This window comes from Agelaius phoeniceus, chromosome 4 (assembly GCF_051311805.1).
Source record: "Agelaius phoeniceus isolate bAgePho1 chromosome 4, bAgePho1.hap1, whole genome shotgun sequence".
NCBI classification, from domain to species: Eukaryota; Metazoa; Chordata; class Aves; order Passeriformes; family Icteridae; genus Agelaius; species Agelaius phoeniceus.
The window spans coordinates 67,599,401-67,671,489 of NC_135268.1; the positions used below are offsets into that span (position 1 = coordinate 67,599,401).

Genomic DNA, 72,089 nt, shown 5'->3' on the forward strand with positions numbered 1-72,089 from the left:
CATATTTTACCAGTGAGGAAACAAATTCTCTGTGTCATGATGATGTTTTTCTGACAGATGTGCTTGAACCAAACAGCCCTGGATTGTAAATAGTTTTGAGACTCGACATCCAAAATCAGGACACTGGAGATCTGTTGCCACTGGCTCTTTTGGAAGGCATTACATTACAGAGAAGACATTTTAGACAAAACAGAGCTGGCAGGACATGAAACTCCTGGTGACTCACACAGTGACTGTTAAAGCAGGACCTGGCTACTCCTGGAGTTATCAGTGGATCCTGGAGAGGGGGCAGCACAGAGGGAGAGTATTTTGCAAATAGTGTCTAAGAAAAAGGATATTGTGTCTCTTTGAAGCATCCTTGATTTAAAAGTGACTACTGAAAGTTTTCAAGAATGTTCCAAATTTCAGGACTCAATTTCCTAAGGACAAAGAAGAACCCTTTGGGAGTTCTCCCAAGGCTCCTCTAATGGTGGGAGCAGCCCCTCTAAGTGCTTGGAGCAGATGAAGATGTGAATTGGCATTTTTAATCTTTAGTATTTTAACAGAACTGATCCATACTGGTGTATTTAATGGGATTTGCACAAAGTTTTAGAACATTCCATAAACTTGTTCTGTGAGACTTCATGTTTTAGCCTAGATGTTTTACTATCTCTTCACCTGAGCATGATCTTCACCTATACCTTGAGGTGTTATTTTGAAATAATATTTTTTAAACAGCCACCCAAAGTTTCAGTGTTAGCTTCAATAGCCCAAAGATTCTTGGCTTCTTTGGCCAAGACAAAACTGACACCAGCACTCTGAGTTCTTTTCATGGTGTTCCTGGAAATAAGGGAGGGAAAGAATTAAGCCAAACACTTTATTCAGATAAAAATTTACTCCAGCATCTCACACCCTCAAATGCAGAGATCACAGGTGATGTTATTTATGGCTTCCCAGTGCAAAGAAAGCAATCATTATCCTTTGCTAATTGGTTTAGAATAAGGGAGGTATTTCTGGATGTGGCAGCTGCTCATCTTACTTCAGTGAGGAACTCTTCATTTTACCTCCTCAGAAGAAAGTTCCAGAGACACAGGGAGTATGCTTTGGCCAAGGGTAGGATAATTTCTCTCTTAACAGGGCAGGTGACATTCTTTCCAATTATTATAAAAAATGAGGTGTGTCAAAGAAGGTCTGTTACTCACTGAAAGAGCAAACCAGCAATTCAGCTGTAGCCTCTGGGCTTTTCTCTACACCTGGTGGTTAAACTGAATCATTAGCTGTCCTGTAACACCAGCACCCTGTTTATTCACTGTTTTTTGAAGTAGGATAAGGCAGCACTGAAGCCAGATAGCTGGCAATGGATGTGACAGTGACATTCAAAGAAAACAGATGCCACAAAGCCTGGATCATCAGAGGGTATGTACATCTGAGATCAACATTTGCAAAGTGCTGCTAGAAAAGAGAAGCCAGCAGATTTACATCAGCAGCATCAATTCTCATCTATTCTTCCCTGTCTGACAAGAAAGGATCACTCATTCCATGGTGTTTGTCCCATTCCAGAGCTGCTCCTCCTGGAGCTGGCTGTGGCTCAGCTCCCACACACCAAGGTTGGCAGCACAGCTGCTCCAGGCACCTTCTGTACCCAGAGGTTGGGCAAGTTCAAACACCCTGAGGGCAAGATCCATTTACAGCCTCCGAGCCTGTTTGGCTCAAGCCTCATGCTGACTCCAGGAAAGAGGCAGGAGGCAGGCTGGAACACTCCTGAGACAGGAATGTGACACTGCACTCAGCTGATCAGAGCTGGGGTTACCCTCCCTTCCATCACAGACCTCCCCATTCTGCTCCGGTGTCTGCAGCTGGCACAGACAGCACAAGGTGCTGCTGCTGCTTCCCTGCTCCAGCAGCCACCCACAGGGATGCTCCCCTGGTGCATCCCCCAGCACCCAGCCTGAATTCTTCTCCATTTCCTGGTGGAAGTCAGCCCTGTAAAGGGATGTTCCTTATGTCCACAAATAGGAGCAAATAATTTCATGAGCTCCTGTGCAGGACAATGCAGGACAATGGGGCACAATGAGCGACTTGAGGGTGCAGGGTTTAAAATGGAAAACCGTGTCACAATCCTCATGGAGAAAGAGCCTCTTCCCCCAGATCACTGAGCAAAACAGCTGCCACCAAGGAGCCACCTCAAAAGGAGGGGGCCCAGCCACAAGCAGCCAGGTTCAAACCCTGCCTGTTGGGTTTCTGCTGTCCCTGAGCAGTTCTGCCAGTGGGGCACAGAGCTGGTTCTGGTGAAGGTGTCAGCTGGGCATTGCAGCACGATGCCAGGATGATGCCCTGCTTGGCAGGAATGAATATAAGGTTTTCCTTAATGACTGCACCCAGGGCAACTTGAGCTTCTCTAAGATCAATTTCCCCCTGACCCCTCCAGTATTTAATAAAATATTTCTCTGCTTTGCATCCCTAAAGCTGTTACTTGAAAGAGGAGACATCTCCATAAGGGGCACACATGGCACCCTGAGGAACTCCCACAGCTCTGCTCCTGGCTCTTCTGAGCAGTTTGTCTTGCTGTGGTTTGCAAAGAAAGAAAAGGAAATTGTCTGCTGGTTTATTATCTGTTTATTTCCTTTTGAGGAATTTGTCTATATGATCCTGCTTGATCTCCATGGGTGGGGAACAAAATATTTAAGTTAGTTAAAGATCTTTTTGTCCTGAAATGAATAGACCTTATAATCTTTTTCTCCTCATTCTTCTTTCTGGCTCTGTCAGGAAAAACTCCTGGCTGGGAATGCAGATGATCTCCCTGGGAAAATTTGCCCCTCTGCTCTGTGGGGTAGGTATAACTATTTCCTTAAATGCACAACATAAAATTTAATGTTATGGGATAGGAAATAGTGTCAAAGGAGTAGGTACAGATGTTATCCCCTATTTGACCAGCTTTAGTTTTCCATTTTAGTTTGGGAAACTGAACAGCTCAGTGATTTCTCTGCCCCAGCTGCAGTGCAAGAGATATGACCTGGACAGCCATGAGTGTTCCAGCTTGCAGCACAGCAGCACCAGAGCCCTCTGCAGCCCCACCACCAGAAGGATCTGATCCTGCTGGAGCGAGGCCAGAGGAGGCCACAGAGGTGATCAGAGGGGCTGGAGCCCCTGTGCTGTGGGGACAGGCTGAGACAGCTGGGGGTGTTCAGCTTGCAGAAGGCTTTGGGGAGACCTTCCTGCACCTTCTGGAACCTGAAGGGGTTACAAGAGAGCTGGAGAGGGACTTTTGACAAGGCAATGGAGTGACAGGACAAGGAGGAATGGCTTCAAACCGGCAGAAGCAGGTTTAGATTGGATAGAGGGAGGAAATTCTTTACTGTGAGGGTGGGCAGGCCCTGGCACAGGATGCCCAGAGAAGCTGTGGCTGCCCCTGGATCCATGGCAGTGTCCAAGGCCAGGTTGGGCAGGGCTTTTAGCCACCTGGTCTAGTGGAAGGTGTCCCTGCCCATAGCAGGGGGTTAGAATGAGGTGATCTACAAGGTCACTTCCAACCCAAACCATTCTGATTCTACATGAGCCGATTCCCAGATTGGACACTGGAGCACCTTCTTTCCATTAGAGCTGAACAATTAACAATCCCAGGATCATTTGGTTTCTATAACAGGCACAGTTGTTTTCACTTCCATGTTGCTGAGTTATTTCTGGTTTCCTCAGTGCATCTCCCTCTCCACGCCACCCACCGATGTCACACATTCCCATCTTTATTAGGAGCAGGCAGCAAGGTGCTGGGTGAGTTTTGTAACAAAGTCTGGATCTCTGTCACACAGTACTTCCATGTTAATTTTTTCTCCTTTCACTTTTAAAAGCTTCAGTTGTTTTAATCTCTTTGAAAGGTGACTGATAACATTTCTTAGCTCTACCCTGATGCTTGATCTCATTTTTGAGGAGTCAAAGCAAACAGCTTTTCTTGTTCAGCAGTCCTTTCTGTTCCTTGTTGTTCTGCTATTTCCTATTGTTCTTCTTGTGGTGCTGCTTATCCTACAGCTGATTTCCTCTGGCTTAGCATACAGATCTCTGATAATTGTAACATGATCAAATAGCAGGATTTTATGGTGTAGCTGAAAATACCTGATATACCTGATTCACAACTGTGAGCTCCTCAGTGAAATCAACTTGTTGCCAGCTAGCAATGAGGACTAATTTTATTTTTGATGTTAAGAATTCCCATGTACAGTTTTAGAACTTCAGTTCAAACTGAGATCAGGACTACATCTCTTAGGTTTCTTTTTTTTCAATGCCTAGTTCTCGCACAGCTTCTCACAAAAGCCAGCTGTAAGGTAGAACTGCTTTGTGCTGGCTCTACACCTGCTGTGCCAAAAACATCTTCAGCCCTCACATCCGACAGTAACTGAACTGGAACTTCTTGCTCCCTCTTGCTGGCCTTGATTGCAATTTTTTCCCCCTGACTGTGCCAGAGATACTTCTACATACAGAACTTACCTGGCTCTAAGAGGATGTGTTAGTAAAGAGTTAAGAAATTCTGCTGTCCTGCTCTGCCCATCCTGTATCTCCTTCTAAAACACAGAGGAAGTTGAGCTCCTGACAACTTCTCAGAGCTTAGCTAACAGGGCTAAGTCTAAAACAAATGACTGAATGAAGAAAAATGCTGCCTTTCAGTGTGGCTGATGCAGGATGCAGAACCAAGCAGACACTGAATCTCTGGAAAAGCATAATGGCAGAATCTCTGACCCCCCTCATCACCAAACAAGGAATGGATTCAGTGACCAGAGGGAACTACTGGAAACTAGTTTATCTGCTCAAGGATGAGATGAAGATCAGACTAGACCACCTATCATGTGGATCTTAGCTGGGCTTTATTTGGTGTTCAGAATAATGAGTTCAGAATACCTCATTATGGAACATGAAAATCCAGGGTGGAAAAGTTTTAAATACTCATTTTGTGGTATCAAGTGACCTCTATTGTGCATCAGGACACCCAGTGCATGTTGTCAGTGTGGGTCCCAAAGCACCCTCAATAAAATGTTTAGTGTGCTTCCCAACATCCTCTGCTCAGGCTACCTGAGGCTGAAAAAAAGCAAATCAGAGTATTCCTTTTTTTTTTTTTCCCTGTGAATAGTGGTCCATTATGCATGTTCAAAGGCTTCTTTTTGGCAGATTTCCAGCAGTAATTTTCTCATTCTTCCTGTTCCAAATAATATATTCTTTTTTCTTCCCAAGGAGTAATTTTATTACTGAGTAGAAAAGGCCATGCTTATATTAAAAAAAAAAAAAAACCCAAACACTGACCACTTCATCAGTCTTTAAAGGTTGCAGGAAAATGTTTTGCCAGAGTTTGTTATCAGCTTTGCTATTTCCTACCTACAAAATGTTGTGACCTCAGCATCCTGAATCCTTCTCAGCCTGGAAGATAATGGAAGCTGAAACAGGTACCAAAATCCCCCAGGGCACTGTGAAGAGTTACCAGTATCTCTCTTTTGCAACCCTGGAAAACCTTCAGCATTTAGAGCAGGGCTTTGGAGCACAACAAACAGAAGGTTAAAACAATTCTCATCCTTGGTGTAACTGTGGGAATCAGAGTAACCTGTCCTGATCACAACTGGGACAAACTGCTGCCTTCAAACAGGAACAGCAGAACCAAAATCCAGAGCCTCGTTGTCTGGCGAGACTGAAAAAACATCCCAGAGAAGAACAGTGTTCATTTCCAGCTCAGCCAGATCTTGAGAGGAAAGAGTCTTTGCTCTACTAGAGAGCTTCTACCATCTCAAACAACTTTATACCTACCCTGAGTCACTGGCTGTTGTTGGTCTGATGTCTGGGGCCACCTGTGAGATGAGCTGTGAACCAACACCTCTGCTGGAGCCAGGGCTGCACTGAGCAGCCAGGGAATGCAAACCAGAGCTCCAAGCTGCACCAAAGCAGAACCCACTGCTGCCATTTCTGACCTCACACAGCTGGAGGCTCCAGAGCCATGGCAGAGCAGGCCTGAGAACAGCCCAGCAGCTCAGCCAGGAGGCCACAGCTGCCTGTGGCACACAGGCCCTGCTGCAGTCAGAATGGGCTGGGTGACTGCAGGTTTCCAAAGTGAGCAATCAGAGCTAATGCACACCTGAAGCTCCCCTACGCTCCTTCTGGGACCTTCCCTTGTAACAGTGACACACAGCAGGGACTGAGCCCTCCTGTTGGCACCTGTGACAGTGACACAGCAGCAGGGACTGAGCCCTCCTGTTGGCACCTGTGACACTGACACCAGCAGGGACTGAGTCCTCCTGTTGGCACCTGTGACAGTGACACACCTGCAAGGACTGAGTCCTCCTGTTGGCATCTGTGACAGTGACACAGCAGGGACTGAGTCCTCCTGTTGGCACCTGTGACAGTGACACACCTGCAAGGACTGAGTCCTCCTGTTGGCACCTGTGACAGTGACACAGCAGCAGGGACTGAGCCCTCCTGTTGGCACCTGTGACACACCTGCAGGGACCGAGTCCTCCTGTTGGCACCTGTGACAGTGACACACCAGCAGGGACTGAGCCCTCCTGTTGGCACCTGTGACAGTGACACACCTGCAGGGACTGAGTCCTCCTGTTGGCACCTGTGACAGTGACACAGCAGCAGGGACCGAGCCCTCCTGTTGGCACCTGTGACAGTGACACACCTGCAGGGACTGAGCCCTCCTGTTGGCACCTGTGACAGTGACACACCAGCAGGGACTGAGTCCTCCTGTTGGCACCTGTGACACTGACACACCAGCAGGGACCGAGCCCTCCTGTTGGCACCTGTGACAGTGACACAGCAGCAGGGACTGAGCCCTCCTGTTGGCACCTGTGACAGTGACACAGCAGCAGGGACTGAGTCCTCCTGTTGGCACCTGGCCCTCTGGAATCCCACCTCCCAGAAATGGAGGCCCTCCTTGTAGGACAGCTGTTCTCCTCCCATCCCAAACAAGGTTTTTTTTGGAGACTGTGGGTTTCTCCACCGCTCTGCTCAGGTCACAAAAATCAAAAAAGGCTGGTCTCAGGAAACCACAGCTCTAACTGGTATTTAAGAGAAGCAAAAGCAACAATTTCCATGCCCTACAATTGTTGTGCATTTACCACACATTCCCTCAGGTCCAATAGAAATCTACTGCTTCTTTCTTGCTTTGGCCTTTTATGAATTCCTGTAAAGTAGGGAAAAGTGAGGTTGCCACACTCAAAGCTATGCTTGCCCTTGTGCAATGATGCTGTAAACAGTGGCCCAAAGAAATAGAGGTGCTGCTCCACGTGGGTTTGAGTAACACTGCTCCCCAGGGTGACATCCTCCCCCCACTCTGAGTTGAGGGTGCTCCAACTCTTGCCCCAGGAGAAAGGAGGAGAGCATTTACTGCATAACTGAAAGAAAATTACTACAGTTACTAACCTAAGTTCTCTCAGTATCTGTCTCCACCTACTCTTGGTACATTGCACTTGTTCTAAGGAATCATTAAATCTGCCACTTCAGAAAGTGCCCAGAGAACAGACCCTTCCTTTGCAGCAGGGAGTGCAGAGCAGTGGCCCGTGCCAAACTGGCAGCACTGCAGTGGTCCAGACACACCTGTTCTGAAGCATCAGGAATTGATGCCCACTGAAAATAGAACCTTTTCAGACACACCTCCCTGGAAATTTCCTGTATTTACAGTTTCATAGTGGCTAGTACCAGCAGTTTAGCAATATCTGTGACCTTTAAGTGTTGAACATGAAAAGAAGTTGTGGTCCTTTGTCTGTGCTTTGTTAGCATTCTTTAAAGCATGAAAACCCCCACCCAACATCACCCACAACATTTTATTAACAGGAAGGCTCTAGGACAGTGAGAGGCAGTGTTCTAGAAGAGACAGAAAAAACCCTGGAGTATACTGGCCATATATGAAAAGTTTAAACCAAAAATACCTATTTGACTGAAATGCTCTGAAGAATGACATTTATGGTTGCTGTATGGCATTTCTTTTTGGTTTACTGGGGAATGTTTGGGGTTTTTTGGTTTGGCTTTTTGTATGCATGTGTGTTGTTAGTTTTCTTCTTTCTCTTTTAAATCTTGCAGAACACTAAAAACCAATATGTGGAAGTTCCACTCTGTTGAAGAGAGGCCACTGAGAGTTAATTCTTTTTACATTTAAACACAAAACAGCTTTCTAATTTTATATAATCAAGAAATGGAAAACAATTTTTATTAACATGTCTTACATTTACAATCTTTTATTAGCTAATCAACATCAACATGCAAAAATAAGCGCTAAATACAAACCTCTACAATATGGTTTTGTTTAAACTACAATGGTTTAATTCTTTTGAAAAGTCATAAGGATGTGTTCTGCAGTTGTTAAAATTGAACTATTAGTTTCAGTAATGAATACTATTTAGACCCTAAAATTATGTAATCATCCTGCAAGGCATCTTCAGAAACTTTGCCCAACACTTAAGAATACCAGCTCATTGTCATGTGAGTACATTCTCAAAGCAAGAAATAAGGCAGTAGCACTAATGATTTCATATTGAACCCTATGCACATAACTAATAACTTTAGAAGGACTTTAACACTATGGTAGACTGGAAAAAGAACATTTAAACAAGCATTGGATTTTGCCTGAAATGTTCTCAGTTCTTCTTGATACTTATGCAACCTCCTTAAAATATTTGGGTTTGGAAAAAGACTTCATACTCCTTGAAACCAGTCCCTATTTGATCCTCCAGAGAAGCCACCTCATGTCAAAGACATCAAAAATATCTTCCCATGGAAATAAGTTACATCATTCATGTTCAGGATTACTTCACCAGAGGATCATAAAGAAGGCAAAGAGGAGCTTAAAGGAGAACACGTTGGTAGTACTGAGATCATTGATAACAAAAGGGTCTTGGACAATTGTGAAAAAGAGGGAAGAAAAATGGATTTAATTTCAAATCTGTTCTAAGTTTTCCCCCAGTGCAAGTGTCCATCTTTAAAGAAAGCTATCCTTTAGAAGATGAAAGTACTTTTCTTTGAGAAGAGTCCAATTTTTTAACCTTATGTTACAAAACCTTAACAATCAAAATTTGTTTTTGTGTATTTTATTCAAGTACAAACTTAAGTCATAATTCCTCTCTTTTTTTTTTTTTTTCTTTCCTTTCAAGAGTGTTTATTGTTGCTCATTGATCTTTGGTCGCAAGAAACAATAATGCCACCGACAGGTCTGCTCCCCCCAAGGTGGCAGCTTTTGCTTCTTTGCCACACATTAAGGCCCCCCCCTTTACAGGGTATGCCAAGATACACTGTGTCAAAATTCCAGCGGCACTTCATCCTGTGGTTTACAGACCTACATGATGTAGACTTTCTCAGCTTGTGAGAAGTTGAAGACTTCTTTGGTTCTTGGGCAAATTACTTTGTCATCTTGACGAATAGAAAGCAGAGACTGAAAAAGAGGGAAGGCAAAAGATAATATTCACAACAGTAATTCAAAGCACTATTGAACTGGTTAGGAAATGAACTTTTAATTTAAAAAAATGTTGTGGTCTGAGGTCAAAACATCTTTGCCCCCAGAAGTTACTTATTCTACATTATTGCTCTCTGGAGGGAAAGATTTCCAATGACATTTGATCTCGTGTTATAAATTCACACAGTTAGGTATGTGACCATTAATATATCTTCATTAAGACCAATTTAAGCAGCTAAATATACAGTCCTTAAAAAAAACCATTACTGCAAGAAGTATTCTTCCAGCTTCTGAGTTTATAAAGCTCTTATTTTGATCTAGCAAATTATTCTAGCAGCTGCTATTTTAGCCTTCAGCAAATCAATGACTGCAACACTTACATTGTATCCATAGACATATCCATTTGGTAACATCATAGGAGGATTATTTTCGTTCATTACATCCCCTGAAATCTTGCAGACTAGTCGGGAGTTGGCACAATGTGCCATGGGCAGGGGCTGAGCCAGCTTGTTCAGGGATTTGCTACACACAGGGCAGTCGGGGTTTTTTGAGCTCCCATCCTCTTTATAACACTGTCTGTTAGCAGCAAGTTAGGGAACAATCACCACATGAAACTATAATTAGCTTCCCATTGTATGGGAAACCTTAAAATTAGAAGATTGTCAGCTGTGCCAGCAGAGCCCAGGTAACAGAGTGCAAAAGGACATTTAACTCAAGTCTAATGTCCACACAAAAGAATCAAGGGTTTGCCCTGTTTCAAGGAACAAGAGCTGTCTGGAACAGGTACAGCTTCTGAGGTGCAGCACTCCAGCAGCACCAGCCCTTCTCCAGCCCAACAAACCCAATGAAGTTTCAAAAGATGCAGCTATTTTTGAATATTCACATAAAACCTGGTAGGTAAATTTGTGTTAAAGTGCTTAAAAACCAGTAATTTTGACCCAGCTCAGTAACCCTTGCAGGCATATTCATAATTTCAGACATGAAAAGACAGCCAAACCAAACACAATGTTACATTTTACCTTAAAATTTTTGTTTGGGCATGCCCTTTTTAAAAACCATAAAGCTCTTAATTATAATCTCCCCTTAATTTAATAGTGACCAATTTATACCCCATTTAAACAACTGACGAGCAAAAATATTGAAGTGTCACATTTCTTATTTGAGCTCTCTGAAAAGCCTCCAGAAACCAAAAATAAACCCCCACATGGCTTTTTTTTCACTCCCAGTAATATCTGCTTTAAAGGATACGGTGTTTTTATAGCTGAAAGGCCTGCCTGGAGTGTTATAGTAAAAACAGAATTGTTTCCCAGCTGATGTAGTCTGTAGTTATCATATCTAAACTGTTGGATCAGCATTCTCCATCGAGCAGGGTCCAAGAGATCCTGTTAAAAAACAACACAACTATAAGTTGCTTTCAATCCAATTGTCCCAGGGAGCAAAAGCCTGGGAGTGACAAATTGTGCCAAACTCACTTGTGCAAACCCATCACAAACCAGAAGTGGCCATCCCAATACATAGTGTTTAAAAAGTACCTTTTAACACTTCTTTATTAAAACAAGTATTATTTGAAATAGCTGGAGCAATATTCAATCTCAGTCATGTACAAAATGTTCTAATCAAGATATGCAAATCCTGGTGAGGGTACTTCTTCCATTTAGTTTCTCAGAATGCTGGACTACATAGGAAACAACATTAGTACTGTGGAATGTTTCTTCTACAGCCTCTGAACCATTAATATCAAAAAGTCAGAAGTGTTTTCTAACTTAAGGCAGGCTAATTCTGCTGATAGTCAATTACAGTACATAATATTTACAGAATTTTGTAAAAAGACGTCAATTTGAAGAAGCTGCCACAACCCCAGGTTAGAGAGAGCTTGCATAAGATACTCATTTAGAGACAAAATTCTTTAAAATGCTGTGTTACCAAAAAGTCAGGATTTTTCTTTTCATGGAAGTAAGAACTAAACCCACAGTTCAAGGATACATTGGGTTTTAAAAGCAATGCTGTTGAAGAATCATGTAAGAAGAGAAGATCCTTTGAAAATATACTGAGTGTCATCTATACAGGCAGACACCTAATCCTTTCTTTGTTATCCTTTGTATCCATAACCTGCACTTTGGTCAGGAGGAGTGACAATATTTATTTACCTTTATATAAGATTTATCATATAGATACTATACTGATCATATTGCAAACTCTGCATGCTACACTTTGAGGGAACTAGGAGAAACAATCTGGGGACACCTTACAGCACCTAAAGGTGCTACACAAGCTCTGGAGAGGGACTTGTGACAAGGCCATGGAGTGACAGGACAAGGGGAATGAATGGCTTCAAACAGAAAGAAAGCAGGGTTAGACTGGGCATTAGCAAGAAGTTTTTTGTTGTCAGGGTGGTCAGACACTGGACCAGGCTGCCAGAGAGGCTGTGGATGTGCCATCTGTAGAACTTTGCACTGCTGAGGCCACACCTCAAGTCCTGTGTTCAGTTGTGGGCCCCTCACAAGGACATTGAGGGGCTGGAGTGGCTCCAGAGCAGGGCACAGAGCTGGGGAAGAACCTGAAGAGGAGCAGCTGAGGGAGCTGGGGGGGTTTAGCCTGCAGAAAAACCATGTGGGGACAGGGCAGATAAGGACATGGTTTAGTGGTGACTCTGGGTTGATGGGTGGACTGGATGATCTCAGAGACCTTTTCCATCCTTTACAGTTCAATGATTCTACTGTTGGAGACCAGGCTGGATTGGGCTCCAAGAAATCTGGTCTAGTGGAAGGCAAAGGAACATAAGATTGTTCAACAGATATCAAAGAAAACAGCTTGTTCTGCCACAACAGTGAATGTTTTCCTTAAAATCCTGACAGAGGAAAAGCCAGAGAAAGTTCTAGTTCATTGGTTATAGAGGATGCTTCTTTCCTTGGAATAATAAAAATCAGTTGGTTAGAGATATGATCTCACAAACTTTGTCAGAGATTTAAAAATAATTTACCTAAAAGGCATTTTAGGAAGCCATTTATGCACAGAGAATGCACAGTCAAGATACTAAAGGTAACTCCAAACAACCATGTGCTGTAATTGTGGTGAACTAGGTAATTATTAGAGAATTCAAAACTTAACTTCCATAAGCTAGAATGTTTTAAGTCATATCCATAAGTACTAGGGAATTTGCTTTCATTGTATGGTTGTATGTGGAACAATCCCAGCTATTTCTCCTTGTTCTCCCTCATTGAAACACTCCATCCAAACCAGCCCTTAGAATAAAATACAGGATTCTTATTTCCTATTTCTTTCTAACTACTAAAATATTGATAAATTCTATCTTACAGTCAAGTCTTCTAACACATCTATCATTTACATTCATAACTTAGATCAAATCTAGCATGTAAAATACCAGGATCCTTCCAGGACTCTGGGATGAGCAAAGAAACTCATATTGATTCTGTGAGCTGTTCGTTTCAGGGTTTTTTTGGTGTGGTTGTTTTGTTAAACCATGATTTCATCATCATGTTTAGAAAATGTGTTTATACTGGCACTGCCACATATTGGCTTGGCATTTCATGGAAATCTTGTCTTGCTTTGACAACTCAGCTCTTCCCTACCTTCTGCCTCCAAAGGCAAGTTAAAAAGTGAATTGGCACATGACCACAGAACTAAGTCTGTACAAACAGCTATCTGGGAATTTTGCTTGATTTAAATTTAGATCTAGATATTACCACTAATATCTACATTAAATTGCATAATCCAAATAAATGAAAACTTATTTTAAGGAAGAAAAATACTGCTTTCACATCATTCAAATTATCCTTCATTTCTTCATCCCAACCACTGCAACAACAATAATGTGAGAAGTAGAATTAAGAACTGCTGCTGGTATATTAAAGCCATAGTTTTGTATGCTGAACAAGACTCTCTCTTTTTTTTTCCTTTGTACTTCTCCATCTTCTGCTCTTGCTGTACATTTAATTATTGTGCTTCCAGCCCCACAGATCTCTAATGCTGGGTTTATGGTAAGCCTAGCTCAGTGAATCCATGTTACTGTTACAATCCAACTGAAACAATACAAATACTTTCTGGATTAATGTACAAGAACTGGTTACTAAAATTAAGAACTCTTACAAAGGGTGGAATTTAGGAAGTAAAATTTAAAAAAACCCTTTATCTTGATATTGTCAATGTATTTTCCTGTGCTGAAAAAAGAACTGAAACATCTGTTTTAATATTGTGTTGCAGCACAGAATTTCAATGTTACCTTATAGGGAGAGATATGAGTGTCTGAAGGAAAGGCCAACATTCCCATCACCTGTCGAACCTCATCCAGCTGGCTCCCCTCAGCCTGACTGAAGTGCTTTCTTGCATGTCTGAAACAGAGAATTGATACTTTATTAGACAGCCTTGTCCCCAAATCAAGTAAATTCACTTAATTATAGAAGACTTCAGAGAAAACCTACAGATTCTGCTCTCAATATATGAACTCCAAGAGTGCTCTATGTACATTTAAAGGACTTGGAAAAAACACATCCTGCAAATGGGAATGCAAGAATGACTAAGAATTAGTATTTTTACACTGAATTTCTTAGAAACCAGAATCTTTTTATAGTAATGTGAAGTCTTGCCTCACCTAGAACTAAAACAACCATGATTATTAGAAGAAATGTCTCTGCTCATGCAGGCTCAGTGTATGACACTCCTCTGGCATGCACTCAGAAGTGAGACAAAGGCAGGCTGAAAATCAGCTGTTCCAAACCCATTATACATCAAGAGTGTTCAAATAACTGCAATGTTTATTTTGAATAAATGATTTTTTGGGGGCAGGGGTATAGGCCTGAAGACAGTATCACTTTCTGTGCAGACTACAAGAAATTGTAGGGCAATGTAATAGAAAACACCTAGTAAAGAGCACCTTTTTTTAGCCAGGAAAATAAAAAATTTATTAGAACTTCAGTATAAATTTTTGTACTTTAACACATACAGATTGTAAGGGATACACACATGACTGAAAGCTTGGATATTTGAAATAAGTGACAAAATTACCAGAAACATATTTAAATAAAAAATACAAATGTAAATATTTTTCGGGAAATAGTATGAAACCACAAAATTATTACCAGATTATGAGGATATTGCACTACTTTAAAAGCCAAATGAAAGTTTCCCCAGCCTAGTCTTCCCAAGAGCAGTAATTCTCAAGTTGGAGTGGAGGTGTGCAGGAAGACCTTCAGCATATAAACTGGGTGTTTGGTTCAGCATTTCTGCTAAAAGCTCCTGTTCTCAGTGGTGCACAGATGTAGCAGGCTCAGTATGGAGCCAGCATTACACTGAATTCCTGGCATTGCATAAGTGTAAGAAAATTTTCCCTACACTGTGACTTCTGCACAGTTTGTATTGCAGGGAAGATACCAAGTCATCTCTCAAGTCCTCCACTAAGAGTTCACTCTTTTTTAACTTTTGAAGAGTCTTTTATTAATTCCTAAATTACTTTTAGGAATAGACAGTATTTTCAAAATGCCCATTTCATGGCTTGAATAACAAAACCAAGGAACCTAGGCAAGTTTTTTTTTTTTTTTTCAATTCTGAATTTGACAAGTACACTGAGGTCATCAATACCATGAGAACAGTCACTTTAGCAGCGTTTCAGTACTCCCACTTCCTCTCCCACCCAAGCCAGGAAGCAATGGAAGTTATGTAGGACAGAATGTTTCCACCCAATTTCCTATGCTGGGTGAGCAATTCAGGAATGTAAACATTGTTCCTCAGGTGATTACTGTTATGAGGGCAAAAGCACAAACCCCCTGGGCCTGAGAGAAGAGACAGCCTGGACACACTGGAAGAAAGCTAAAACAACTGTGGAGAGCTGCAGATGAAATTGAGAGCTTTTGCAAATACAGATTAGGCAAACAAAAAAATTCAGCTCTACCAGCTGAGATTATCTGTGCATGCATGAGAGAAAAAAAGGGGGAAAAAATCTTCTCACAAAAACTGATCAGAGTGCAGTTGTTTCTGTGATGGTGAAACAGAAGTGACACTTCAGCTTGCACAGCCTGGTTAGGGTTGAGGCTCTCCTCCCTGCCATCAGCCTTTCATCATGTGCAAAGTACTGAACACACTGGGATGTGGTGGCTGATTTGGGTTCAGCCACAATGAGTTAGGTTTTCTATAGTGACCTTGTGTTAGTCTTTATCTCCTGACTTTGTTCTTTACAAAAAAACAAAAAAAACCTCCAAAAATCCCCCAAAAACCAAGGAAGGTTTCCCTCAAGGCTCAAGGTCTGCATGCTATGGCTGAACTCCCTCCACTGAGAAGTTAAAATGGAGCAAGGTATCTTTCAAAGGTGAAGTAAATGCATTAATTCATAGCACTCAAGTCTTTTTTAGATTGGGAAGCAAGACACTGTAAGTTACTTGGGAATGCACAACAGTGGAATTATACCTTATTTGCCCTCATGCCATTATTCACCCCTTTCCTTGTCATTCAGCTAATTCCATCTCTGTGCAAGTGTTGGCTGGCTCCTGAGGTCTATGTGAACATTACAATGCTTAACTGCAATGTTTTTACCACCATTAGCACATATGAGTCTCTATAGCTAAGGCAGGGGGCTGAATTTTCCAGGAAAATATTTTTTAAATCCTGACAATAGACCATCCCTGAAGTCACTAAATTCCTGTGACAGATCTAAGTAATAGGTAGAAAATTTTGTTTTTCGAATCCCAGAATGATCCTGTAAACTCTGCAAGGACAAAGTTCATCATCTTTTGTGTGCCCCTCCAGCCCACACAGGTACAGCTGACATATTGTACTTGACAAATATTTACAAAGACTTGAAGACCTACAGTTCACTAAATTGTTACAAAAGGATCCACATTTGCAATGTCCAGCTTATATGTCTACATGTGCCTCAAGATAAAAACAAACATATTTATTGGGCAGTAGCAATAACTGAACACTAATATAAGGTGTTACCAAGAAGGGACTTGTTTCTACTCAGTTTTTTGGGCAATGCCTGAATACCTTTATGTGGAACCCTTATAACAACCAGCAGAATTTATACTCAAATGGCTTAAAAGTACATTTATACCCCTGTTCAACTGCACCCCACTAAAAAAAATACTGTTCATTCATTCTTGTAGGAGGGAAGTTGACTAAAATGATAGACTGTAGCCATTTTCCCCACCATCAGCTATTATTTACTCCTTTTTGTCCTTTGTATTCCCAGAACAAGGAGTGCACATGATGTTTTGCTAAGCTTTTAGCTGAGAGCTTTGTGTATCTCTGGCATTGCATAAGAGCAAAATATCAAAATGCTGTCAGATTTCCCAGAATGAAATTAGAGAGAGCTCCAAAAGTGTGAAATTGGTGTCATCAGTCATTCATTGTTACTTTAGTAGGTACAAATTTGACAAAAAAGCCCTAGAGACAGAGTTAAAGGCTAATGATACTAGGCAAAAAACTGTGTTATATTTAAGGTTAAGAGATTTACTCTTTGTATTCAAGAACAGTTTTTTACATTCTTGAAACTTGCACTTTCAAGGCTACTCTGATAAGGTACCTTAGAGGAAAGCCTGTTTGTGCTCATTCTAAAAAGCTACACTTATTAAATAAGATGTATAATTTTAAGGTTCACATCAATTTTAATGTAAAAGCAATGTCACTTCAGAGGTTCTCAGCAGGCAGCAAAAGCTTTCAAACTTATTTAAACACCAGCTGCGTTTTAACAAAATGTCAGTTCCCCCAGTTCCACTCATACAGGAAACTCCTTGGTAAACAGCCTCTTTCTCTGCTTTCTAATGGATGCCTGACCTATTTATTGCACCACAGACACAATACTGAAAGAATCCTGCTGCAGGCACTTAACAGAAGCAAGCTAATAAAACCACAAGTTGCAAGGGTTTGCTAGAAGCAATGAGATTTATGCCACGCCTCCCCAAAGGTACTCCCTTATTCATTACTTATTTACTTTGAAACAAAGTAGAATGCAATGGTAAAAACTTACAGTTTTTAAGCCACATTATTGACAGGAAGCATTGATATGCTGAAGTCTGAATGTACAAAATAATCAAAACTCATCCTCCTAGAAAGGAGTCAGTTAAGATACAGAAAGACTTCCACAGCTCCTTTTCCTTTTAGAATTGGTTATGAAGTTAAAGCAGCACTGCCATGAGTGGCAACCTATAATTGCCAAGTGTAAAATGTATGCCAGCCCTGAATTTCAGCAGGTACATGGAATATACACACTTCACCCCAACAGCACTCAGTATGGATGCCTTGTTTGCCATATAGACAGGAGCTTTAGGTTGTAAACCTCACACAGGTTATTCCACACAATGCATGCTGTGTCCTCTTGAGGGCTGACAGCTTGCAAATTTTACCACTTCTGATGTGGAAAAGGGATGAGAGGGAAATAAATATCCATTAACAATAAAATACAGAAGGACCTTATCTGCTTTGTCCCAGTTCTCAGCCTATTTCCTTATTCCAGCTCTGTGCCTGCCCTCTAGTTTCCAAGCTACATAAGGAAGCTGTAGCTCAAAGAAAATAGTTTTTAGAGCATGGACTACTCATTGTTAAGATGCATGACTGCACACTTGGCAAAGAAACAAACTGAGAATAAAGCTAAAGGCACAGTATTCATTTGGTATAAAGAGCACCATGGGCTTCACAAGACAGATAATGGAGCTGAGTCTCTTTCATCCTTTTCTTAAGTACTTGACAATTCCTTAGGATTTGATAACTCTATCAAAGGGTAAGTGCACATATCTAAATGCTAGCTTGTAGGTTTTGTTTTTAATTATGTTTGGTTTTAATTATTAACATGAAAATTAGCTGGAATTTATCAGATTGCACATTTGCATTGGCTGGGACCAGAGCAAAGATGATTTAAGTGCAAGTAGGGCAAAGTAGGAATGATATTAGCTCAAAGCAAGCCATGCATCTGAATGAAATTAGAAATAAACCCTGAAAATAACCCTAAAACTGTGCCCTGCAGGAGAGCTTCTCCATCTAGATTTGGGAATATGCTAGAATGTTTTCAGTCTGTGAATACATTATGGTAGTTTTCTGTACCTCTGTGCTGCTCTGACCAAAAAATCAGCTCTGCCACAAATACAAGTTTCAGTTTCTGAAGTACCTAGTTTGGGTTTAAAGGCAGCAGAACTTGCAACTTCCTTAACACAGAAACATTATGTGGCAACAGTGTTCTTATCAGGATTTATCAGCAAAGCTTCATGTTGGGCCATGAACTTCTCACCTCTCTTTAGGCTTAAATATTCTTACAAAACAGAACCTGCTGAGAGTTCTCCCTCCCTTGTGCACATGTAAGCTCCAGTAGCTCTGCCACCTGCACCGTTCTTTGGTGCTGGCAAGGTCATTGCTTATCAAATTATCAATGCATTTCTTTGTCCCAGTACCAAAATTGTACTTATTTCAGCAAGACTAGTGTTATCCTGGAACATTATTCCACCTTCAATCAGGACCATTAACTTGGATGTATAAATTGCTTCATGTGCTGGTACTGAAAGCATTGTCAAAAAACTCTCTGGTGGTTAAGTCAGGCAGTGCTGAGGTGTGACTGCACTTCTGGCACTGATTCACAACCCCACTGGGCATTGTTGCTTTCTCTCTGTACTCCCCACTGAACTACTTCACAACAGGTAAAAATTGATATTGACTTGGTTTCCTCATTTGGAGCCAGAAGAATGGAGTGAGGAAAACATAACACAGCTCATCCCTCTCCCACCCACAACCATACAGAACTCTAAATTAGGCATCAATACAGGGGTGAACATGGCCTTGCAGGTAACTTGCAGAACAAAAAGTTTAATAAGATAGCAAAGCAGAATCAGTCAAAATTGAAATGTTAAAGCTTTAGATGAAGGCTTCATTAACCTTTTTGTATTTCTGGTAATTAAAACTGTAATGAATTGCCATGAGAAGCAAGCTGTACCTCCTGAAAATTAGTTAAGGATGAATTTATATTTATATGTTACACTATATACTACCAGAAAATCCATTTCATTTTTAAAACAGGTTAATTTTCTAAACCTTGATTTTGAAGAATAAGACACAGAGTTTCAGGGACAACACCAATTCTTTAAGAAGGTGCATCTGTGGAATGACACTTTGCCTTTAAAGGAAGTCCAAGCCCAGCTTAAATCCAAAGACTGATGACAATACCAGGGGAGACCCTTCAAGGCTTTACAGGGCTTCTGGGTGTTGCAACAATAATCACATGCTTCTAATGAAGCATAATACCATCTTGTTAAGAAAACTGTTTGGAAAGCATCCTAATTTCATACCTCACAGCATCCAGTCTCTTGTTCTGTCGAATGAGTTCAATGAATTCCTGAATCCTTAGGCTGAACTCCAGACAGCTCTGAGATGAAAGACAAGACAGGGTCTTAGATGGTGCCAAAGCTGCACCGCATGGTTTGTTAACGACTGTGTGTGCACAACAAAAAACAAAGTGTTAATAACATGCAACCTGGTTTGCTTGCTTTTAGGCATTCATGCAAAAAAAGTTGAAATGCTGACTCTACAGACAAGATCAGCACAGAATTCCATAAAAGCAAACAAAATCCTCCTCCTCTTGCCTCCTGTAAAACTTCAGCAGGGATGAACTTTTTCCTAATGACTGAAAGCCTTGTTACCTGAGACACAAATGAGAGTAATAGGTGGTTTCCTTGCACTTTCTCACAATTTAAAGTAGTAGAGTCAGCAGGAGTCTGGGGCTATGTGCTAATTTAGACAGGTCTACCCAGAAGACTGCAAGGAAGAATCAAGCCTTTGAATGTCTTTTGAAAAACCCCAGTATTAACAAAAACCAGCACAAAGTTTAAGTTGCTGCAATTCCCTCCCTGCCTTTCTTCAAGCTTCTATCCCACTCCTCTTGTCAAACATCTAAAAGCCATGCTGGAAACAAGTCTCAAACAACAAAACCAAGTGGTATTTACCTGTTTATGGAAAAAGGTAAAATCTGAAGCCTAATGAAGTTGAGAGTGTCCCTTTAAATCAAATTCCATCACCAGTTCACAAAATCTATAAAAAAACTTTGAATATGTGGAATTAAAAAGAAAAAGATCTTCCCCCATAAAAGAACAAATCACTATGCTTCTTTATAGGGACACAGTCAACTGTTTTATTACCTTCTGAAAATAATGAAACCCCAAAGTGTTCTGAATCATGTAAAGAACTCTATTCCCTGTGTTCCTCTACTCCACTTGCTGAGTGTTTTTTCTTCAACCATGTTTCTAATGAATAGTTGCCTTTTGTTTATTGTCCATCAACACAGACACATCAAAATTCCTCAGTGTCTTCAGCAGGAATTTGAGCAACTCCAAATTTCTATCAGTTAGCTGCCTCAAGTGACTAATGCACACATTGCAACAACTGCTGATTTAAGATTTAAAACATAAGTCATTTGAACATAAAAATGATGCATTCTTTCATATATTAAAATGAACCTGTTTAAGGAACAGAAAAAAATATTTTCCAAATATGCATTTTTCTATATTCAAGCCCAGATTTAGTAGAAAATCAAAATTTCTCCTCTTGAGATTTTCCATAGGACTATTTCAAAATACCTTGTTAACCAAATCTACAAAACTCCTCATCTAGAATTTTAAATAAGCTTGTTTCTACTAAAAATCTGATCAAGCTTTTTAATTGTTAATGATACTAGATCCCAGAGCTTCCTCTTTTGCTAGGATGTTTCCATAGCAAAACCCCCATGTCAAACAAATGAATTTTCAAGTAAGGTGCAAGCCAATGGCCCCAGGGGTTCTGCAGACAAGTGTAACTAGAAGCAGAGAGTCCTGGACAATCAGATGATGCATATTCCAACTCTGTGTACCTTCAAACAATCCCACAGCAGCTCTTCACAAGATTTCAGATAGCTCACATCTGTAAAGATTACATGACTGCTTTCCCAGGCCACCAAACAGTTTAGATTTTAGATAAGGCTTGTGTTCAGGTAGGTGGTGGCTGGGACTTGAGAACATGAACAGTGATGAGTAGCTAAGCAACTAGAAGCAGCAGAAATGTTTGTGTTTCAAAAAGAAGTATAGGAATTTCTCTTCTTCCAACTCTGATCTCTCACAGCCTTAGCTTTGGTTTTTGTTTGATTAAAAAAGAAACAAAAAAAGAAAACGAAAAAAGCATAGGGCTTGCAGAAACAGATTTTTGTTGTATTTTGTTTTTCAAAAAAGATTCTTCCTTATTTACTGCTTGTTGAAAATTGGTGATGAAAAAGTAAGACATTCAGATTATATGTCTTGTATTATTTAACATTTTAAGATTACACAAGGGGGATTTTTTTAGCAGTATAATTATGCAATGTGGTTTACATACCAATTCTGGTTTTCCTTTAATGGTTTCCATAACAAGACCATCATTTTCTCTAGAGTAACCACTGCCCAATTGACTTTTGCATCCTGTGTCTGGCTCGTTCTCAGTTTGGTGCCCCTGAGTGACAGAGAATGTCACTCCTTGTTTATTGTTAAGTGCACTCAAACATTTTTGGTTAAAGAAAGCACTTAGTTTAAAAAAAGAAGATAAAAACTTCTTTAAGGGAGGCAGGGATTTTGGTAAATATCAGTTAAACCAGATTTTTGCAAGCCCTATAAAGATTACAGCATGTTTTGAAATGCATAATTTAAGACACAAGGAAATTTAAGTGGACTGCAGAGCAACAAGTACACAGCAGGTTCAGCTCATGGTACTCGATGGCTTGAGGAAGACTCTTTGTGTTCATTGCTTGATTAGATTCCAACTTTTGTTTCTGTATTTACTCACAGCAAGTGAATTCTTTACTCTCAAGTTCTGTCCTCTTATATTCAAGAGTTAAAAATTACTAAGACTAAAATCTGCATCAAATTTCTCTCAGAAATTTTAAACGTGAGAGCAGAGATTACCAATTAATTTCACCTAATTTCATTCTTAAGAGTTAAAGTCTCAGCAGGATGCACAGAATTATAAATTTCAGTTTATGTGCATAGAGACACTACATATTTCTGCCTTTGTTTTCAAATTACACTAAACCCAACTGAGTATGGTATTTTATTTGAGTACAATTTGTTGAGACAACACTGAATCCAGAAGATGACCTATCACTCCCTTCCAGGTCTGACATTTGTGAGCCTATTTAGGACCAACTACCTATGCCTTGTAAGAACATTTTATACTTACTGTCCTTACTTTTAGACAAGACCTGTAATTTAAAACATACTGACCACATCCAGCATCCATGTAGTTTAGACAATAGATGAAGCAAAATGTTGTATTTTCATACCTTCATTTTTCTGAGTCTGGATTTGTTGTCATGACACCAAGCCAAACAAGTCATAGTCTCTTGTCTTTCCAATGACTCTTCCACTTCTTTAGCAGTCAAAAACATCTCAATATTTACCAAATCCTTCAAAAAACAAAAAAGGAAGGAAGGTGTTGTTAAGTTGTACTCATACTTTACACAACAATTCTTCAACTGAGCTGGAATACAGAGATACAAAAGAATTTGTTCTCAGGACTTCTGGATTTTAGAATTGTACTTTGCAAAAAAGACATTACAGGATATTTCCATGGACTGGACTGTTCTGATAGTGACAACAGACCTCTGAGTCTAGTTACATAACAGAACTAGAACAAAACAAAAAAAACAAAAGAAAAAAGAAAACAAAGATTAAACCTAGAAGTCTTGCAGACTTTTTCATAATTGACATGCTTAATATCACAAATATTACCATAGCTCTAGTGAACAAAACCACTCTCAGAAATAGATGGCATTTTAATCTGTCAGAACAGCTGAATATACTTCATCTTAGAAATTCTACCTTCCAAAAGGAAAAGCTGAAAACCAGAACTAGCATCAGCTATATATCACATTCACATCTGGCATTTCATTAGCCAGCTTTTCCTTATAAATACAGGAAGTCTAATACTATTGGGAAAGTGAACTAAATCATGTTAGGGTTATCAGAATGGTTATTTACAGAAATTTACACAAGCCACATGTATTTCTAAATTGTAGCAAAGCTTGCAGCTTTTACTAAATCTTTCTCTCATTATTTGAATTTGAAAACCAAAACATTAACATTTATTTTGTAGGTTGTATGACCAACAAAACCATTTACCATCAAAAGAATAAAGGGCCTCCTGCAGCTCTACTGGTATCAAATCCAGGTAAGTCACACTGAGCTCAGAATTCAGACAGCTACAAGTTTACAGAACAACACTGAGATTGGACTTTAATGGGCTCTTCCCATACCCTTAGGGTTGAAAAAAAAAATTATCTATTTTATCAATGTGTTGGCAAATGGACTGAAAGAATGCCAACCCATTCCACAACAGTATTTTTAAAGTATTCCTACAAGAACATGAGAAGAATCTTTTTGCTGGGCTGAAGTTTTCCTGATGATATGCTCAAGTGGAAAGAAAGTGCATTACTCCCCTGTGCATGATAAGGTGACCATTTAAAAACTTCTTGCCCATCAACCCATCTGTGTAAGTAGCTTAACACATAATGCAGTCATATGAATTATCCTGCTTGCCTTCCATACAGCTGCTGAGTGCAAAGACAATTCCACTGAAGTTACAAACAATAACATCTCCATGTATCTCCTCAAGCTTATTTGAGCTATGTGCTCTCTTAGTGAACAGCATTTAGTTTTACACCAAATTAAAACAAAAGCATTGGCTTTTACATCAAAAAAGGACTGGATGTGCTAAGCAGAAACAAATCACTGGTTTAATCTCATTTGTTAGTTTTTTATAGTTTAAGCTTCATTAAAAAAAAACCCATAAAGAAGCATAAGGGCAGCATTTGTTATAAGCCCATGAGCTGGTAAGAGAATCCCAGCTATCTGTATTTATCAATCAGGTGTTGGTATAGCAGCCCCCTACTATGAGCAAAAAGACTGCAATTGCTGCTGAGGGAGAAAAAACTCTTAAATAAAAAGAGAATTTCTACATTGCATTTGAAAATTTAAAATGAAACAGGTTCTATGTAACAGAAATGCTAATTAGATTCGTGGCTGCCAAAAGAAGTCAAAGCTTGGCAGCCTTCTCTATTAAATAGGCAGTATGTATCCAGAAAACAGAGGAGAACATTTTAAATTAAAAGAGTTTCTTTCAGAACCAACAATTACATTTAAATGGCATCAAGAAATAGGATTTTCTTCTCTGTTGACTTGATAGAAAGTTAAGGAACAATATAAAAAAGGCATTAAGAAATCCTTTTGTAGAGACAGGAATAGCTTTTGCATTTGATTAGAAGTAGCTAGAAGCCTTAATCATGCAGACTGATTACTACAAAAATACTAAGATACAATTAGGCAATAAACCTTTAAAAACCCCACATGCCACACAGGTTTGCTTTTTTAATCCAATCATACTTTCCTATCTTTCCTGGTAGTGCCTGCTCTTGGTGCTTCTTCCTTAGCTAGGACTAAGGAAACAGAAGAAAGGAGGATTTATCAAAACTAGCCCAGCTCTGCTACACAGCCCAGTCAGGAGCAAACTTCTCTGCTTCATCTTGGATGGGCAGGAACCAGTTTAGCATTTGTAACAAGTGTCTCATGTTCCAGTCAAAAAAATCCCTGTTTAGACCCCAATCTTGAATAGCTTTCTGAAAGTATTCTGCAATTCCAAGATGTACAGGCTGCAGACCATACAGACACATTGTCTTTCTCAGCTCCTAAAACAGGATTAAGATTTCACAGGCTGCTACAAAGTGCCTCTCTTATATAATTTACATATAAAATTGAGTAAATGTAAATACACAATTTTACAGAAATACTGCCACTTGATTTTGCAGGTGCAGGAAAAGCAGAAGCAAGAAATCTGTTGCCACACGCTCCCCTTTGAAATGACACAGTATTCAGCACCATTGCAAATGTTTTCTGACTTGTATATAAACTAAAAAGGAATTCTAAACTCTTTAATTACCCTCTTTATAACAGTAACATCTCCCTTCATTTCACACTTTCAGCTTTCACACTGAAACTGGGGCTGCAATACTTTCCTGCCAGTGCTGCAGAACTCAGGAGAACCCTACCCCACACACTGGTGATTTCAGTGCTGGATCAAACCATAACTCTTAGCACAGATTTCCAGCCTCCTGTGCCTTGTCACAACTTTGCCTAAATCACTTGATTACAAATGCACAATACCTAAGGTTGGGCAGGAAGAATGATTTACATGAAACTTTCATTTAATTTTACAACTGTACTGTGTTTTTTCAGTACAAAATGTCTCAAGGAGGAGAATACACTCCATTAAGTATTAGCAACAATTATCCAGACACTCAAGGGGAAAGCACAGTACAAACCAGGGAGTGCCACATGGATTTTATAATTTCTGCTTTAAAAAACTGGTATTGGACTAAAGTGAACTAACTTTCCCTTCTGTACAACAGTCACTAACCAGGTTTTACAAGGGTAACTATCTCAACACTGGGTAAACTTTATCATAAAAGAACTATTTAATTCCATTACAACAGTGAAAACTCCAGAGAAAGACATTTATTATTAGAGAAAACTGCACATGAAGGCTGAAGTCACTTTAGTGAAAGCAGAGATACTTATTTAAACAAGAATACAGCTATCCATCACCCTGTGCTCTGCCTGATTTACATATATATAGCTTTTAAAATATCACTGCTTCTTTTTAAGCTGCAAGTGCCTCCAGGGAGAGAGGTTACCAACCCTATGATTCTGTACAGAACTCCAATTATTAGGTATAAAATACTGTGAGGAATAAGGATGCCTTTATGATGATGATTACTAGATACATACTCCTGGCCAACATAAAAGCTGGATCCCATTTGCTCAGATGGGTTCTCAGTAAGAACATCCCAAGCACGTTTATGCACACCCCCTCCTCTGAACAGCTTCTGGACTCTCTGCTGAGTGGGAGCAGGAGCTGATGGGCTGAGCTCTCATGGGCCCAGCTCTCATGGGCCCAGCTCTCATGGGCCCAGCTCTCATGGGCCCAGCTCTCATGGGCCCAGCTCTCATGGGCCCAAGCTCTCACGGGCCCAAGCTCTCACGGGCCCAAGCTCTCACGGGCTCCAGCTCTCACGGGCCCAGCTCTCACGGCCCAAGCTCTCACGGGCCCGGCTCTCACGGGCCCCAGCTCTCACGGGCCCCAGCTCTCATGGGCTCAAGCTCTCACGGGCCTGGCTCTCACGGCCCCGGCTCTCATGGGCCCCAGCTCTCATGGGCCTCAGCTCTCACGGGCTCAAGCTCTCACGGGCCCAAGCTCTCATGGGCCCCAGCTCTCACGGGCCCCAGCTCTCATGGCCCCAGCTCTCACGGGCCCGGCTCTCATGGCCCCAGCTCTCACGGGCCCGGCTCTCATGGCCCCAGCTCTCACGGGCTCAAGCTCTCATGGGCTCAAGCTCTCATGGGCCCAAGCTCTCATGGGCCCAGCTCACTCCTTGCCAGGGTGCCCTCCTCAGCAGGGCCTGTCCTCACTGGAGAGAAAGACTGCAGCAAAAATGAACACTCGTCTGAAGCACCAAAACTAAGAGAACAAGGAAAATGGGTCCAGGATTTAATGAATTTAAGTGGTTGTGTCACAGAAAAGAAAAAGTGATTCACAAAAATATTGTGAAGAATAATAGCTGTGAAATAATGATAAAGTATGTATAAAGGCAGTTAGGTAAGTTGGTTTAACTGGCAGATATATAAGCTTCACATGAATTTAAAATTAAACACAGCTACATCTATTATAAAGTTGTGAACCAAACTGGCAAATATATATGAAAATGTGAATTTAAACTGAATTTAAAGCCCAACAAAGGCTGTAACTTTAGACTGTGCACAATTAAGAGAATTCAGCATGTCCTGGAAAAAAAACAGAGCTCTACATGTGTGGCTCTAAATTCACCAGGAAAGCTGCTCAGAATTTTCAGCACCAGATGCAACAAAAATAGCAACTTTGCATGAGATCATATGGGAAATTACTTAAAAAGAACAAAAACATCTTTTCTGCAGTAGTAAAATAACTACAGAAATCCATGTAGTGTTCACATGAGGAGTTTTATCTAACATTTTAAAATTTGGAGCAATCAAGTCAAGTCATTCCTCTCCAGTGGTCTTCACTATGCACATGAGCTGAAGTACTTTTACTTTATGAGATCTCCAGTCACAAGTCTGGAAAGCTATCAGAAGGAATGTGTGATAAAATCCCTTATAATTCATATGAACATTTATGTATTAACTCCCAGAATATTTCCAATTAGAAATGTGAATCTTTTAACAGGGCTCAAAACCAACCAGAAATGGGTAATAGAACACCCCATACTTGATATTTTCAAATCTCCTATAAGCTATTTTCAAAACAAGATTAATTAATCAAAAACTAAATGTTAGTCTTAAACAAGATAAAATAAAAGATCTGATTCAGTGAGAAAAGGCAGCATTTTGTAGAAAAGTAAGTTTCCGCTGTGGAAAAAAGCATCATAAAAGAGGCTATTTGTTGTATTAAACAAGTAATACATAATATCATAAGATACTGTTTATATATTTTTTCAAAATGCAAATTGTTTATTTTTAATTGCTTACTAGCATCAATATGAAATTGAAAATAGGCCAGTATGCCTCAAGCTATCAATGGCTCATTGCCAAGAGTATGTACCAATAACAGCTTTAATAAGATTGACTATCTATCTATCTGCACACATTACATGCATAAGAGCACTATCCTCATAAAAAAGCCTTTGCTGATGCACTTCAGTGTTCAGCAGCATGGTAAACTACTTGTATATGAAATACAATAAACACTTAGATCACTCAAACAACAGCTTCAGAAAAAGCTGTGTTAAGATTTAAATGACTACTCATACACAGCAACACAACCTTCAGTATAATTTAGTTCTATGGAAGTGAAATAGAAATGCACTAATGAACAGTTGCAAATGAAGAGGTCAATTTAGTCTTGTGTATTAATCTATTCATTTGTTAAAACTTCCCCTGTGATGAACACACAGCAAATGCAGGCATCATGTCAGGCAGTGATTGCTCTTACACAACTCAGGGAGAAGGCAAACACAAGGAGTTACAAGGTAAGACCACAGGAGCAGCTGGGAAAGAAGAGATCAGTGTATTTCCACAGTGGGAAACAGTGAAAGAGGCATCACTTGGCAGGAGCAGGAAGCCTGGAGAACAGCACAGACACACTGCCTACTTGAAAACAAGTGCAGGAAGCAAAAATCAGGTACAGGTGAAGAGGGGGACAGTGCAGGTGGTTGTGATGGCAGTAACAGGAATTGGGACCACAATCCAATTCCTCTGCTCCTATACAAGGGCAGGAATAAAAGGCTGCTGGAGTAACAGTTTCTTCAAAGTCAACTCAGGGTATGTATGAAGTGCACTAACATTGAAGGGAGACACAAATTAAGAAAATAATGGCATAGGTGGTGACAATACAGCAACACCACAATTACTGAAGACCAGTTAAAGTAGGGCACAAATTAACAGTGAAGGGTTTCCTTACTCTCTGCTCGTAAAAGAACATTGTCTGAAGATCATTAAGCTACTATTAAGTGTTATAATGTTACTCACATGAACAGGATTAGAGAGAAACTAAAGAGAGAGTAACTGACAGAAGGTCCTACTCAAAGGCAGCTGCAGAGCTACTTATTGGGGAAAAATGCAAAAACAGACAGCCAAACCACAGACTCATCAACAGAAGAGCCAGAAATGTTTTTGTCTACAGAATAAACACAGTGCCCATGGTGTACAGTCAAGCTTTCACATGAGAGCATCTTCCATAGCCCCAGCATAGCACAGACCTTTTAGTCCTGCCTGGTTGTTTTTGAAGGATCCCAGGATCTTAGTGTCTGTCAGAAGAGCAGGGTCTTTGTAAAACATTAGAGAGGATACTGGTACTTTTGTTAATTAGTTCTAGTGATGAATTCATGTTCTAAACTTATGTCCAACTTCAATTTTTCTGACTAGATTACAAAACTCCTTGGTATTTGACCTCTGCTCTCACACATACCCAAAGTACCTACCCATAAGATTTTTCCAGTCATCCTCTCCCTCCATCCAGTTTTTCCAATAACTCTCTAAAATGTGGTCACCAAAACTATCCATATCCTGGCACTGGCTGCTCCAGAGCCAAGCACAAAGCAGTGTTTCATCCATCTCCTTTCACTCAAGGACACAAGCTGCTTGGAAGAGCCTCAGAGTTGGAGCAAGCACTGAGGCTGGTTATTAGCAGTCTGTTTTCCCAATGCATCCTCTGCTCCTGCCTCAGCAATTTTTGTAGCTCAGCAAATGGCTGCACCTTTACCCATCAGCATGTTATACCATGCTAAGTACAGTAATAAATGACTACACTACAGTAGTGTGACAAAGCCTCTAGAGCTTAAGATGCATCATTGGGCAGAAAAAAAAGTGCTTCATTTTCTGTCTCTGCCTCTTCAAGCAGAGGAGAGGCACCCATTGCTTTGTGGAGCACAAGCCCTGCAGCTTTTGTTCATGCAGGATCAGTCTGTCTTAGCAGCTACACATATTCTCTAACAAAACATCATCCTGTTATCTAATACAGCAGTAAGAGCAAGTGTTAAATGTGAGGTAAGATTTATACTTTGAAGCAATGTCTGGCAGGAAGAAAGGACAGTAAGAAGAGGCATAACTAAACCCAAACCTTTCTACTCTTGGGTAATTTCCAGGTGATAACACCATTCCCCATTTAGATCAAATTTAAATTCAAGAATTTTTCTTGCATCACCAGCCTTCCAGAGTAAGTATTTTGTAATAAATTAGCTCAGTTATGATACACTACAGGTAACCCACTTTGTCTAAACAGACTGAAAAAACCAAGATGTTGAACATCACAGCACAGTTCATGTTGTTGGCTTTTGAAGTGTCAAATGATTCATAATGAGGAAGTTTGTTATCTGCTTCGATCTTGACTATTCCACATTTACATAATTCTAATTCCTCAAGATGCTTCTTGAGACAAACTGCAGATGTAAGGCTGTGCAGGAATTGCAGCACTTTGAAATTCAGATGAACACACCCAGACATTCATTACACCCATCTACTCAAAGTTGCCATGCCTACACTAGGTACAGCCAAAACACATTTAAAGGAGTTTTCAAGCAGCTCTCTATAGCCTGGTGCTGCAGGTAACTCCAAGCAGCACAAGCTAAAATCCTGGCACCTTTAAATCAGCTATGCCAGTTGAGGAGTTCCTTCATACAGAGTTTTCCTGTAACATCTCTAGTGTGGGAAAGCAAGTCACAGGAGAGGGACACAAATAGCTTCTGGCAAAAGACACCTTTTACCATTCAGCCTGCATCTGGAAAGTCAGCTTGGCTATGTTCTGCATGACAGCAAAGTAAATAATACATTCAAGCATTATGATGAATATTATTTACCTATTTGAAATTGAACTGTTATGAATATAAATGTGTTCTGATTAATTACTTTAATACATACGTGTGTGTTTGCCTACAAGCCATTCTCAGACTATGCATCTTAACAAGGAGGATAAAGGTACATCTGTATGATTGTTAAAAATGTGTTTATTCAGCTTTTAACTTTAGAGTTAAGACTTAATACTGCTCCTTTTTGTGATTCTCAAATGTGCAGGTTATTTTCCATCTCCCATTTTCTGAGAGAGTTATCAAATGGAAGCAGCTATTCAGGGAATGGATTACTTCAAAAAGAGCAGCTTCAGGAAGATTTTGCCCCGTAGCAGACAGAAATCCTTAGCAGCATTCCACTGAGGTGTCAGCTGAAGGATCCATATCACAGTGCTGAGGAACACTTTTCTAAAGCAAGGCAAGAACATTCAGCTTTGGGGTTGAAAATAGGAACACTGATATAGAATAGGAAAAAGAAGAGATCAGATACTTGGTCAAAAGCCATGAAGCTTGACTTTAAGAATTCAAGTTTCTTTTATACCACAGGACATCAAATAAGATTTCACAGCTTTCTGTAACAAAATTAAGAGAGTGGAACACGCTTGAATTTGTAGCAGGTACCTTTTCTAGTTAGGCTAATCCCTCCAGAAACAGTTTTACAAAAACTGAAGCTGCAATGATGCAGTAAAAAAGACTAACTGGACCAAATGGGAGGGAGAGAAGAATGGAAGATAATCAGTTTTTCTGATGATTACTATTCCTTATTTAAACAAAATCAATTTTTTAAAATAAATGTATTTACTACTTTGAAAGACAAATACTTTTTTTTAGAATGTCTTTTCAGTATCTGTCCTGTTTTGACATTCTCCAGTGAATAACCATTACCACAGATGTAGAAGTTCAGCTCAGGAAGGAAACCACTGACAATAACTGGAGACCTGAACTCCCACTTCAAGAAAATGATTATCTTTTTGGGACTGCGTCAATTGTCAATACTTGAAGTGTCAAGAAGCCCTTCTAATACCAATCAGTGTTGACAATGGTCATATGTCTAGACCAAACTCCTCAAGTCAATGGAATACTCATTTCCCCCCCACCCCTCAGCTCTCAAAAGCAAAAAGCACACTGTGGTATGAATGCAAAGGGCTAATGAAGTTTCTTGAGGGATGATGCATGTACTTAATTACTGATCTAAGAACACTAATTGGCAGAATTTTAATTGATATACTCAATCCCTGATTTAAGGTGAAATTCACAAGTTTTAAAGCATTTAAGTGCCCACATTACAGTGTCACTGCCCACCCTGCCCAGGGTGCAGTAACTCTTCTGTTCCTCAGTGGATCACAGATTTTTGAAAAATTTGCTCCCTGCCCCAACACACCAAGAATTAGGTTGAATTTATGCTATCCTTCACAGAAAAACCATTGCCACTTGTACAGCTTTTGTACAGCTTGAGCAGTAAGGCAAGGAGATACATTCTTTTACTAAAATAAGCTAAGCAGAGATGGAAAGAGGATTTACAGCATATGATAAGGGAGACTGGAAGCTTCAGAATCTGGGCTTGTTTTCAATCCTACAGGCAAAAATCACTACAGCTATACATAATTAAGCAAAGAATGTAAAGACACTTTACATGTTTATTTTTTCTTCCTAGCCTATTAAGGAAAGGGCTGGAAAAACAAATACAATTTTAAACCCCACCACCTCCAGAAACAGTACACTAAGTACCACATACATTGCTTAATTATAAAATTTATCTACAAACAGAAACCAACTTCCTACTGGAACACCCCTCTTCCTAAACTAAATTTGCATATCAATTAATGGCACTGGAATGAGATAGCAGTATAGCAGAACATGAAATAACAAAATTGAAGTTAACAGACAACCTTGCCAGCTAGCTGAAAATATGAATCTGCAGATGAAAATAGACATTTTTATATTGATGTGGCATTATACTGCAATAATGACCTTATTTTGATTCCATTTATTCTAATAAGCCTATACTGATGAGTTTTATTCATATGCAACAAAAAAACCCATAACATCTAGTTTGTATCTTCAATCCAAACTGTTTTTCACATCATTATGGAGCCAGAAGACATCAAGAAAACAGACCACAATAGAATGCCCCTACCCCATATTTACTTTGGCACAAACATTTCTGTCTTTGACTGTCAGCTTTTATTTTAATCTTAGACACATTCTGGTTTACTTTCCTAAGCAGCACTACTTTTCTTTAAAGGCATATAACAAATATTTAATGTTTGGAATTTATTTCTTATATTGCCATAACTTTATGCTGTATAAATGCCTTATGCCCAAAGTTATTCCTTACTTGAGCAAGTTCTTAACTCTGATATTTAAAATTTCCCTATATTTTTTTACATCCAGCATTGCTTTCCATTCTGTTTGCTTCCTAGTTTATAATAATGGTTTTTAAGCACTTGTCTTCTATTACAAGATTTTATAGCCTATCATTCCTATGGAGGTAATTAATTTAGAAAATAGCCTAAAATTTGTCACAGACCATCAAAAACTACTAGAATTGTACACTATGGCACACAGTTAATCTTTGCCAATAGCACAGAGCAGACAGTTTGCTCAAACATTGGGATGATTTAATGGTTTCCCTGTGGTCACTGAAGCAGAATCCTTTCTGACCCGCTTCACCCATGAAGCACCTTGGCAGCTCTGCAGGTCTCTCCCATTCAGGAGCCACACAAGAAACTTCAATCAGGCAAGCTGAGACTTGCTCCCAAGACTGGTCCAACAGCTACTGGAAAGTGTTGAACTGGGATCCCCAAGCTACAACTGAACTGGAAAAAGCTGCTTCCTTCAGCCTTCCCAAAGAACAGCAAAGGGTGCCTCAGCCATTTGTCCCACAAGCAGAGGAACAGAATCACAGAATGGTTGAGGTTCAGATCTCTGGAACTTGTGTAGTCTCCCTGCTCAAAGCAGGCTCACCCCTAACAGGTTACTTGGGATCTTTCCCATTGCAGTCTGGTTTTGAGCATCTCCAAGTACAGGGAGACTCCACAAGTCCTTGTGTCTGCTGGGGAGCCCAGAACTGGGCACAGCACTCCACTGGGTCTAACCAGTGCTGAGCAGAGAGGCTGGATGACCTCCCTTCTGCTGCTTGCTGCTGCTGCTGATCCCAGGGCAACCCAGAGTGCTGTTCAATTGTCTTTGCTACAAGAGAACATCACTGGGCCATGCTTAACTTGTGCACCAGCCTCACCTCTGCCTGCTGGACAAGCTGAACAATAACAGTACTTTTTTTCAGGCTCTTAATTGGGGTATAATGTCTACCCAGTGGTAACAAAATCACGACAAGAGTGGTGGTGGGGACATTAATCAAAATGCCAGGTGAGACCACAGTAAACAAAGATTACTTGGGATGAGAGAATAAAATGGTATTTTGTAAACATTAGAGAACATTTCAATGCTCACATCCTTTAGCAAGAAAGGAACAAAAAGAAACAAAGCTGCTGTCTTCCTAAACCAACAAAACCACAAATTCTGTGTAACAAACAAGTCCCAGTATCATACTCTGTAAAAGCTGTTCACAAAGAAGATTGCCATACAGTCAGACCAAGTGCAAAGCAGGGAGGGAAGTGCAGAGCAGAAACGGAGGGAAGCCTTATCTTCATTAAGCCAAAACAAACCATAACACCGACTAAAATGCATCATTTGAGCGAACTAGAACAAAAAAGGCCTCAGTGCATTCAACACGCAACTATGTTCTGTGTTATTACTCTGATGTTATGCAAATTAGAAGAGTTAGGCTTGCAGGCAGAAGGTAAATAATCTTATTTAAAACTTGCTTTTTAACACAAAAATTTCTATTGAACAAACAAAATGAAAAGCTTTAAGTATGATGCTTTTACCACAGGGTCTTGCAGTATGTCATGAAGACTTCCATGCTCATGTCCAAACCAAAGCTGAGCATTACTTAATCAGGCATAACAGAGCTTGCTAGGAAAGTGGAAATATTTCCATAGTGCTTTTTCAGCAGACCTAGTAGGTGCAGTAACATGATGATTCAGCAGAGATGAGCTCCTGCTCAAAACAGAGAGAAACATCTACCAGAAGTGGGAGAGCTGCTGACCAGTCAAGCTGCAGTTATCCCAGCTAATTGCCTTGGGTATTTCTGACTCACATGCACGGGCTACTTCACTAGTGAGGCACAACAGCCTCTTCAGTTGATTTTTTCAGGACTATTTCCTATTAATACTTTGTAACCCACTTCCCCTCTCAGTTCTATTCAGCCTCTACAGGCTATTTCCTATTTGGCATTTACTGAAATTGCTGCTGGCTGAACAGGATTAGACAGTAAAGCAGCCAAGGAATAAGAGACACATGACAAATAGGTCCCTGTTACACGACAAAGAACAAGTTCATATGCTCTAATTTGACATCAGGAAAAAAAATATCTTATTTCCCCAACAAAATGAGAGAGATGTGTTCAACTATTCTGCCTAAGAAAGGTAAAGTACGTAAGTCATGTAAGAGAATTCAATTTTCAGCATCTTTATAAGAGTAAGATTTTAACTAGAAGAGTTGCATACCTTCTGGAATCAGGAATATCAAAACAAGATTCAAGAATCACTCAGGATCAAATAGCAAAGGCTACCTAAAATCTGCAAGACATGATTTCTCTAGACAAAAAGCAAATTGTTTAAAAATCAGTTTTCATGTCCTCATGGTTGTCAGAGGACCACAATCAGGATTCATTGGTCTGCATAAAGTAGCTACACCAAAGTACACAAACTGCAAACACTTCAAAACCCACTGTGAGCCCAAGCAAAACCAAATAGCAAACCAGTGAAAAGGAAAGCAACAATCACAAAATGGTGGAACAAGCAAACCAGCAAAATGTTCTTAGGATCATGTATGAAAATTTCTTTTCCCAAGTAAAAGCCAGCCTTCCTCTCAGTGCACTAAACAGTGGGATGATACAATAGAACAGTTGTTCCTGCAATCAGCAAATGCTGTTCTGCTCAGTCTGGTCACCTACACGTATCAGCTGAGTGGGCCTAGACAGATGGGAAGCTCCACCACCTGCTTAATCAGCAGCCTAAAGGCCTCTAACAAGATATTTTGTATGATAGTTGAGAATTAAGCTGAGTTTTAACAGAGAAAGGTGTTTATCTAAAAGCATTTAATTTCTGACTAAAAATGATGCCTTCAATTTTGACTTATTTAATACATTAAAACACAATTTATGCCAAGTAAGGAGAACAAACTGAAGCCTAAAAAGATTAACAGATAAACACTAGCCAGGAATGCACACCAATACATAAAAATAACTGCTATGAGGTTAAGCAGCTTGTTCTCATTTTCCAACTTCCTCTCTAGTACCATTTTGTGAGTGAGTCCCCAGTGGCACCCACCTCGATGCCACTTTGTCTGGCCAGCTTCACCGCTGTGTTGTAGTAGCCACAGCGCAGGAGGTGCTCCACCATCATGCGATCCATGCGCTTCTTCTTCCACATGTTGGCAGCGGCCGGCTGGTCACTGCTGTGCTCCTTCAGGTGCTCAATCCTGCGCTTGCACAGCTTGGCACTCTCATCTTCAGCCTGGATGGACTCCACGGCCTGAGAAGGAAAGCCAACAGTAAAGCTATGTCTTCTCAAGCTCATTTTAAAGCAAAAGACAGTAATTGTTTGTAAGCATTCTTTAGATGTTATACAGCTACTCCCAGTAGTGTCTCTTTTGTTTAGAAATATTTCCTATGGCAGTGCATAAGCTTCTGCATGGCTGGTCCAGTTCTGAGATATTCTTGCACAGAAGTAAGTTTTGATCTATTTGACATTATGAATATATACATTTTTCTGCTTAATTTGCAGTTTATCCAAAACCAGAAATGTATCAACTATGGCAGCAACTGCTGTAATAGCCTGCAAAGAGCTTTGTGAAGATTTGCAGTTATCTGATCCAAACAGGTGAAAAGCAAAATTTCCACCTCTAACCTATGCATGGCTTCTTCCTCCAGCAGCTGTCCTGCTGGATTAGTTCTACTCAGGAGTGATGCAGAGTAAACCCACATTACTTCTAATACACTGGAGCCATTTTAATCAGTCATGCAATAATGGAAATTATACAAATGGTTGGCCTCTCGGCACCTGTAATTCAAGGACCTAAAAGCAGTTTCTCAAAATCATCAGTTTTGTTAAACTGGTATTATTTTATATAACTCTGCTACTGTGGGAACATGCATCCCTTGTTAAGGAGCTTTACTTAGGAAAACACATTTGTCCAGAGGAACTAGATTGATGATTTTAAACCAACATATTGGCATACCCAGCAAAAAAAACACCCACCAATCCTTCAAGGTACTGCCACAATATTTTTAATTAAAACCAAAACACTCGGCTCAGTTGCTTTCCTTCAACCTTAGAGCCATCATTCCAAGCCAGCTGACTCGGTACACAGCATGTGACAACTCTGGGCCAGGTCAGGCTACAGAACTCCAGAAAGCTGGCAGAACTTTAATGTGCCTGCTAAGGTAAAGGCAAACCAGCAGAGGATGGTCAGTACCCATCTGCAATATATCACTGGTGATGCAACTGCAAGTTAGGCTGCCCTGTGGTGACTTTAAACTTGCTGGCTTGTGTTGGAATGACTGCACAGCTCTGGCAGCTGGAAGAACCTGGCAGGCTTTTGGCAGCCCACTCTGCACTCCATGCTGACATAGAACCTTTCCAGAACTCAAACTGTAGTATCATCCATGGTACAGCTCCAGCTCTGGAAGCACAGGTTGGCTCTAATTGCATTTACCATGCCTGCCCATAGACTTCTTCTGGAAGGATCACTATTTGAAAAGCAAAGTGAAATGAGAGAAAACTTGAAAGGAAAGCTCACTGAGCTTATTCCCCTCTTCCCCCCAATTAAGCCTGACTCTGATCTGGCCCTTGATACCAAATTCAAGTATCTAAAACACTAGTCACTATACAAGAGTCTCTTAACATCCATGTAAACATCTGTAGCATAAGTTGTTTTTATTACTGAAATTGGAGTTACTTGTGTTGCTGACTTTAGCTTTATTTTGTAACAGAGTTTGGTGACAAGTATTTTGTTTCAGTTATAAACTGGGTCTCTTCCTATTCAGCAGGCAAATACTAACTCAAGACAAAACACACTTTCACTTTTTAGATAACTGCAGTATTATCAGATGTGAAGGCAACCTTGAGAAATATTCTGAATACAAGTAAGAACTCAAGGCAGCCAGGCACAAAGGTTAGACCCCCTTCTGCTTCGAAAGGGCTCTTCTTATATGGCTTTGTATCTGGACCTATACAGCTCTTGCAGGTTTTTTGATCCTTCTAGTAGGTTCAGAAAGGCTGCAGATTCTTTTCAAAAACCTCTGAAGCAAGTCTATCTGGACTTGCCCTGCTGGATGTTAACAGAACTTGAGGGAACAAGCACATTAAACAAGATACAAAAGGGAAAACACAAAGGCCTAGGTTTCCCTAGGATCATTTTCAGAACCTAAGAAACCTGCTGTGTTTTAAAGCTCTCTTTTAAGAGTGAGCAAGGCATTAAATAAAGGAACCATCCAATTCTATTATGGCCATCTCAGCAGTTCATGAGATCCTTGTCTAAACACAGGAGGCAACAGAGATCCCACATGGGTCTAAAGGCTCTAAAGAAAACAATAATTTTGTTTGGGGCAGAGATTATAGAGAAGACAGTTGGGAGTTGAGGGTTTGGAGCAGAAACAAGACCTTTGTATTTCAGAGGACTTTTACTGTTAAGTAATTTTTTTTGGCCTTTTGTTCTTTCTGAGTAGCTATAAGATTCCCCAGAGTCTTTCAGGCAGTCAAAAACAAATGAGCAATTAAACTAAAATGGAGCTGTGCAACCAAAACACTCAGCAATGCCTTCAGACACACCCCCACAGTCAGCAAAGCTTTAACAAGTAAATTACTTTTACTCCTCCACATCATTACTACACACCTACCAGCAACATACAACACCTCTGTCAGAAATAGCTCCTATTTTTCTGTAAGTAACAGAGAAGTGAAGAAAACACATCCTTTAAGACCTCTTTAAGTCTCACAAGCCAAGGATGAAAAGAGCAATTAATTTATCAAGTCTTTTGCAGAACAGCTTTTCAACACCTAGCTAAGTTGTTCAAGCAGAAAACCCCAAATCAACACATATGACAGCGTTATTTTCATGTTGCAAACCTCCAAGGTATTTTGATGCTTCACATAGTACTGTCACAAGATTTATATCTGTTGGTTATTTCATTGAAGTTTCAGTGAAATGACTCTGCTTTTATGTTTCATCTATTTATTTTTGGAGAAGCGCTGCTCTCAAGTCAGGCGACAGAGCTATTTCCATTTTTCTGCAAGACTTGTTTCAAGTAAGTGTTCTGATGACTCTAGGGATGAGTAATATTCCCATCCAAAATAAGGATAGTTTATACTTCTTTTTCTGAGAACATATACATCTTTTTCTAAGAAAGATGTGGTAAAAGCATGAAAGGCTGGTTGTATTTTGTTCAAACTTAGCAGCTAGAAGCAGGTTATCCTGCCAAATTTTGTTTAAAAAGCTCTTAATATTCCCTACGAATCTTTCAAATGGCAAGTTGAGTGTTTATAAAACATATTCAAGTAACAATCCAGGCCAACTTGCACTTTCTTCTGCAGAGAAGTCTCAACACTGCATACAACTATTCCTGCACTGGGGGTTTCCCATTTTTCAGCTTCATCTTCTACCTGTTTTGCTATTCCAGTGATGAATTTATTCAATTACACAAACCTTTCCATTAGACACGCAGGAATTGTACAAAGCAATTCATTTTGCTACTATTTCTTTTCTGTTAGTAAAGAAAGTCCTTTTCAGGACTACAAATATCTATTAATTTTACCTCTCAACAGAAGTTTGTTTTGTTATATTTAGACAAGGACCACCAAATCGTGTTTCTTAAGCACAGTGAAGCAAAGTTTCACTGTGCATTCCGAGGCTTTTGAAGATTCAGTAATGCCTGGTGTCTTGAAAAGAAAATCCAAGCCAACAGCACAGCAGTGAAGGTGGAAGAGCACTCACCTTGCGTTTCAGAACGCTGAGTTTTTCAACAACTCCATCCAGGAGACTGACAACAGAATCCACAGCAGGACAACTGCTGAGTGTCTTCTCCAGCTCCGCCACCACCATGGTCACGTGGCTGGTCTCCCGGTCAATGTTCTTCTGGGCCGCTCGGAAGCGTTTGTTCAGTGTTTCATATGGCACCTGAGGCAGAAACAGCAAAGTCATTAGGATTTCTGTATTTAAAAAGTCAGCTCCTCTAGAGCTTACAAAGACTGATGATTTCATCTGGTGCAGCCCAAAGAGTAGGTCGGCTCCAGGGGACTAGAGGTCATTGATTGAACTTGAGTTCCCATACTAAAACACTTATTTAAGGAGCAAGGAGCTCACACTTCAAAGATTATGAAAAAACAACAGGAAAAATGCTGCTGTTTCTTGTCTGATACCAGGTTCACCTATCCTGCTTTGGCTGTAGGAAGCACTGATGGAAACAATCCAGGGACAACAGAATATGAAGACAAATTTGTACCTACGAAAGGAAAGCTACAAATTAAACCACAACTAAGAGATCACCCTTCAGACCCTGACTTTCTAATTTTACATTTCTTCTCTTCACTAATTCATTAAAAAAGAGAAGGTTACCTTTGAGAGAAAGCATGTATAATGCATATTGGCTACTGAAAAAATTATACATAGTTCACCAACAGTTATTCAGGAAATCCAACAAGTCTCCTACATACCTCTACCCATGAAAGACTACTTTTTAGGATGTAATACTCAAAAGTAGTATATACTTTGTATATACAAGAACTATAAGGAATGCCAAGAGAAACCCAATGTAAATTAAGTGATAAAAGCCTACAATGTATGATTAAACTGAAATTTAATTTCCTCTAATTTAATTTCCTCTAATTTCCTTCCTCAAACAAACTCCATTCCTGATTAAGAGATTTGCCAGTCTTGGAGGTCTCCTGTCCTACTTGTCCCACACCTTTGTGGAAAGCTGGATCAAACCTGCTACTGATGGCCATTAGTAGCCATGGCCCATGCTCCTGTGGATGGGAGCAGTCTACAGCCTGGGGAATGATTTGGGGAAAACTTACAGGATGTGTTAAGCTTCAACTAGACTTCCCCTACAGTGGCAGCAAAAGCAATTTAGACAGGAAGTTCTTTTACTTCACAAAACCAGGAATTTTTAAAAACATTCCAGTGCTATACACTTAATTCAGCCATATTGTTAACCTTTAAAAAGTCCATGAGAAGTTCTTTCAGATAGTTATGATAATCTTGATTGCTTTTCCATTAATCAAAGGCATAATTTAGATAGCAATCAGATTATCCATGTTAAAGGTAAAACAGGAAGCACAAATCAGTGCTCTGTTTGGTACATATCACGTATATGTTTGATTACAAATCTTCCAAGCATGTAACTTCTAATCAATTATATCAAGGGCTCAGTTTTCCTCTTTCTAATTATCTGCATGCAAGGAAGTATCCCCAGGGGCCACACCCCTTCTGGGCTCTATCAAAGAGGTTCCTACAGCACCACTGCAATTCTCCTTCAGAGAACACTCTGGTTCAGAGGAAGGAAGATGAGCCAAAGCATTTGCTTTCCAAGACTTTGCATTGCCTATAAGAGGTTGTGCTTCTTTGTAGTAGTAATAAAAGACAAGGATAATCCTGATAAGATATGAAAGGGCTCCTCTTGTCAAGACTGAAATGATCTATTTAATGGTTCCTGGTATCTCAAACTAAACCTAAACAAATGACAGGACAAGACTCTACCAGAGAAGGCACCAAGCCAAAACAATTCTTTTCTTTATACATTTTGCCCTAAAATCCCAGCAGTACACCCACCCAAAACTCAAGCCACATAAACCATGACAAATAATGGGCTTCAACACCTACTTAGTTGCCTATGTAACAACATTCCATCTCCAACCCTCTTTTCTGTTTTCTATTTACACAAAAAATATGAAATATTTTAAAGACCCACAGATAAAATGGATGTTCTAGGAGGCCATTATTTTGATCTCATGTTTTTGAGCATGGAAACTTATTTCCAACTCTAACACCTGATGCCAGACAGCATTTAAGACAACTTCTTCCCTTCCTTTTGCCCCACTGCATCTTTCTTACTGTTCACCAAAAAATATTTTTGCAAGTATTTTGCTAATCAGCTTTCCATGCCACACTGAAAATCTGCATCAATAAAGACTTTCATAAGCTACTATTAATTTGAGGTACCTTTTTTAGTACAGAAAGTGCTTTTGTTGAATTTTGAGCAGTCAGCTGGACACAGATCTAGTCAGTTGGGAAAAAAAGCCTGTGTTTAATCTCCCTTTTGCCTAGTTCCTTATCTGCACTCAAGAGCAGTAACAGCACCCATTTCCTGTGCTGTCTCTTCAGCATGCAGAGTTCTGGCACAGTTTGTGTTCATATGACATTTAGAACAATTGAACTTTCAATTTCAGCTGGTAACACTATATATCATTTAGAATGTCTAGGTGCAATAGGTCTTCTCTTATCTTTTTTTTTCCCCTACCATAAAAACAATCTGAATGTCTTCTGTGGAAGAGACTGAGTGGAAATGTTTCCACTATATACTCTGAAAGTAAATAAAAGTAAACATATTGAGAAACATAATTTAGTGTGTCATACCAAGGGAAATTAAAGGTACAATGAAATCATTTGCATAACTGGAGCTGACAGTAAATATACTTTACCAGAGATTTTCGTAATTTGCACAGGCAGTTGTTTCTTATTACAGAGCCAGCAGTTTTCATGAGAATATTTGTGAATCATATCTAGGTACAGATTTTACACTTACTTTACAGAGACAGAGTCTGTGAATGCCAAAATTTAGAACTACATTCCTTACAAAGCAGGATTTTATCTTGGATTTGCATCTTGATCTGCTGGTTCTTTTATTACTCCTACAGCTCCAACGTGCCAGAAGACCCAGCACTGGCTTGCTTTACCTCAGAACCCTTCACAAGTTACAGGCACTGTACCAACAGGAGCATTTCTTTCCACCAATAATGAAAGTTAATGAAAGGAGAACATATAAGAAAGTGTTCTGGACAATGCAATTTTAAACATTTTTAATTATAGTTCACTTGATTTTCAGGTATCATTGTTAGCATACTGTGCACACCAAAGTTTTCAGACTATGAGACAGAGGCAAGATTTCTATCTCATTAATTGCCATAAACCTATTAGAGACTTGGAATCTTTCCTGCCAGAACCATTCTGTGACCAAACTTGGATTACACATCATTATTTAGAGACAAGAGTGACCTACAGAACCCAGCCTAGAGAAACATTACCTTAAGGAAAAAAGAATTAATCAGCTACTAGAAAATTTGAACTAAAGCAGCAAGTACTGACCAGAATGTGTTCTGTATAAGCACAATACCAACTTGTCCTACTCGTTAGAGCTTGAAAAGCCACACCCAGTTGGCTCATATGGTGAGCATACAAGAGGATACAAAGGAGAGTTGTAAAATATTAGTGGGCAGCACATTTAAATCCAGTGGCACTAAACAGATTCTGCTCCTTTTGTTCATCAGCTTCCACAGCTGCAGACACATTATTCAACCTAAGCATGTACTAAACCAGGTCAAACTTAAACCTAGTGAAAAGGAATTTGACTGAAGTTAGATCAACCTACACAAGGGGTAAAATTCCAGTAACACAAGTTTTTCCAAGATCAGAATTCTGCTGTGATGTGAAGGAAAGTCTGCTTGGCTGGAGGCTTCTGCAACTGTAGCGTGACTGTTTCCAGGTGCTAAACACTAACAAAAAAGCAGAGACAAGCGATTAACCTGATCCAAATATTTTCTTCATTTCAGGAGTTACTTCACACTGTTTTCAGAAAGCCAAAAAAGTGGTGTGCTGTCCCAGAACATGCTCCAACAACCTCTAGCTGTGGAGACAAGACTTAGAAGAGGATTGGTCTGGGTGTACAAGCTTGAACTGGTGGAAGAGGAGGAAGGACTGCCAGGAGAGCTACACGTTGATCGCTCAGTTGAGAGCAAGGAGTAGAAAACTGCAGAGCTAAGGATGTCAGGGGCAGTTTTTCAGTGCACACTTGGGAACTCAGCTGTGAAGTTTACTACCTGGCCTTCAGCCCAAACACAGTCCTCTTCCTGCCCATGAATGCAAATAAGGTACCAAAGCAAGGCAGAGTTCTCAAATCACAAAGTGGCTAAAACTATTCCAACTGGGCAACTGTAGGCAATCTTTCTTTTCATAAGCCATATCAAATGTAACTTGAAATACCCTTAAGCAGAGTGAATTTAAATATATTTTCATAAAAATAAATTTTTCAGCAAGCCATTCACTTACTAAGTGATTCCATTTTCTTGAGTTTTTTGAAAACACATTAAAAATAGAAAAAAAAACCCAGCCAGTATTAAATGCTTGCATATGTTGCAACCTGATGTTTTGCAAACTGTATACACTTCTCAAGTGTTAATTATCAGGCAGCAAATAAATATTTAAAGAAATATAAATAATTTTAAGCCAACTGCATACAGGAGTACATCAAAACAAGTGTGAGCAGCTGGTGAAGGGAGGCAATCTTGCCCCTCTACTCTGCTCTTCTGTAGCCCCACCTGCAATGCTGCACTCAGCTCAATACCAGAAGGATCTGAACCTGCTGCAGCAAGTCCAGAGGAGGCCACCAAGGTGATCAGAGGGCTGGAGCTCCTCTGCTGTGGGGACAGGCTGGGACAGCTGGGGGTGTCCTGCCTGGAGAACAGAAGGCTCTGGGAAGACCTTATGGCACCTTCCAGTACCTAAAGGGGCTACAAGAGAGCTGGAGAGGGATGGAGTGACAGGACAAGGGGCAATGGCTTCAAAATGGCAGAGGCAGGATTAGATGAGATATGAGGAAGAAATGCTCAACTGTGAGGGTGGTAAGGCCCTGACAAAGGTTATCCAGAGAAGCTATGGATGACCCCTCCCTGGAAGTGTTCCCAGGTTGGATGGGGCTTTCAGCAACCTGGTCTAATGAACATGGCAAGGAGGCTGGAATTAAATTATCTCCAAGTTCCCATCAAAGTAAACCCTTCTATGATTCTAAAGCAGCTAATCCTTTACACAGTGCCCTACAATGCATATTGCTTTTTCACTCATTATCAAGATTTTACTGAGATTCATTTTTCTTCTCAAGGTTTTCTGAATTTATCTACGTGTGCACACTTTGTACTCTCTCCATAAATGGAATCTATAGAAACAGCTGCTGAACACACTCCTACCTCAGCTCTTGCTTATCTCTACAGACTCACAAAAAATGCCTTTAGAAAAACTGTGATAAGAGCATAGCATCTATATAGCCTTTAACAATCTGAAAAGGGAGAGGAGAATGCACACCATTTTCCCCTCATAGAAGTTTATTAATTATAGTGATCAAAGCTTAAAAAGTTCAATGGCATTTATGTTGTTGGAAGTCAGACATCCAGACTGGACTTATGCTCATTGTAGCACCTTGAATTCTATTAAGCAGCTTAATGGCATTTTGAGAATGTGGTGAAGTTTTAGCCTGTTGCACACCTGCAGCTTCTACAACAGACAGAGTCACTCACTGAGCACCTGGGGTTTGCAAACAAATTGAATACAGACAGTGCTGAAGGGCTCTCTGCTTGGGATAGAGAACAACATAACAAAACAAACATGAACTGTGGAGAGAACCTCTTTGCAGAGGTGTTGTAGTTGTCCAGCCACAAAAGCCTTCTGAGTTACAGCTAGAAATGCAGCTCTCATTACCATCACAGCCAGCATAGACATCCACTTAATTCAGCTAGACTTCAAATAAGTAATTGCAATTACCAGGGCCTTGTAGACACCAGCAGCTTAAGGAAGATGAAAAGCATCCACAGAATTAAGTTTGTGACCCAACTACCAAGGACAACAGGGTCTTATTTCTAAATGCCTTCGCTGTCTATACTGGTAAGGTCTTCTCCTAAGCCTTCCTGATGAGGTATGAGCAACTGAGTCTGGGGAGAGAGGTACTATTCACTCGTGTAGGAAGTCCAAAGCAAGCTGAAGATAGACAGGTACATAGGAGCAGAAGGGAGGAAAGGAGAGAGCTCTGGGATGACACTGCAAACCTGCTACCATTGCTGGAATGCCACGGTGAACAAGAAAAGTTGCCCATGACTGAAAAGAGCAAGTTTTGTGCCTCTACTCCAAAAAGAGAACCTGGAAGATCACAAAACCTACAGGCTGGTCTGCATCATCTCAGCTCTTGTGAAAGTTACAGAAAAAACAAAAAAACCCACAAACAAACAACAACAACAACAAAAAAAAAAACAACAAAAAACCCCAAGCATTTTCAATCTTATAGAGGTGACTAGGAACAACCAGCCCAGATTTGTCTTATGCAAATCAAGCTGACAACATTGTTTGCTTTCAGTGATGAACTGTCTCTCAGTGGCAGGAGCACACTGGCAGCCCTTCATGCCAATAGCAGTGAGGTTTCTGACATTGTCTCACTTGTGGCCAAACAGGAGACATGGACTCAATGGCTGAACACAAGATGGGTTAGGGACTGACTAGTCAGGCTCTAAGAATAATGGTCAGTGGTCCCAAAGCTTCCTGCTGGCCAATTATAAATACTGCTTGTCTCCAGGATGTTATCAACTCCAACAAACATGTCATCTTCAACCATCTGCACTACAGAACACACAGAGGGCAAACTGGTGGAGTGCTTGATAAAAGGGTGTCAGAGCTGCCATTCAGAAAAAATTACAAACTGGAGAAATACACCAAGAACTTTATGAAACGTAATCAAGGCAAACACCAGGGCCCAATATCAGGCACAAAACCACTCCAGCCTTTAGTACTGGTTGTGGAGTAACTGCCTAGGACCACCAGTGCAAGAAAAGACACAGAGGTCCTGATGGACAGCAGGTGGGACATGAATCAGCAACAGGCTCTCATGGCAGTGAAGGTTAACCCCATCCCAGGCTGCATTAGCAAGACTAAAGGCAGTGGGTTGAGAGGAGTGATTGTTAACGCTCAGCACTCATGCAGACTCATCTGGAATACTGAGTCTGGTTTTCAGGTCACTCTCCTCCCCCCACTAAAAAAGAGATGCTGACAACCTGGAGAGAGTCCAGAAGGCTGCCACCATGACAGTGAGCTGGCTGCAGGATTAAAAAAACAAATGTCCAAGAGAAGCTGAGAGGGGCAGGCTTGCTTCCGCTGCTGCAGAAGGGAAGGCTCCGGGAGCTGGAAGCGGCACAATCTGATAAAAGCTTTCTACCACCCAAAGGTGAAGGTCACAGATAAGAGCCAGCCAGACCTTCCGGAGTTACAGAGCAAAAGGGAAGGAGGCTGAGTTGACAAGTGTCACTAGAGAAAATTCCAGCTGGACATAAAAAAAATATTTCAATCAGAACACTTGGTAAGCACTGGAAGAGCAGCCCAGAAAGGTGACGGAATCTCCACCCTCAAAAACTTTCAGAACTTGGCAGGACTCTGAGCAACTCAGATTAGCTTTGAAGTTAGCCAAGGTTTGAGCAGAAGCCTGAATTTAACAGTCTGCAGAAGTACTCTCCTACCTTAATTTAATGAATTCATCTTTGCTAACTTGGACATCAAATACATTTCCATATGAAGATCTGAATGACCATACCAGATAAGACCAAAAACCCCTCTCTGTCACCATCTTTTCTCTGATGGTATCCAGAAAGAGGATGGCACTTGAAAAAAGGCAAGAACAAAGTTACTAATCCCAAAGTCTCACTGGACTCCTTGAGCCAGAGATGGGAATTTAACACCACAGGGTGTTTCTCACTCATGAACTCTGGTTGCTGTTGACCTGAGTTTTAGCACTGCAACATCCTGTTGTGAGATATTTCACAGGCTCACAACTATGTGAAGAAATACTCTTTGGTTTTGACTTTTCAACTGACTTGAAACCCTTTTGTTCTTGTTTTGGAATCAAAGAAGGGAACTCTCTTCTTCTCCTACATATTTCTCATGTATCTTGAGATTGGAGAGACTCTTTGAACCACTCCTTGAAGACAGACATTCATCTCTCTAATCATTCTCACCCTTCTGTAGCCATTTTCCAGTTCTACTACACCCTTTCTCAGGATGAGAGAAGGGAGAAATTAAGAGTAACTCATACTACTTGAGAGAAGAAGAAACCATGGATTTTAACTGCTTTGTACAGTTCCCTTCCCAACACTTCTGTCCTGTGTTTGTTAACATTAACCTGACCACTCACACAAAACATTCACCATTAGCCCTGAGATCCCACTCAGCAATGATGATCACTTCCAACTCAGTTATTATATATATATAGAAGACTATGATTAATTTTCTTTTCACCATACCTAAAAACTGTATCACACTGCATTTATCTATACTGAATTTAATATATTTTAACACCCATTCAGTCTCACTATTTTTTCTCTAATGGTTCACACTTTGGCTACATCTGTAATACCTCAATTATCTTAGCATCATCAAGGAAACTGCTTCATCTCAGCACTTACATTTTCTTCCAGGCTGTTCAAAGAGCTGAGTATCACCAGGATGCCAGCAGAATCCTAACACCAATCTTCCTCCATTAGAACAGCTGGCTACTAAATCTTGATGTTTGTTTTTTATCTTGCCCAGTTCCTTATCTGCATAAGGACTTCAGTCTTTCTTGCACGAGTTCCTGGTAAGGCTTATCTCCAGAAAACATTCAGTAATATGAATAAACTATCAACCAAGTCCACCTCACTGCCCACTTCAGTTTTTTAAGAACAACTCCAATATCTTTACATGGAATGCACTTTTTAAAAGTCACATTAACTGATGTACATTATTCCATATTGGATTAGTCAGGATACTATTTCTGCATCAATAAGCAATTGGCTGGAAGGGAAAAATCAATTACATATATTAAAAATCTCACTAAAATTTTACTTGAAGTAGAAGCATGGAAACAGTCTTCTACATTGCCTTTCTTCCACAGCTATCCAACAAAATTCCCAGACTACTTGAGCATTTATCAGAGAATTAAGAGGAGGACTCAACACAGGACAAAGAGATTTCTCCCAAAACAAAAAAGCTTTTTATAACAAGTGTTAAATGCTGCATTTCTCCTCCTTTGGAGGTGTAGGATGTTAGGCCAAAGTCTAATGGCCACTGTGCAAAATTCCAAATACCACCTTGATGCTGCCCACAAGTTTTTCTACCTTGGTAGTGGTACAGAGCAATACTGAAAGACTGAATTACACATTTGTTTCATGACTGAAGTTTTGAAAAAAATCGAAGCCTTTATTCTCCTCCAAATCTTTAGCCTTACATTAGACTTTCAGTTCTCACACTTCAACACCGGCCAAATTCCTTCTTTACTTATATAGATTCAACCCTAAGGAGCTCCAAATAAAAATGGAAACTACAACACAATCACTTTCAGATCACAAGATTATTCAAAATGTTTCTAGCCCACAGTAACTGCATGGATGAAACTAGTTCAGATGCAGCAGAAAAAAGTAAAACCCAGTTTGTATAGCTATCATTTGGTTGTTGGGAATTACAGAGTAAAGGTGAGACTTCAAAAAAGTCAGTTGAAGGAAGAAATTGAAGGAAGAAGTTATTTGGTTATATAAGTACAATCATTAACTATTCTCCAAGACTCCTGTAAACAGGAATTTTCAAAGTTTCTAAAAACTCATTTTCATAGAAAACAGTAGAGACAACAGAAACAAGCATCACTTACACAGGTTTGCAGTTCTGTAAAGAACACCCATTTTCTTGCTGTATTTGATATAAAGTAGTTAATTGGGTCTAACTGGTACAAATTCTTACAGAGGGAACTTTAACTATATATCCTGACTTGACAGATGTCTGTGTGCATCCTCAGTGTTAAAGTATCTTGGCTGAAAGTAACTCCTTCCCACATAAAATGTGATTTTTAAAAAAAAACATAAAAACCTACATTGTGTATCTTTTCAAATTAACTCAGTCATGAGCAGGAGGGAATTAAAAATGGATTTGTAAAAATCTTACCAAATACATGAAGTCACAAAATTAGGGGGCAGAAAAAAAAAAGTGTTTCAGGAAATATAAAAAGAGTCCTACCCAATTCGGTGGGGGGAACCATTACAGAACTATGCTCTCCTTTCAAGGGGCAGAAAAATGATCTGCTTCCCCTCCTCAACTGTGTTAGCTTACAACACCTGAAAAGCACCAGAGATTTGGATGAATGAATCTACAGGTGTCCAAGACTATTCTGTTGAAGACTTTGAGATATAAATAAGCTTTTTTCAAATGCCCCTACATGAAATTTAGCCTGGCCAGACAGCTAGGGAAAACAAGAGAGGTGCAGTGATGAAATTGCCTTTCAAAAAACTAAAAGCAAAGAGAACTTAGCACCACTTTAGGCAAGAACAAGGAAATATAAGAATATGTAAGAAAAATTAAGCACCTCCTGAAGAGTTTTAATAAACAGTGTCAAGAGAAAAACAAAACCTCACAAGGAACACCTTCAAGCATTCAGCTGTTTTCTTGAGACTAAATTAGAACACCATGCTCACCGCTTCAACAAAACAGAAAAGTAGAGGACATCTATTACATATGATGCAAAAGAAAAATGAGGCAGGGTACAATAAACTACTGAAACTGTTCCCTCAAAGAAATAACAATAAAGAACTTCCTTGCAGAATTACTGAAATTCTGTGTTTTTATGTAGTTCATTTTTTCCTCAATGATTCTTGGATTACTTCAGACCAGAGTCAGCATCATTATTTGTCACTGGACTTATCCAAAATGTAAATGACATCAGCACCTCTTCAGTGAGCTCTTATAAACTCCTTAAAATGGTAATAGTTTTTCCTTGTTCTAGGCAAAACAAAAAAAAGGAAAATAAAGTTAAAAGAGTAGTAGTATATTTGAGGAAGAGATGGCTTAAAAAAATGCCTAGATTTAGGTTAATTAGGTAAAAGCATTAAAATAAAATCTTGAAGAGATATAGAGACAAATTAAGTAATTTCATAAGCCTAAAAGCAGTTGGAGGTAATTTGGATTATTAAAAAGCAATTCTTTTTAAAAACAGTTTCCATGTTTTGGAAGGGTAAAGCCTAGTAGCTTGCCTTAGTTACAAAGAAGTCAGTTTTACAACTCAGGAAGACAGTACTGTGCATTCCAGAGCAGCTGTGTCTCAAAAGAAACCATCATTATATTATTCAAAGCTGCTACTTCAATACAGGAGAGAATGAACAGCAAAAATTCTTGGGCTATCCATCTGCTACACATATACTTAGTCAACAGAAGCAATCACACTCCTTCAGAATATTATCCTGTTACACCAACTGCAAGAAACTTATTTCTGAATAAATTATCAACATTATCAACATTTTGAACAAGGCTTCCTACAAGCAAATGAAGTGCTTTACAAAGCAATTTTACAGTTACAGAAAATTGTCTTACATCCCTATAGAAGGAGGTTGACAGCCATTTTAGAGGCCTGTCTAGAACAAGCCTGAGGACATCAGAGGCTTTTCCAAGGCACTTGTTTATAGCTGCCACCCTGGACTTACAGCTCAAAATAAATGCTTCTGCTTTTCTTACTTAATAAGAGTACTAACAAGAACCTAAGCATTGTTCCCTGGCCAAAGCTAAGGTCACTCAGCAGTTTTGTGTCCTGAGCAAGTCCTTCCATTTGTTTTGATCCTTCTCTCTTCTCCAAATATTTGTTCATTTTAATCACAGCACCACCTCTTTACCTCTTTAAATGAAAGAGGTTGTTGTCCTTCTGTGTGTTTGCACAGTCCAGACACCATGATACTGCTAGAGATCCCATTTCCAATCAAATTGCTCCCAAAACAACCTAGTCCAGCCAAAGTGACAGCATTTCTTGTAAGACAACTACGCATTATTGATTCAAATTAGCAGACCCATGTTAGAATATATGAATGACCAAAGTCCTACTCAATGTATTATCTGTTTTATTTTCATGTCCACTGATTTACAAGTCCAGTTAATCCACAGAGCTCTTAAAAAAAGCTGAAATAAATCAAAAGAACTTGTGAAGTAGTTAAATTACTGACTATCAAAAGTATCTTAAAAACTGCTTTATTTAAATCAAATGTCACATATTGTAAGTAATCAATTACTTTGGCATATTTCACATTCTGAGTTAGCAAATACTTCCCACATAGTGAATCTTCAGGCTGTAGGTTGTGGGAGGCCAAGTGCACAATTCTGGCAGCTTTTTGACTTAACAAGGACTGATGGATGCTGTCAGTGTGCCCTTACAGCAAATCTGCCAGAACAGTACCTCCCTAACCCTGTGAGCCTGAAAGGTACTTACTCTTCTGCTGATTCTACAGGAGCTACTGATTTGAACGACAGTGGGAAGATGCTTGGGGAGCACACCAAGTGAAGCACTTTCCTCCTATTACAGCAGCTAGGAAATGTTTGGAGCTCATCTTTACTTATTTCCCAGCTCTTGAAAAACACTCACTATACTAAGACTCAAATCCTGTCTTTTGTTAACATTTAAGATCCCAATGTGCTAGCTACCACACAAACATACTATTCCTACACCAAACATACACAAAGGAAACTCACAAGACCACAGGCCACTGTCCTGTGAAAACACTACAAATCAAGTATGGTGCAACCAGCAATTGCAGCATCAGCTAAGTGTTCACTTGGAAGACACTAGCAGGAGATCTTCTGTGAGATGTTTGAGAATAGCTTTCTTCAAGTATTTTCCTACAGGCACAATGGGGTACTAATAACCAAGCAACAGCTCTAGGTCACCACCACACTGTTACTGCCTTCTACTGTGTTTCCTTCCTTCATTAATCACTTAAAAATATTTTTTTATAGTGAGTGGGCAGGGGTGAAAAAGAAACCAATGAGCCAATTTCTTCAGCTACTGCACAACATCAAACTTCTTACAAAGCCCCAGTGTTCGCTTTTTCTTAAAAGAATGTTTTTAGAACAGAGTGTAGTGCAGGAAAGCAACAGCAGTAGGAAAGATTTCACACTTGTTTGCTGACACACACACACACCATGTGTCAAAACAGGAAGTGCATTATTCAGCAGCACAGGAACGCTCGGCATGGACATTGAACACACTTGGTGAGTCAGAGCACCCAGGTTGAAGATGGATTTAGTGTGAGATAAGTGTTCATGATGAGTTAGTGCAGAGCTGTCACCAACATCCAGGCTTAGCTTATTTTGCCAACCTTCTGTCTGAAAAGCACTTAGATAATCCAAAAAAGGGCCTATGAGAGAGCTGGAATGGGACTTTTTACAACAGCAGGTAGTGACAGAACAAGAGGGAACGGCTTCCAACTAAGAGGGCAGGTTTAGATTAGATATGAGGAAGAAATTTTTTCATTGTGAGGATGGTAAAACACTGGCACAGGCTGTCCAGAAAGCTGAGGATGCCTCCTCCCTGGAAGTGTTCAAGGCCAGGCTGGATAAGCCTTTGAGCAACTTGGCGTAGTGGAAGGTGTCCCTGACCCTGGCAGGAGGGCTGGAACAAGATGATCTTTAACGTCCCTTCCAACTCAAGCCATTCTATGATTCTGTCATGGTATGTGTTTGGATTTTCTTACATGGATGTACAGACAGTGAACTAAATGTTACAAGTTGTTACTTCTGTCTTAAGTCCTGCTTGAACCACTTTCACTGAGCAATTTTTGCTGCTACCTTTTCAAAGTTTTGACAAAAGTACTCTTTACTCTTAAAATTAGGTTCAAAACCAACTAAGAGTAAAGCTTATAAACATGGGGAAAAAATAAAGTACTGCAACCAGTTATTCAAAAAATTAATTGTGCACTTCTGCTTCACTGGGTAAAAAGTTGATTGTTCAGATGTTTCATATCTCCATTAGTGACCTGGATGATGGATCAGAGTGCACCTCCCCAGCCTGCAGAGGACACAAAACCAGGAGGAGCTGTTACTGTGCCAGGTGCTTGTGGTGCCATTCCACAGATCTCACTGTGCTGGAGAAATGGGCAAACAAGAACCTCCAATTCAATAAAGAGAAATGTAAAGTCTTACACTTGAGAAAAAACAACCCTTTGGACCAGGACAAGTTGGAGACAAAGCCTGGGAAGCAGCTTTGCAGAACAGAGCCTGGGGTCCTGCTGGACAAATTGCCCATGACAGCACCCATGAGGCAAAGGCTACCAATGGCACCCCAGGCTGTGCTAGCAAAAACACTGCCAGGAGCTCAAGGAAGGTGATCCTTCCCCTCTGCTCTCAATGGAACTTAGACCCACCCAAAGTGCTGTGCCCAGTTCTGGCTCCCCCAGCCAAGAGAAACATGGACACACTGGAATGAGTAAAGAGAGATCACTACCAGACTGGAGAATGGATGTGGGAAGAAGGGCTGGGAGGAGTGGGATTGCTCAGCCCAGAGGAAGCCTTATCAAGGGGTGTGAATGAATGAATACCTGATGGGGACAACAAAGCAGATGGAGCCAGACTCCTCTCAGCAGTGCCCCATCAAAGTACAACAGGCAATGGGCACAAACTGAAATACAGAGAAATTCCTGTCAACAAAAGATGACATTCTTTTGGCACCACAACAGCAGTCAAACACTGGACTGGCTTTGCCAAGAGAGGCTGGAGTGTCCATCTCAGGAGACAACTGAGAACAGTCTGGCCAGGGTGCTGAGCAACCTGCTGCAGCTGAGCCTGCTTGGAGGGCAGGATACTGGCCTAGACTGTCTGCAGAGGTCCTGTCTAACCTCAGCTGCTCTGGACTTGGGACAGACACAACATGCACCTCATATAAACCCAGTCTCCTACATGTTCCCCTGTAACAATCCAAAAATTGCATTTCCATGAGAAATTAGTGTCTTCTTAAATCTGCTGCCAGTATTTTCCCTAAGAAACCAAACAGTAGCTCTGAGAAGGCACTGACATGTCCTGTGCTTCTACAACTCTCCTGTTTCAACTTTTTTTAAAGCAGTAGCAGAGTAGCTAACCCAAAACTGCTTACCAGCAAACAGACCAGAATATTTTCAAAAGTGGCAATTTCTGCTTTTGGGTCTTCCATCTTCCATTTTTGGGGTCTTAGCCTATACAGCTTGCTATCACTTTAATAATTATTCATACTTTAAAGATATGGATGAATTATCCAGCTTCCTGTCATCACTTGTTTATTATTTTCAGCAAAGAACTCCAATAACAATGTTTGCATTCATTCATTCATTTTCAAATTGTCAGCTTTCATCTTACATGCTCTCATCTGAGACTAACAGAATTCCCCATCAGTAGGATTTAAAAAAAAAAAAAAAAAGAAAAATTCCACAGTAGTTTGGAAGAAGAATAGCTGAAATAGCTGACAACCTTCTTGTCCTTGAGAAGGGACTGGAGGGAGCAGGGGGGAATATTCAAGAATTATTTTCTACACTTAAAGAGCTTCTGTAGATTCAGCTGAAGAAGTGTATTTACTTCCCCTGAGCTGAACTGCTGAAGTATTTCCACTCCAGCAGCAGCCACAATTTAGCTCTGGAGCAGGGATTTCCCTCTGCAGTCTGAAGCACTCTCTCACATGAAAAGCACTCTGTGGAACACACTGTAAATGTGGAACTATTACACAACTATTATCTAGTGATGCTGGCATGAGGAAGCTAGAGGGAGGAAACAGGAAGGATATTCAATACAAGTCTGCAATCTTTTATATTTTACTCACATAAGGGAAAATCACCAGTGTCCAGAGCTCCAAGAGATACATCTGAGCTACTCTGTTGGTGAATTTAAAAAAAACCAGTGGTACACATTCATTTTACACAGCATTTAAATAAACTGGAAATAAAAATTCAGATTCTTAGTCCCACAGAAACCTGTAGGCATCATCTGACTTCTAAAGACCAAAATGAGATTTCATATCAACTTACTTTAGTAGACTTTAGCCTTAGTGTTCATTTCTCCGTGTGCTTTTTCACCTCCACCAGTAAAATGTTTTGATATATGACTCACAGTTAAGAACATTTCAGAGGACACATTCAAAAGATTTGAGCAGACACTGTTCTGGCAGGTCTTTTTAAACAATGAAAAATGTTACTGAAGATTACAGGAACAACCCAGAAGTTGAATGGCTGCTGGGAAGAGTCAATAAACATCACCTTTGCTTGGAAATTAGGAATTTCAGTGCAAGGGTGTATCACCCTCTTACTATTTAGCTTGCTAACTTTACAAACAACATTCCATTCTGTTATGTATATTTTTGTTGAGATATTTTAGGGGGAAAGAATGCTTGTGAAAATAAAATAATTAGTCCAAAATATTCTCTACCTTTGAAATGGCTGGCACTTTGACAATTCATCTTAAGTCATAAGCACCAAAACAAAAAACTCACTGATCCTCACTGCCAGTAATTTTTCAGGAATGTAGCAACCAAAGCTGTGGTAACAACTGGAATACACCTAAAATGCAGCCTTAAAACTATCTTCTTAACATTAAATGCCTTCACATTGTTCTGGCTATGGAAAGTGCCAGAGAGCTCTCTACAGCTATTTTAAAATTTAAGCCTGATGCTGTCAGGTTCAAAGTACTTCTGGGCGACAGAAAGGAGCCTTCACATGTAAAAAGGGGAATCAACACTTTGTCCTTCTGCTTCTCAGACCCGAGCAGAATGGAGCTGGTGGAGGAGGACATGCACAAGAAGAACAGAACCAACACTGCAGAACCAACACTGTAAAGAGCACACAATGCTCGGCGTGTGAAGGACAGCATGATCTCAGCACAACAAAGTTGACTTTGCATAAACATCTCCTATAGACGGCAAAACGTGGACACCCTGACACGAGAGATATTCAAATAAGCATTTTGCAATAGAGATCCTTCACCCAGGTCCCTTCCACAGCTGCTGCTATTTATGTGGTAAACCTCCTGTATATACAACACGACACTTCAAACAAAGGTTCCCGTTGATTCCTATGAGCATCATGCTTGCAGTTCAACAGTTCTCGGAGGCACTGAGCGCTAAGGTCATCGCCGAGTCCTTCACCTGCCTCACAACACCTGCTTAAAGCCCGAGACCACCTATGCAGCCCTGGGAGACCTCCATCCTGCAGGCAGCCCCAGTATCTCAAGGAACAGCTTTTACCAAACTGCATTTTGCTTATTCGCCTCCACAGCCCTCCAGTACGTCTGTCCCTTTTTATATTTTAAGCTCATCTCCATCTTCGGGGGACCAAGCAGCCAAGGAACCATATTACACCGCCACCTCCACTCCCTCCCCTTTAACACGTCTCCTAACAACGCCACGTAGATGCAGATAATCATCTGGGATGAGCACTTCAGGCAGTCCTCGGTGTTCCTGAGGGAGCACATTCCACTCACACGCCCCAGCCCCTCTCCCCCAGCCCGGCTCCGTCCGAGCCCACTCCCCCCTCACAGCACCCCGCGAGCACAAGGACCTCACTTATCTCCCAGCTCCTTTCCAGCTCTTTTTGTGTCCCCAGCGTAGCCCGGGGGCCTCCCCCGTCCCCTCAGGGCACGGAGACACCAGGGAAGAGCCGCATATTCCAGGCACGTCCCTCTCCCTCCGCGGAGGGGGATGGGAAGAGCAGCAGCGGAGCGGCACCAGCCGAGACGTCAAGCGGAGGAAAAACGAGGACAGGCGGGAACTATGCGATAGGAATCGTTCCCAACCTCCATCCCACAGCCCCGGGGCTCCCGAGGCGGGGAGAACAGGGTGGGGGAGAAGGGGCTCCCCCTCAGCGCTGCTCGGGCGGGACGCTGAGGGCGTTAACGCGCTCCCCCCGCGCCGGGGGGCGGCCCGGCACCCACCTTGAGAGTGGGGTACTCCTGCACCTTCAGAGTCATTGAGAGCTGAGCGGCTGATTCCTGCACCGCCATCTTGGATCGGGCACCGGCCGCCTCCCCCCTCCCTCCTTTCCCTCCCGCCCTCCTTCCCAGCGCGTCCCGGCGGGAGCTACCTACGGCGCGCGCGGCATGCCGGGAAACAGCGCGCGCCCCGCCCCGGCCCTCATGGACACGGGCCGAACCAACGCCGCGCGCTCCCCCCCTCCCGCCACCCCGCGCCTCCGCGGCTTGGTACGCTCCGCGGGGGCGGTGACGGAGGGAGAGCGACGGCGAGCCGGCCAATGAGCGGCTGCCTTCCCTCACGTTCCTCCGCCGTGAGTGTCGGCACCGCCCCAGAGCTCGGGGAGCCGAGCCTGAATGGGCAGTGGTGTGGGAATGGGCGGGGCCGCGGGGATGCGCGGACAAATCAAATGGGATTACGGCATCGGGATAGGCGGGATTTGGGGGGGTTATGGACACCCAGCCACTCAGGGGCGGCAGAGAGCCATTTCCTACGGCCCAATCAGAACGTGCTCTCGGGCTCAGTGGGCGAGGCCTAAAAGTAAATTTTGCTGGTGACTTCAAACGGCCGTTTTAACACCCCCGAGGTGTCCGGGAAGGAGAGGGGAGGGGCGCAGGGCGGGGCGGGATGTGATTGACAGTGTCGCCAGCCAATGCTGTAGCCTCTCATGTTGACGGGCAGGCTGCTGAACCAATGGGCGGTGCGTCTGGGGCGGGCGGGCGGAGCGGCGGGCGGCGTGTGGCTGTGTGTACCTCGGGAGGGGCGGGGCCGCCCCTGTGAGTTCCGCGGGGCGGAGGGAGCGAGTGGGAGCCAGTGAGGCGGAGACGGCGGGAAGAGGTTTAAATAGCGGAGACGGCGGCAGCCCCCTGCCCGCAGCTCCCCGGGTCGGCGCCGAGTTTCCCCGGTGAGCGGAGGCGTGGGGCGGGCGCAGCTCCTGCCGCAGCCGGGCCGGTCCCGCCTGCCCCGCGGGGGACGGGGTGGGGAGGGGGGGCGGCTCCGTTCAGCCGCCGGGGGCTCTGGGGGTCCCTTCATGGGCGGCGCTGCCCTCGCGGCCGCGCCGGGGAGCGGAGCCGCGCTACAGGTGCGGAGCTGGGGCTGCCCCGGCCGGCTCTGGGTGCGCGGGCTCCCGGCGGGATCCCGGCGGGCTGTGGATCTCCATGGCTGCGCTCAGAGGCTTTGCGTGACCCGCTGACCTCTGGCCGGTCCCTGTAAGGTGACAAGCACGGGTTTAAGCGAGCGGTAATTCCTCTGCCGGCCGTACGTGAGTGTTTCCATTAAAAAAAAAAAAAGAAAGAAAAGAAAAGAGACGCGATCCTGCGGAGTTTCTTCTCGTGTGTGTGCGAGGGAATAAAACCGCTCTTGGAGTGTCAATCCTAATATAAAAGCTGTTTCCTGGGCAGTGTCTCGGTGTTCGGCTCCTCGCTGTGACCCGGGCACCTCAGAGTGACACAGGGCACTGGGACAGACCTTCAGCACAGCGAGCTTGCAGAGGAAGGGAAAGGTGCCCATAGCACCTGCCTGTGCAGTAAATACAAACTTCATTCGCTTGCTGAAGTCGATGTCAAAAGTTTAGTTTCTTGATGCACCGGCAGCAAATGTGCTTCAAGCAGTGTGCTGCTTGAGTTAGAAGCTTTAAAGAGACCCCAAACCCTGTACCTATCAATAACCGTGATGATTTTTATGCTCTCTAAACATTGTGGTTGTGTTTTTACTGGTCTGCAGAAGACTGAGGGGAAATAAACACCAATGCTTCCAGGAGGTGCAAACACATTTCACTTATATGGTTTGAAAGAGCGAGTATGTTCCTGAGAATATTTAGTGGTGTTATTTCTGATGCGCATAGATCTCATTGCGCTGAAAGTATCTGTCCACCACAAAGGGATGGGGGTAAATAGAAGGGAATGTGGCAAGTCATGTAGTTGAGTGTTAGATTCTCTTTGGCTCTTGCCTCTTTTTACTGATATTTACTCACAGCTGCCCTAGCATTCAGCCTTGTGCTGACCATAACCAGCAAATGTATGCCTAAACATAATTTACCAAGCCCACACCAGGTGCAAAGCCTTTGTTTGAGAAGCGTGTTAGTAAAACTTTTGCGTTAGTTATGCCTGGGATTAGCATTCGTGTCCAGACACGATCTTGGGACCAGATCCTGCAAGAGGATTTTTATAAGGGGGATTTTGACTCCATTAAGGCTCTGTGCAGGGAATGGTTCACCCTGAGCTGCTTGGGTGGAGGATTGAAAACTTTGCTCAATTGTTGCTGTATTTACAAACATAATTATGTGGCATTGTAAAATATTCCTGTTCTTCCTGTCTGTCTTAAGTATCCTGTAAGCTAATATTTAGAAGGAAATTTGCTCTTCAGTATTCCCCATGATTAATGGTACTGAGCAGCTTGAACCTGGCATACCTTAACACTGTGATGCCTGTAGGGATTGAAGAAGTGTGATTTGCCATGTAATTGATCAAGTCATCTATGTATTTGTCCAAGACACTTATTTGCAACAGGTTTTGTTTACATATAATCTCTTAATAGTCCTTTCTGATAATACAGTAGCTAGTTTAATGTAACACAGATACTCTGCGGGTACAGGTTATGTGCTCAGACTGTATCTGTCTTTAAACTGGAGGGTTTTTGGTGAAGCTTTGTCAGACGTTAGTAGCCAGAGCTAAAGGGGTTGCTTGATGGAACAGATGGCCAAGCAACCATCATGTCAGAGAAAACAGCATGCATTCATGTATTCTTAGTTTAACACAAGAGGGAGCATGTCTAATCTTTAACCTTTAAATATTGCAACTTCAGGGAGAAAGCTTGAAGTGTTGAGTGTCAACTAATTTATGTTCAAGGCTCCATGTGCAAATATTGATACAACCTATGCATATTGCTGGCATGTTTTCAGCTTTGGGCTGCAGCTGTGGATTTATAGTGTAAATGTTGGCCTGATAAATGTGGGGATGAGAACTAAGCTAATGATCTTTTGATGTTGTTAAAATGAGTGGTTTCCTGCTAAATTAAACAAAATATTTATGGCAATTGTTATTCCTGGGTATGGTTATTAATATACTAAGCTTGTACTTTTTTCTTAAATATTAGGTTAATATATGTCTTCTGCTTAACCTACCATACAAACTTATAAAGCTGAGTCTTAGTTTAATTAAATTTAGTTTAATTGCCTATATACCTTTGCATTTAGAGTTCTTATAAATCCTACTACTTTATTCTTCAAGAGGAAGTATTAAGTTGGATCTACTAAGAAGTTTTGTACTGTATCTTCTTTATTTTTTTCCTTGTCCCCTGGTGTCATAAAAGGAAGATGAAAAATCAGCTTCCATTTTGTGTTTCTTGGTATTGTCCAGTTGAATCATAATGTGTTAATGTTTGTCCTCGTTCAGTGTCTTGTTAATGTGAATTAGCAATTACTTTAACTTAAGCAGTGTGCAGAGAATACTCCAAACCTTTAGGAGAACTTCACTCATTTGTTTCCAGTAGCCTTCCACTTTGCTCCAGATTAATGATCAGAGAAAAACATCTGCCTACCATTAAACACTGCATGCAAATGATGTATCTTTCAGGAACATAAACACTCTGTGTGTTATTTGGTGGAGCAGAGCAGAAACCTCAGTGCTCTGCTTTCATACACTGAAGAAAACTGCTGTGGATGGAGATTTTATCACACTTGCTTCTCTTTCCTCTCTGTGGCCATTATAACCCCAGTGCCAGGTGGCAGAAGTGGGTGTGTGTGTCACCATCATTTCTTGTATTTGCAGACCAGACTGGCCTGAGGCAGGAATGTGAAGGCCTGTGCTGGTTCAGGTGGGAAGGAGCACAGGTTGTCCCACTGTTAGTAGAGTTCTCTTCCTCTGAGCAGGTGGGTGTGGTGGTATTGTCCATTATCATGGATTCTCCATGTTTCTTGGCTATTCCATATCAACCAAGACTTGTGCTTTGGTTTTCTTGCCCAGCACTCTGCACGGACTTTACAATAAAGGTGTATTTTTACTTTAAAAGAAAGTAGCAATATTCCTGTACAGTTCATGGTTTGGAGGTTTTTTCCTTCATTTTGTTATTGTAACTTTAAACATGTCAGTGTAAATGTCTTGTGTAAAAAGTTTTATTTCTGTATCTGAGTAAAAACCCAATTACCAAGAGTAAAAACCCAACAAACAAACAAAAGAAAAAGCCCCCACCACCAAAACCCTGCAATTAACAACAGCAGCAGTGATTGCCCTGATGTGTCACTGCTTAGAGTGTAGTTGTAAAGTAGTAAATACAGATCAAATGCTTTGTTTCCTTGTTTTAACATGATTATAAGGACCCTTTCCTTATCCGGGGAAAATGCAGATGCCCTCAGCAGTTTGGGTTACCAAGTTACCATAATGAATTGGGGTTGAGACCTCAGTAGAGGCTGTGCTGGGTCATCTGTGGGAGCATTTTCATATCTCTGGTCCCCAATCTGGCACCTTTCAGGCCATGTGTGTGTAGAACTTAGAAATTATCCCATGTTTATGCAAACTGGGTTTCGATGTTAAGGTATGTTTTATATTGCTTTTATTAAAAAAAAAAAAAAAGGAGGGGGCATTCACAATGTAGGTCAAATTCTTGTGAAACCTCTTTAAAAAAAAGACTTGTATTTGCATAAAAAAGGCATGTGGGACTGCCTGAGAAGTGCACAGAGTCCTGTAACTTTCTGAATGGTCTAAATGGGTGATTTAAAATGCAAAGGGAAGGGGGTTTACCTGCAATATTTTTGGCCGTAAGCATTTTTTCTTTTTATTTTTTTCCTTTCTGAATTACAGCCCCCTGAAAATGGGGGGGTTTAGAAAGAAAGTGCTGACACAGCCTTGACTACAGAGCAGTGCCCTGCTTGCTGCTGCAATAATTGTCCAGGCAGTGTTTTCTGCTTCCCTGCCATTTTGCTTTACATTCCTCCAACCCATTCCATTTTTAACTTTCCGAAAGTTTGGTATTATTGCGAGCCCCCGGCGTGTGTGCAGCCGCCGGAGGAGCGAGGTTGGCAGAGTAGCATGGACTTGTTAATCTCAGCCTGATCTTGTCAGCAACAGCAGAGCAGAGGGAGCGAGAGACACACACAACTCCGGCTGGGGCAGCGCTCCAAAGGTTCGTCTCTTGTTTTTTATCCTAAATCGCGTTTCCCTGGGCAAGTGCCGGCTGCGCGGGGCTGCGCGGCGGGGCCGGGGCTCGGCCGCGGTGTTTGTGAGCCGGGGAGGCTCCGGCTCCGAGCCGGCCACCGTGTGTCTGTGTGTCTGTCTGTGTGTCTGTCTGTGTGTGTGTGTGTGTGCTACGGCCGCGGAGCCGCCGAAGGAGAGGAAACCCTGTTGGTTCTCCATGCAAATGACCGCTTTGCTTGTAACAAAAGCCTTGATGTTGGGCTTGGAAAAATGATCTGACAGTGTAACAACCCCAGGCCACTTTCGCCATGTTTTTGTTTATTCATGTTTCATTCCGTTTTCCGTAGCTATCTCGCAGATGTTTCCAATTTCACTGTTTGTTGTTGGCTTGTTTTCTTTTTTTTTTTTTTTTCTCCTCTCTTTTTTACACCGTCGAGCCTTTTTGGAGTTAGCAAGAAAACGTGTGAAAGAATGTTAAGAAAACAGAGAGGTGTTGCAGATGTTTATACTTTAGTTCTTGCGTTGCGCCTGGTGATTCTGGCAGAGGGATTCGGTGCATATGAAGGAACGTAAGAAGCATCTGTTTTACCTACCGAGCTGGTGGTTTCGAAATGTGCCCATTGTAACTTGAATATTTACATAAACAGATGAAGTGAGCACGTTCCCGGTGCAGTGTGGCAGGTCGAGATTCTCATTTGTTTGCTACTGTTTTTGAAAGGGGGAGGAAGGGGGGGAGAATCCAAAAGAGCAAGGAAAGGAATATCTGTGACACATCATGTATGCTCCTAGATAAACTCCTGCCATCTCGGAGTGCCTTTAAATATTTGAACAGCTTCCGTTAAGTCAAATAAAATTGGTTACCATGAGAAACAAAAAAGTCTAATAGAATAGTTGAGCACACTAATGAAAATCTGAATGTAACATTGTTTTAGAATCATTCAAAGAACTGGATTAGACAGAAAACCTTGTCAATAATGTAACATTTAAACATTTTTGCTTCTGAGATCCTGGAAAACAGCAGTACACAGTACAGAAATAGCAGAGGTGGATGGTATGTTATCTTACAGTTGCATAAATTGAAATGTAATCGTCTACTAACGATATTAAAATCAGTCTGGTTGTAGAATTTTATGCTTGATGAATGTATCGAGGCATACACAAATAAAATCTGAAATCTTAAAGGACAATTATTCAATGTCCAGAGCCAGTGGTTAAATCAGATGTGGTAACTATGGTGAGAGGTAAAGTTACTTAGCTTCCCACAGACCATGCATATGTGGGTTTCTTTTTCACATAATGGAGATTAAGGAGAAAAGGATTAGAAAATCTAAAGAGAAATTTTGAGTAGGAGACCTGTAGCCTTGCTCTGGGAATTAACACTGTGGAGGCTTTTAAAAGAGAGGCAGGGTGGAAGTAAACACTCTCTTGTAATATATATTGATGATAATTCTAGAAAGGAGTCTTTCTGGTTGGCAATATCAACAGCAGCTCATGCATACAGGAACAAAAATCAATCCTCTGCATATTAAAATAATCCTCCTACTCCAACAAAACAAAAGCAGAACCCTGCATAGATTTTGACATTACCAAGTGGCAGCACAAAATCAGGTAAAGTCTGCTATTCTGAGTGAATGAATTTTAGGTTTTTGCAGAATGAAGTAATATTGATTTATTTGGATTGCTTCGCATTCCTATTTTTAAGCATGTCTATGATATGTGTTTAGGATATTTTTTAAACTTCAAAAATGGTGGTCATAGGAAATAAAATCAGAGCTTAGTGTTCTAGCTGGTAAATATTGGGGGAGTTTGGACTGCAGCCAGAGAGACTTGGACCACATTTCTGATTTTCCTTGAGATGAGAGGCTTCAGTGTTATCCTGAGCTTCTTTGGGAAGAACTTCAGATTATGCTGATCAGCTCCAAGGGGCATGGGAAGGATTGTCATGCTTGCACATAAAACTCTGATGTTCTGAGAGAGCCACCAGAGATGCTAATTAGTGATTAGCAATTTGAAAGCTTAGGAAACAGGGGAGAGGTCAGGTTCAATTTCCAGCATAGTGGGAACAGTTCCCTCTGACAGTGAAAATACATTTGCAATGGGAGTGCAGAGACATGTGGGGGACATGGGGTGTGTTCTGCTTTCTAGGAACAGGTGCTGAAGTGTACTGGGGTTTTGGCAATGCATTAGACACATCTTTAATAAAATACTGTAAAGTTTTGGGTTTCCCCTCCTCCCTGCCCCCACTGAGGTTGTAAAACACTTGTTTTATGAGAAGTTGGCAGGGGAACTGCTAGTTGAGCACAGCCTGGAAGCACGGTGTTATGAGTTCTAAGGTGTTTGTGGATTTGCTAGGAGATACTTTGAGCTTTTTGTGGGTCATAATCCCTCAGTTTCCCTTATCAGCTGCTCTGAGAGGGTGTTATCAGGTACCTGTTCAGGAGACTGGATTCACTATCACTGTGCAACACTGCTGGTTAAACCCATGAATGGAATGTATGCTTCTGGACTTCAGGCCAAATCATAAAAAATAGACCCAACAACAGTGAAATTCACATTTGTTACAAATTGTTTTCACAATAGGAATGGTCAACAAATTTTAATGATTTTTCTGTTTAAGTTGTCACTTTTTCGAAAGTATTAAAAGTTCACTAATTGTATTCTCTGCTAATAAGGAGGAAGAGGAGGAAAAAGTATTGAATTGCTTCTATCAGTGGACAATATTTTGCTTTTTCTTCATTGAAAAAAGCATGAGTTGACATTTATGGAATGGTACATTGTTATTGCATTAATAATGGATTATTATTTCACAGGGAAATTTTTATTTATGTAGAGATTGCTATTTTAGATTGAAGCAGAAAGCTTCCATATCTAGAGCAAAACTCAGATATAGCTATTGATGTGTAACAATTAATTTCCTTTTCAGTGTATTTTGAAATTGTTTTATCATCCTCCTTTATTAGGATGTATTACATTTAAGAACAACCAACCTGATACTTCAGGCACAGGATGCTGTATAACCTAATGGATAGGAATAGTGGAATTGGAAGAAAGAGTGTTTTTATTTCTTTGCTATTGGATTAGGGCAGATCAGTTCACCTTTCTGTTTCTGTTTTCCATCTACAAAACAGGTGTAATGGTAATTCCTTCAATATCTACTGATGAATTTTTGAGATAAGCAATACTTTTTCTTACAGCAGCACACATGTTGGATACTGACATATTTGCATCAAAAGTCCTAAAACATTACAAATAATTAAAATACTAGTGATTTGATGATAAAATGTTGCCAGAAAAAAAATCATATTTAGTGCTGATGAGGCTTTTTCAGACACTTGTGACTAATGTGGGGTTTTGTAGGGTAGCTGAATGTCAGCTGGCTGGTTAGTACCTTGAGAGTGAGAATTGACAGATTACACATCTAGTTCAAATCTTGAACAAAAGGCAGGAACTGACACAAGCAGAGGACACAGTCTCAGGCTGCATCAAGGGAAATATAGGTTGAGTATTAGGAGGAAGCTTTTTACACAAAGGGTGATAAAGTTCTGGAGTGGCTGCCTGGGGAGGTGGTGGAGTCCCCATCCCTGGGTGTGTTTGATAAAAGCCTGGACGTGGCCCTGGGTGCCAGGGTTTGGTTGAGGTGTTGGGGCTGGGTTGGACTCCATGATCTTGAAGGTCTCCTAACCCAGTGATTCTGTGAATTCTGTGAAAAGATGGGCTGCTGTTTATCTAATCTGATCAGTTTAATCAATTGACAGAGAAGAGCATTTACATATAAAACTTGATGACAAAATTTAGGAGATTATAGTTTGAAGTACAAATTGCACCTTAAGTTTCCACAGTTTTTCATGTGTGACCCTGCTTCAGTTATCTACTCATGTCTTTATCTTTGTAGACAACAGAGTCAGTATTTTGTTACTGAAAATGATCACTTGCTGTGGTTTGGTTTGGGGTACTGGGGTTTTTTATATAATTGAAATAGTCCCTAACACTAAGTATATTTTAAAAATCTACTTTTTTTTTTCTGTTTAAAGGACAGGATTTTATTCTAAAAAGAACTCTAATATTAAAAACTGATTTTCCCAACAGTATTCCATTTGAAAGGAGTATTTTTCTTCATGTGCAGAACAAGACAATATGGCTTAGTTTGTAAAATTTGTATGTACAATGGTATTTTCTGAGTACACAGTGCCTGGAATATGTCTTAGCACATAAAAAATAGAATAAATAAAAGCTTTTGTATCCAAACAGCTTCTGTTTATATTTCTCAGTAAGAGGTGTGTGTATGGAGAAGGATCCTTGTAGCTTTGAGAAACTGAGTGTATGCTTTGTCTTGTAAATTATGTCATTTTTTATCTTGGTAAATCTTAGAGCAGCAACTACATGACAGTTTCCCTTTAGAACAGTAAAGATCAGGTGGTGATTCTGTGGAAATCATTCTAACTTATGCTGTGTTCTTGAGGTATTTCTGTACCTTTCTCAGGTATCTGTAGAGGAAAGTTAACCAGGGATAATGTTGTGATCTGGTAATGCCTGTGCAAACTGAATCTCATTGTTTTGCAAGGAGATAATGATGGTTTAAAAGCTTTTGCATGCCTTTATTTTTGGTAGATCTTTCATAAATTCCATGCTTTGCTTACTGATATGCCTCCAGAAAGAGTATGGTGTGACATTTTCTCATATCCTCTTTTAAACTGTAAAATGTATGGGTATCTTTTCTGGTGCTTTGTTTATGCTGTGCTGTGACAGACAAGTAGAGATAAAAAATGCTATACTTAAGAATGCTTAGGATAATATATTCTTTAAATAACAACTTCTAAGATCCTCTCTTCTTTCCTCCTTCATCTCTGCAGTGAGGGAGTGGTATCAGGGAGAGATTGTCATTCTGACTTTTTCATATGAGTCATGTCAATTTGATCTAATGCAGTTACTATGTCATTCCTCGGGCCCTCAAGTACAAATAGATACAAAAACCATCCCTGATATTGTGACTTGAGAGGTGACCAGTGCAGTTCAGACTGTGAGAAGCAGGCAAAGAGATGTGTTACATTTAAATTGTTATGCACAGGTTGATGTGTTTCCTCAAATGTTGGCACAGAAATGAAAGAAAAGATCCTGTTTACTTTTAAGGTCAAAGTGTCTGGGAAGGATTCACTCAAGAAACAATTGCCATTTCCTATTTTACTCTATGACTGTGGGACAGGAAATGGATTTTGCAGATTTTTACCTCCTGGGAAGGCAGCTTGAAGAAAGTAAAGATTATGGTAGAGTCATTGGAACATAAAAGTTAAGTAGATAAAATTATTTAATCTGTTGGGGATAGAATGTATTGCTTTCAGCCCCATGTTGTTAGACTGCTGAAGATGTCAAAAACAGGATGTGTTCATCCCTGCTGGAGCAATTAAGAATGTAACTTTTCTGATGCTTGTAGGACTGTATCAAAATCAACACCCTTGCATCCTGGCTGTGTGTCAAGGTTTCTGCACCTTATTGATACTTGACTTGAATCAGACTGAATTAAATCTATGTCACATTGCTTTTAACTTGAGCATCTCTGCCCACCTAATTAGGGGAAAACGTAACCTGTGGAAATGCTTAAAGCTTTTTAGAAAGGATTGTCTGCTCCTGCTTGGCTGGGGGCAGCAGTATAAACCAAGAGAGGACAAGAAGTTAGCAGCAGAGTGCACAAGTTGAAGGAATAGATAGTTTCAAGTTTCTAATTAGCATTGCACACCAAAGTTAGTAGATGCATAGGTAAGTATGGCAGGTATTTCCAGCAGTCTGTAATGTCATTCTAAGCTTTGTATACTTGCACTTGGTTTTGTTCTGTATTTGACTACATCTTTACCTCTGTTCTGCATTGTTTGTTTCAGTGTTTGTAGTTGATTGATAGTGTTTTGTCTTGCAGTAATGTGTCCTAAATGCATATACATAATTTTCTTTTTCTGATTTAGAGCCCATTGGCAGTTTCTCTGCCAAGTGCTAGACACAGATTTCTTCGAACTGCCAGTAAGATTTTCTGTTCCTTTAGATGTGTTTCTAGATGGAGCAATGTCAGAATTGGGTAAGAAAAGGCACAGCAGTGTGGTCTTGAGTTGGCTGTAGGTTGTGGTTGTTCAGATCCCTCCTGGGGGAGAGGGACAGTCTATTAGCAAGCCTGAAGATGTAAGTGGGTGTTTTCTGTGGAGGTCTACAGGATAAAATGCCAAACTGACCCTTCTCCTAACATATGGGCAGCATGTTCTAATGAGAATTATGAGTACAGTCTGGGAAGTTCCTCAGTGTGTTTATGATTGCTTCTGCCTCAATAAACAACTCCTTGCCAGCTCTTTTCTGTCCCGGTGCTTTGATTTTGTGGGCAATTTCCGTCTGCATAATATCGATGAGTCAGAGTATTGTCAGCTGGAGTACCTCAAATTATATGAAAGGACAGAGAGTACAAAATATTTTCTAGTGTTTTGAGAAGAGATGATGACATTCTGACAATTGGAAGGTAAGGCTGAAATGTGCAGGGCACCATGCATTTCTGATGTATGTTTTGGGAGCAATATCCTCAGCTGGAGTCATTTTTGGGAAGCCACTTCTCTGGTTGATAGCCATTTCCACAATGCTATTTACAGAGAATTCTGACAATGTCATAATTGGAAATTAATGTTTGATAAGAAGTCATCTGCACCTGGAACAGTAACTTTTTTAATACCTGGTGCCAATTTTCCAATGCTTCCTTAAAGGTAGAGTACCTCTTCTTCATGATCTATTTATTAGCTTTATGTTATAAAAAGTGAGGGCTTTTGTGTACAATCTCAACTGTTACTGTCAGATTAAGATGACTTTGTGTCCTGAAAGGTGTTGTCTTAATGTCATCATTTGTCTTTAAATTGTAATTACTAAAACACATTACCATTTACCATCCAGTAGTTGCACTTTGAAGATCTTTGTGGATCTCTTCCAGTTCAGGATAATGAATAATTCTGTAATCTTTCTTATCACAAAGGATCACAATGGGCTTTTTTTAGGCTGCAGGCAGTAATTTCTACAAGTGTGCTCACTGTAGTTTCTGTCTTCTTTCCTAAATTCATAGTTGGTGTAAAATTGGTCACAATTTGCACCAGTGACCAGGTTTGTATAGCTCTGGAAGAAATTTGTCTGTGTTGCAGTCCAGGAAACCAGTGTATACCTGAAGCTGCTCTGAGGGCTTTCTGTGCACCCATGGTTCATTATTTATTGTAACTAATGAAAGTCTTTTATGTTAGTAGGCTGTTACCCAATGCTAATTAAAAATGACAGTCACTGTTGTTGCAAATAGTAACCATTGACTGTGCAGTAAAAACATCTGAAAAAGCCTATTAACTGCAAAATGGCTAAAAAATATGCAGTGTGGATATTAATTTGCCCCATCATCCTGAGAAGTTTGTCTACAGTAAGGAACCTATCCAGTGTTTTTCTCTTAAATTAGTTTTTTTTGTTATCAGTCTTTGTATGTGTTTTAGAGCCTTGAAATGAAAGATGTGATATAAACACTAGGTATTAAAAGGATCAGATAATTTTAATGTGATTTTTAAGAGGTATTTGTAGAGTTCTAGCTTTGACTTGCTGCACTTTGATAGCAAAAATGTTACATATTTCATCAGCTTGAGACTGCAGTAAAATTTTAATTTAGAAATAGTGTTATGCCCAGCTACTTGTTAAAATAATCTTGTGTTTTGGTTTCAGTGCCATGAAAGTTTTACACAGTTTGCAGTGTGGTTCAGTATTTTTTCAGATTGGTGTTCACATTGATGTCAAGACTGACAGTAAAAATGGGTCTCATAAAAAGTAGGATAAGGCAGCAGATTGTAATTCAGCATTATATTTTTTTAGTTGTTCAGCGTTGATACATACCTCTGGATAGGATAGGTAACTCAAGATTAAATTAAAACTAAATTCAGTTCAAATTTTAAATGAAATAAAATACTGGCACATTAGCTATCACTATGCAGTAAGAAAGAAATTGTCTTTTATTATGTGTGTGCTGAGTCTCTAAGGAAGAATATTGTTCTTTCATAAAACCATTATGAGTAATGGAACTGGTGTCTGTACAAAATGAGTCTATATGGGATTTTAACAAAACAGTGATGTATCAAAGAAGGTGGTTTCCAGCAGTATTTTCTTGTCAAATGCAGTGCATCTCTTAAGCTTTATGGGTGCAGCTTGTCAGCAGAATAAACAAACATCCTGTCACTGTTTAGTTATGCTACCAAAATAAATAACATGACATTCAACCAAAAGTCTTTTGCACTGTCCAAGACAAACATCCAGCAATTGGCAATCTGTCCCAAAGCACTCTCTGTGATGGAGGTTTCCCTCCTCAACACCGACTCTTAAGTGATTGGGAAGGTTATTCTGAAACATCAGGGGGAATTCCTGCTGCAGTTCTTTTGTGGGAAAAGAATTTGTCATGTTGCCAATTGAAAAACCCAGATCCAACAAGAATCTGAAATTTGAATTGACAAGCCAAAAGCTTCTATTGTTTGAATTTTCAGAGATCCTAGTACAATCCAAAAAAAGGGTCTTGAAAGTTTTCTGTGTTCAGAAATATGTGGTAGAACTCTGTGGGAGATTACCCAGCTTGGTTATGGTCCCTTATTAAACCAAGTTATAAACCAGTTTCCTATTGGACACTGTGTCAGTATAGGGCAGAAAAAAGTGTATCCTGAGGAATCTGTCAGAGCAGGAAACAGAAGGTGGATTCACACCAGCAGTAGTTCAAGAACTGTGAACAGAAAGTTCTCTGCAAGCCTGACCTGTGGTGCTGATGGATGCTGCTGATGCTTGAACAAACAGTAAAATTGCAGTGATGTGCTGAGCTGGTTGTAGTGAAAGGATTTTGTGGGCTCTGAGGGACTAAGAGGCTGCAGGTAAGGTGATAATAGACAGTGGTCTCAGAAATATCTACCATTCTTTTTGTCATACTGATGAGAAAAAAGGCTCACATTCATCAGTGTCTCTGTATCCTGCTCAAAGTGGAAGCTGCAATGGATTTTTCTTCTCTTTCAGAGCAAAAAGTGTCCAACAGCAAGTTCTGTAGTCACCTGATGATCTAGATATGAGTTTTCCTCTTTTCTAGAGAAAATATCTGGGATCTTTTCACCAACTGCACTTAGTGCTTAAACCATAAAATTTACAGTCTTCATCTTCTCCTTTCTGTGTGGTGTGAGGATGGATTATTTGCCAAGACCTAATACCTATTCCAGCAGAGCAGAAAATTCGCTGAACCTGGAAATAAAATCATGCATCCAAATGGCAAGAGTTGATACAACCCACATCCTCTCCAGTGAGAAGCCTTCCCTGTTCATTCTTTGCCTTGCTTTTCCCTTAGTA

The 72,089-nt window shown here is 40.7% G+C and overlaps 1 protein-coding gene across 3 annotated transcripts; it reads right to left on the reverse strand.

Annotated features, from left to right (window-relative positions):
* Positions 1-8,170: 8,170 nt before the first annotated feature.
* On the reverse strand, positions 8,171-57,709 carry MAEA (macrophage erythroblast attacher, E3 ubiquitin ligase). 3 transcript variants are annotated; one of them, XM_054633758.2, is made up of 9 exons: positions 57,567-57,709; positions 39,813-39,995; positions 36,149-36,352; positions 22,668-22,790; positions 19,678-19,754; positions 13,638-13,746; positions 10,646-10,779; positions 9,778-9,973; positions 8,171-9,376 (listed from the first exon to the last, which is right to left on the reverse strand). In XM_054633758.2, the coding sequence occupies exons 1-9, from the start codon at positions 57,633-57,635 to the stop codon at positions 9,281-9,283; spliced, it is 1,191 nt and encodes a 396-aa protein (XP_054489733.1). In that variant the 5' UTR covers positions 57,636-57,709; the 3' UTR covers positions 8,171-9,280. The 3 variants fall into 3 exon arrangements, with proteins under 3 accessions (XP_054489733.1, XP_077033943.1, XP_077033942.1); XM_077177828.1 differs by lacking the exon at positions 57,567-57,709 and adding an exon at positions 57,194-57,211; XM_077177827.1 differs by lacking the exon at positions 57,567-57,709 and adding an exon at positions 48,305-48,417.
* Positions 57,710-72,089: the final 14,380 nt, after the last annotated feature.

What these genes read in the sequence shown, in the direction of transcription:
- MAEA (XM_054633758.2), bottom strand. Translation starts at nt 57,635, where the DNA reads ATGGCGGTGCAGGAATCAGCCGCTCAGCTCTCAATGACTCTGAAGGTG. An exon ending in AGGAGTACCCCACTCTCAAG is followed by an intron (nt 39,996 to 57,566) that starts GTGGGTGCCGGG and finishes TTTCTGCCTCAG; the next exon opens with GTGCCATATGAAACACTGAA. An exon ending in CTCATATCTCTCCCTATAAG is followed by an intron (nt 10,780 to 13,637) that starts GTAACATTGAAA and finishes GTTTTTTAACAG; the next exon opens with GATCTCTTGGACCCTGCTCG.